Consider the following 72,089-nt stretch of genomic DNA (forward strand, 5'->3'; position numbering starts at 1 on the left):
CCACATTTGCCCTTCCCTTATGCATGATACAACTAAAATGCTAGCACATGTACTTATCAATTCCAGCTTGATCATTGTAACATTCTCCTACCAACAATTATACTGGCATCAGTCCATCCTTGATTCTGCTTATCAACTTTGTCCACTCCTCAAATGCTGCTGTTCTCAGTTAGCCCCTCCACTTGGCCACCACTTTCCCAGATCACATAATTTAAACTTCCAAAGGTTGCAATATTTTTTAAAGGGTAGTGGGACATTTCTTATCATAGAGGAAATAAGAGCTTTCAAGAGAAACTGGTTGGATTGGATTTCTATTCTCTTTGGGCAAAAGGTAACTAAGCTTAAACTGACTCCTACCCCTGTTTAAAGTCCTATGCTAACTACCCTGCAAAGGAAAAATGTCTATGCTTACGTAATCTAAGGGTGCTCTGGTTCAATCACGTGATCGGGTCTCAGTGTAGTGGAGGGACAGCTGACAATGAATGTCCTTTAGTAAGCCTATGGGTGATGTCACCACTAAGGCTCTACAGCCGTTGTTGGCAACCTCTAATCTTCCCTGAAGCCAGCTGCTGCAGGGATCATGTGGTTGGCTCTGTGCACACGTAGGTTAGGTAAGTATACACATCTTTCTTTTACAGGGTAGTTGGCATAGGGCTAAGAATGGGGGTGGGAGTTTGACTGGATTTCCATTTTAACTCTATCTACAAAGCTATCTATAATCTGACCCTTCCGCACATTTTCTCAGTACTGTATAGGTACCAGCTAAAACACAACCTCTACTCTGCACATAACCTACAACTCCGACACTGAGCACTTTTTACAAGTCTTTCTCCTCTAGGGTTTCCTTGCACAGGTCTCTTGTCAATTTACAACTCTTGAGGCCTTCAACTGGATCATTAAAATTCATCCTTCTTGATAAACATATTGTCTAAGCAAAGAGCATAATACTATTAATATTACCAAAAATAAAGAAACAGTATTGCTCAAGATGCCTCAGTAAGTTGTATCCCCACTAGATTGTTTACGTTGATAGTTGGTCCTGGTCGGGATGGATGCTTGTCAGGCTCCATATAAACTACAAGAAAATGGTGCCCATCCGCACTCAGAACCAGCACACTGTGAACCTATAAGTAAATCAATATATTAATATAACTAGATAAATATAAATTAAAATAAATGGCTTCAGGTCTCATTCCCCACCCATGGGAGAATTTCTAACACGTTTCACCGATACGGGGCTTAATTGTCGAGGCCTCTATGGTTAAGCCCCATATGGGTGAAATATGTTAAGGCATTCTCCAAAGGGTGGGGAGTAGGAGATGAATCCATTGATTTTCAGGTATATTTATTTATAATCATGTATTGATTTACTTACAGGTGACAGGATAGACATGCAAAATAATGGTTTACTCTAGTATACTATACACCTGTATGCACGTTATTTCTGAGTGTGGATGAACTAAAAAATACACACTGATCATCTATTGACAATTATATCCCAAACAAACAATACTCTTTTTTTCATGTAAAAAAGCTAATGATACCATTCACAAGTGTTTAAAAGTACCCACACCTGCACAGTAAAAGAGATACCCGACATTTATGCATCTACGTCATATCTCCTATTTACTTATAAGTTTACTGAATTGAATTTTAACCGAGTTTGTAATTTTATGATAATAACACTAAGACATTCAGTTCACATGCAAATATACATAGTTGTGAAATAGTTATTTTCCATAAGTTATTCAACTTTGACTGTCAATAGTTGTTTTGTCAATAGACCCCTCAGACAATTAATGCCAGCCAGGTGCTAGTTGTATTTTAAAGTGGAACTCCAGACAAATCAGTTTTCCCAGTTTTGGACAGAATAGGGAAAAATTAGAATTTTTTTTTTACGTTTTATTATTATGGTCCCACTGTTGAACTTGACTCTGGGACGAGGGCGCCAACTCGCCCTGACCTTTTTCACTGGGGAGGTTCACTTTTTTTTTAACCACTAATACTGGAGCAAAAAATGTGACCTAAAACCCAACTGAACTTTCAGTTTAAATTTGCTATATACATTTCAGGTGCATTGAAGCAAAAGGTGCTCCCACCTCTTCTGGGTTTGAAGTAGAACTCTTCAATCATTAGAGAGCATGAGCTTTGCTGATTGCAGAGTACAATGTATGACTCAGTAGGTGGAGTCTTGGACCTCTGTAGAGCGACCGCTGCTTTCACACAGAGAGCAAGGATCCTTCTTTGCAGCACAATGGCAGGGGACAGGCTTTTCTACTCAGGCTATGGCTGCTTTCTAAAGAAATTGAACTGTAAGGCTTTGCAGACCTCCTGTTTTGATGTACCCAGAATGTATTTGGCTGATTGCAACTGAAAAGTGAATTGGACTTCAAAGGGAGCAACAGAACACCTGACAAGACTTCTAACTCTTTCCCATTTTATGAAAAATACAAATAATTTTTTTTTTTTCAATTTACGTAGTGGTCCCCAGTGATGTAAGCTTAATCCCTTGACATACAAATTACAGCAAAACTGACAATATAATGCGTTTTCAGTACATTATGCTCAACTGTACATTTAAACCAATGGTTAGCAAATAATACACTATTAATTGCAAGCTTTATGCTTTAGTGTATTGATCCTTAGGCTTCGTTCACACCATAGGTGCAGAAGAACTGATGGAATCTGACGTGCAGATTTCACTTGCAGATACATCAGTTTACATCTGTTTTTATGTGCGCTTCAATGAGTTTTATTCACGTTGCAGATTCCTGCACGTGAAAAAATCTGCACGTGATACTACAGTAGTGTGGTGTGAACAGGGTACATAGAGAACAATTGAATCCATTGTGCCCTTGCAGAACGTGTGCAGAAAAACTGATTTCTCTGCGCTATGGTGTGAACGAGACCTTAAAGTTGTAGGCAAAAGAGACCCCAGTGACAGTTGGAGTGGCAGTTATGAGTTGGAAAATATTACATTGACTACTATAATACCTTCCATTTTCTTTCTTCTGATAATCTTCTGAAACTGGAAAACATTTACCTATTGAGGCAATTATGTCAGATACTGAAAATTCTATAGGACCTTCTGGCACCGTAAGAGTTCCCCCCAGCCCGCGCCCCCCCCCCCCCCATCCTCTCCATCACGACCAACAAAACCATCATCAGTCCCACCCCGCAAGCCAAAGTCCTAGGTGTCACTCTAGACTCAAACCTGTCCTTCCAACCCCAAGTCCAATCGTTGGAAAACTCATGCAGACTCCACCTCCGCAACATCTCCAAAACACGTACGTTCCTAACCCCAGACACTACTAAACAACTCGTTCACTCCCTTATTATCTCACGTCTGGACTACTGCAACTCCCTTCTCACCGGCCTACCCCAACACAGGCTATCCCCGCTTCAAACTCAGCGGCCAGACTCATCCACCTTACCAACCGCACCGCTTTTGCCACCCCCCTCTGTCATTCCCTCCACTGGCTTCCGATTGCCCAAAGCATTACATTCAAAATACTAACACTGACATACAAAGCCATTCATAACACTGCCCCAAACTACCTCACTGACCTGATACCCAAATACCACCCAACCCGTACTCTTCGCTCCTCACAAGACCTCCTACTTTCTAGCTCCCTGGTCTCCTCCTCCCACGTCTGACTGCAGGACTTCTCCAGGACTTCCCCCATCCTCTGGAACTCACTACCCCAATCCATCAGACTGTCACCTACCCTCCTCACCTTTAGGCGCACCCTGAAAACTCATCTCTTCAGGGAAGCCTACCCCACCCTCACTTAACAGCCGATCTCCTCCACTCCTCCTACCACTCCATCCCCCACAGCCACTTCCTTCTGTACCACTATCCCCTCCCTCCTAGATTGTAAGCTCGAAAGAACAGGGCCCTCGAACCCCTCGTGTATTGTTTTGTTACTGTATTGTCTCATGTACTGTCCCCCACCATAATGTACAGCGCTGAGCAAACCTTTTGGCGCTATATAAATACTGTATAATAATAATAATAGGATCTTCTGGCACCGTAAGAGTTGGTATGATTCACTGGCTTTGGAACTTGTAAGTAGTAGTACTGTTTGTTTATTTTACAATGTGATTATTTCAGTGATAATTAATAATAATGAAACCCCTCCGACATCTCTCGGTCACAGCTTCTGATTGGGAGCCATCAGGGAGAGCCAACCAAAGGAGTTAATGTAATTTTCAATATTTTTAAATCTGCAGTTTTCATTAAATTAAGACAGGGTGGTCCCGCCCTGAAGATCCCTGTTTAGACACTTCCTGTTATAGGTGACAATGCACTGACCCTGCATTCCAGCTGGACTCCTGTCACCCTGTCAAATGGGTATCTGATAGAGACTACAATTAACTGTTTCAATGAACATTATGCAGGCATGGTCCACTGTTGTCATCATCAGGAAATCCACCCTAAATATGCCATGCAGTCACCAATGGAATGGATGGATCTACACTGAAAGTGGCTGCAATCAGGCTGCAATGGATCAGCAACACTGAGAGACAATAAAGGATGTCAAGTATTTTTTTTAAAATAACAATTGTTTATGATACACAGAGCTTTAGCAAACTAAATGTCATTCAGTAAGAGTTTACAGTTTAAGCATTTGAAATGTCTATGCAATTATTTGTTGTGTTCACAAATGTCTGATATAGACTGGCCCCTGAAGGCGATCACCCCTGTGACTTACTACAATGTTTTAGTGTACACTGTACAATCTGCGTTAGGGTCACGGAGAGAAATGAGACTAAGGAAATGCAGCCTTTTGCCTGCAGCAGGCTGATAGCATCCTTTTAGACTGAAAAGTAAATAGATTGGTGCACAAGACTGGCTTTTTAAATAGACCCGGTCATATGGAGAAAGGAGTGGAGTTGATCAACTTACTACGCATAAGGGGCCTTAAGTGTAGCTCCTGACATCACCAAAGGGCTTTACATAATATATAGTGAATGTAACACTACAGAAAACTATCAGGAACTGCAGATATAAACAGGAGATGGACAGAGACTGCAAACATGCTACAAGAGATAGTTAAAGCGGAGCTCCACCCAAAAGGGGAAGTTATTCTTTAAGGGCTGCTCCCCATTAAGGATTGGCACCTTTGGGGGGCGGGTACTCGAATTTGACAGCTACCCGCTCCCATTTCTGGTCCGATCGCCAAGCAGAGGGTGTTTTTCCTCCCTCCCTGTAGTCTTTTGGGACACGTGACAGGTCCCAGAAGACTACAGGACCATTCATGAAGTGCAGCGCTACTCGCGCATGCACAGTGGGTACCTGGTTGTGAAGTCACAAGCTATCACAGTCGGGTGCCCACACTGAAGATGCCAGCCTCCTGGAATACAGGATGGCCAGTGAAACGGGCTGCAGGGGACACACTGCGGGACCCAGGGACAGGTAAGTGGCTGTTTTTTAAAAGTCAGCAGCTACAGTTTTCGTAGCTGACTTTTTATTTTTTGACAGCGTGAGTGGAACTCCGCTTTAATACTGCTAACATATTGCAGAAGGAGCTCTGAGACTGCTAAATTGCAGCAGGAGATGGTCAGAGACTATGGGAATGCTAGTAGAGAAGGTCACAGGATAAGTCAAAGTCTGCTAACATACTGCAGAAAATGGTCACAGACATGTTGCAGAAGGTCAGAGACTGCTACAATGCTGCAGGAGATGGTCTGAGACTGCTAAAATGCTGCAGGTGAAACACAGAAACATAGAAGAGTGATGGCAGAAAAAGACCAAGTGGTCCTTCGAGCCTGCTTGTTTTTTTGCGTGTGTTTTTTTTTAGGGGGGTGGTTGTTTTTTTTTTTTTTTTTTGCAGGAGAAGGTCAGAGACTACAACCATGCTGCAGGAGATGGTCAGAGACAGTTAATATGCTGCATAAGATGGTCAGAGATTGCTACCTTACTGCAGGAGATAGTCAGATATTGGTAACATGCTGCAGGAGATGGTCAGAGACTGCTAACTTGTTGTGGGAGACGGTCAGAGATTGCAAACATGCTGCAGGAGATGGTTATAATCTGCTAAAATGTTGCAGGAGTATTATATGATGCAATTGCACCCCATACTATACTATATTGGCTCCGGTTTGTTGCAAGCATAACCTTATTGTAGTCGGGTTTTGTATTATTGCATTATCATTATCTGTATTTTCTTGTTTGAGTTACTGCTGTATCGCTGTAGGTTGTGCCTGCTGTTTCGCTTAGGCACCCTGTACATGTCTTTTGTACCATTATGTTCTTTCTTAATAAAGGCTTTCTTTTTGGAAAAAAAAAAAATGTTGCAGGAGATGGTCAGAGACTGCTAACTTGTTGTGGGAGAGGGTCAGAAACTGCAAACATGCCACAGGAGATGGTTATAATCTGCTAAAATGTTGCAGGAGAAGGTCAGAGACTGCTAACTTGTTGTGGGAGAGGGTCAGAAACTGCAAACATGCCGCAGGAGATGGTTATAATCTGCTAACATGTTCAGGAGATGGTCAGAGACTATTAACTTGTGGGAGAGGGTCAGAGACTGCAAACATGCTGCAGGGATAGTCAGAGACTGCTAACTTGTGGGAGAGGGTCAGAAACTGCAAACATGCCGCAGGAGATGGTTATAATCTGCTAACATGTTGCAGGAGATGGTCAGAGACTGGTAACAGGTTTCAAGATGCTACAGGAGATGGTCAGAGACTGCTAACTTGTTGTGGGAGAGGGTCAGAAACTGCAAACATGCCGCAGGAGATGGTTATAATCTGCTAACATGTTGCAGGAGATGGTCAGAGACTGGTAACAGGTTTCAAGAGAAAGTCAAAGACTGCTAACCTGTATCAGGAGATCGTCAGAGACTGCTAGCATGCTATAGGAGTTGCTGGACATGATTCTTGAAACACATAACATGAGACCACTAGAGATCACTGTTATAACAGCCCATTTAAAATCAATGCTACCACACTTGTATTCCCTATAGTCCCCTTATAAAGTAAGTGTAGACCTGGTAAAAAAAAGGAAGTATGGTATATTTGGTATTTCTCTCAGCAAGTTCCATTATAAAAAGTCTGACAGAAAAAAAGATAGCATGAAATAAATATTTATTTTATTACAGGCATCTACTATATATAATGACAAAAATGTATGCAGCACTTTACATATTGTACATTCACATGGGTCCCTGCCCTCAGGGAGCTGGCAGTATAAGGTCCTTATCTGACATACATACACATAGACAGGAGCCCATTAACCTACCTAGCAGTCATGTATTCACACAGCTCTGGGTCCTGGGTGGCTGCTATGGCTGGTGGGAGGAGACTCCAACAACGCCCAGAGTATTTACATGGATGGGGTGACATCACTGCTTTGGGAATTCAGCACCATTGTTGGCACTCACCAATCCACTCCGGACCTGGGGCTGTGCAGTCATGTGACTGTGAGGAAAAAGATTACAAAAAAAAAAACAACAACATAATTTACACTATTTATTACAATTGGCATGCTGCATTACTAAAGAAATTGGGCAGGCAACATTTAAAGCTCAATTCCAGGTATGGATTATATTGTATCATTACATTATCCAACTTGGAACAATGTAAGTACATGTATTCCACATCTGTGGGGTCCCTGTGGAAATGGAGAATCGCTGTTGTATTCACCACTACTAGAATGGTTACCACTGTCTCCTGGGTCCTGAGCGGCTGCCCTCCTGCACTGTGAACACAGGGGGTCACTTGCTGGGCATAGGTGCCATTTACAGAATGATACATATATTTCTTAATTAATACCAAGTGTTCTCTGATGGGACAAGCTGAAGATTGCAACATCACCACCTACCCCTTTACCTTGTCCAATCAGATTCAATGAGAAAAATACAAGGTGTTCTGTGAATTGCCAAGCCGACCCCCCTATAGTTACCAAGCAGCAGCGGGGAAGCCACTCGGCACAGCACGCAGAAGACAGTGAGGGTCACTGTAGTAGTGGTGACTTCTACAGTAATCCTCTGTATCCACAGGGATCCCACAGGTGTGAAATACGTGTACTTACATGCTCCAGGTTAGAACAAAGTAACTATACACTGCAATCCTAGAATTCAGAGATAAATAAATAAGTTTACTTTTTTAAAAAAAATAATAAATGCACATTTTTTGCAGGTAAAAAAAATATGCATTTATATTTTTTTGGAGCCTGTAAAGCATTGCACCAATGATCAGCAGATTGCTGGTGCCATGCAGGTCTCCAGCAGACCTGTCAGTTTATTATTATTATTATTATACAGGATTTATATGACGCCAATTGCTTGCACAGCGCTTTACAAAATCAAGGTGGATATTACAGTTACAATACAGTTTGGTACAAGAGAAAACAGAGGGCCTGCTCGTTAGAGCTTACAATCTAGGTTAATCTGTGTGCTCATACCTCGTACAAGCGGACAGTTTAACACCGACAGGAAGACAGAGTGGACTACCACAGCGCTCAATAACGCCATGGTAGTTCATTGAGAACTACAAGCTGACATCCACAAAGGGTGTCGGTACTTGTAGTTCATTCATTCACAGAGCTTTATGAATGAATGACACTGTGTGGGCAGAGTTTCTAAAAACTGATAGCAAGTATAGGGAACTTCCCCCAGTACTGCTGTCACAGGGAGGGGGGATATCAGGCAGAGGCTGTAGCAGAGGGAACACATTACATTTTCCACCTCAAAAACGTATAGAACATGTAACATGTTCCCAAAGGTGAACTTATCCTTTAAAGCTTTGTTAGTAGATAGCCTTTATTGTATCTTTAAAGCAGTATTAAATGCAAAAGCAAACATTATATTGCAGCTAATGCTTAACCCCTCCATGCCTAAGGGTAAAACAAATCTTAACGCCTAAGCACAATTTTGCAACTTTGACAAGTGTTAGCAAAACCGTACATATCATCACAACTTCTTTGTACATCCAGGTGGATTATAGCTTGTTTTTTCAGGATAAAGTGGGCTTTCATTTGGTGGTAAATGGTAATGGATACTTTTTTTATTACCAACGAAAAACTGGCCCAAAATAGTAGAAAAAGGCCATTTTTTTTAAATTTAGCTGTATATTTCTTGTTACTACTATAACCTACAACCAAAGAACCCAAATTAATTTCTCCTGCTCCTGACGATTGCAGCGATACCGCATTTAGTACCCGTAGTACAGCCCAGAAACAATAGTGCGCAATCTGCTTTTTTTTTATCCTGCCACTAACTGAAACAGACCCAAACACTAACCCTGGCTCAGACCTAGATCAAACCTTGATCTAGGTATTTAAAAAAAAACACATTATTTATTTCTTTATTTATTTTTTACACACACTTGTATTTTTTTCTCTCTGAAAGGACAGCAAAAGACACAATGGGGTTTATTTACTAAAGCTGGAGAAAACCCTAACCCTAACTCCCTTCTGCATAGAAACCAATCAGCTTCCAGGTTTCATTGCCAAAGCTTCATTGAACAAGCTGAGGTTAGAAGCTGATTGGTTTCTATGCAGAAAGGAGTCTGATTTTGAACTCTCCAGCTTTAGTAAATAAACCCCAATGTATCTCTCTCCTCCATTCAGAAAGAGAAAACAAGGGGGGTGGGATTCACAGTCACTGATCACTGTGATAGCCAATCAGAGGCTATCACAGCGATCAGGTGACCCGGAATCTGATCATTAGTATGTGATCCGGGGCTCTCAGTGACACCCCGGTCTTTGTGCTGGGAGTGCGCCGTGTGGCACGCTCCCAGCGCAAAGTCAAGTACACAAATTAGCAGCCCTACAAAAAAAAAGCCCAGTTCTGTGAGGCCGCTAATTTGCATGCGGTCGGCGTCATGAGGTTAAATGTGGTGGCTGCATTAGTTTTCTTTTTTTTTAAACTTTCCTTCTTTGATTTTCACGGGACCAGCAAGTCTGTTGTTTTTCAAAAGAACAAGCTGCCTTGCAGATGTAGCAGTTGCAGAGATGAGACCAAACATTTAGGACCCCTTTTACAAAGGGCGGACTCTTTTTTGTTCAGCAGAACTGTCTGCTGATCAGAGCAGAGTGGATGGATGACAGGTCTGTGTCCTCTCAGTTTATGCAGAGCAGACATGGACAGAACCCGCTCTGCTCTATGGGAATAAATGGACTTTGCTGTCTGTCTGACTACCCTCCGATCTGCCTAGACAGAGGACAGATCCCCTTACCTTTTTTTTGTTTTTTAGCTGATCAGATCAGGTAGGTAGGTATAAGTGGACACAAGTCCATTTATACCCGCCATTGCATGGTTGTGAATGGATCATCCGATCTAATCCGCCTGAAAAACTGACAGGCTGACCTGATAGGCCTCTTTTACAGGATGTGTCCAAACACTGACAGGGGTGCTTACAATGATAAACTTTCATTTATTTCTGTGAAACCATTATCCCAAAAGGAACAAAATTGTTTCTGTACCTGATCAAAAAGTGTGCGCTGAAGTTTGGCTTCAATTTGTTAGTGTGTCTAAATCTTCTAGCACATCTAACACTCTCCTCCCTCCAAATTAACAATACTGCTGTCCCAAGGTGCCCCCTGTACTCCTTCATCCAGAATAGGGGCAGTCTAGTACAGGAGATGTGTTACTGGCCAGATCACCAGGTGAAAATTAAGAGGCAATAGCCTAAGAGTCGGTTCACACCACAGAAACGCAATCTGCATGCGTTCCGGGCTCGTTTCTGCATGTTTTTGATATGTTTTTAATACGTTCCAGTGCATTTTTTCCTCATTTTTTTTAAAGTTTCCTTTTTTTTATGCTGTAATGCGTTTTGGATGCGATTCTGCATCTGTTTTTTATATGTTTTTAATGTGTTCCAGTGCATTTTTTCCTGTTTTTTTTCAAAGTTTCCTGGGTTTTCTTATGCTGTAATGCGTTCCGGATGCGATTCTGCATGTGTTTTTTATATGTTTTTAATATTTCCAGTGCATTTTTTCTCTTGGGTTTTTTTTTCAGTTTCCTGTTTTTTTAATGCTGTAATGCATTCCGGATGCAGTTCTGCATGCGCATTTTGATGCATGTTTTGTTGCTTTTTTTCACGCAAGAAAAAGGATAATGCGCGTTTTCAAAAACAGTTCTTGCACCTGCGATCGAGCTGCAGGCTGAGATGTGTGGGGGTGCCATTGGGAATTAATGGCAGTCCCGCATGTCTCATAACAGCAGCGCACAGTGTGGGCTAGTGTGAATCTAGCCTCATACAGCTTTAATCAGCAAGGTTCTCCAAGGCTGGAAAGTTATTTTAAGGGTTCCCCTGTGATTGAGAAAAAAAAAAAAAGATGAGAAAAGCTGGACTAGTGTCTTTATGGGCTCCTGAGGGCCAGAAATCTACATGTGTCCCCCGAACTGCAGGATGGGCATCAGGGATATGCACCTTGTGACTCGGGGCCCGATGATGGGTCTCTTCTCCTCCATATAAGGTGACAGGTCAGGAAAGTTTTCACACCGACTTCCCACTGACAGGTCCACTTTAGTAGCTGGAAAACAAAAGCAGAGCAGTTTCTGCAGCATAAACTGAATACTTTCAGGTCACTTGGTTCAAAAACAAGAAAACTCCGAATTAAAACACATGCTACCACTTAACAGAGAGAAGAAGAAAAAAAACTTCCCTAATCATTCACAAATGTGCAGCGCATGTGATTTCTCATCTCCAAAATGTGTTATTTATTTTTTTGTTTCCTTGTAGTTGTCCCCCTCCCCCCTTCCTCTGCTCATCCACTTCAGGAACAGTTTGATTTTGCAAGTTTGAAAAATCTTCAATCCCTTCCCCCCCTCCCCTTTTCTCGGCCTCCTGGCTGGCAGCACTGGAGGGGTTAACAGTGATTGAAGGCTCTTTGAAGATGGGATGAAAGGAATAGCTGCTGGAGACTCTGCGCGCTGATTGGTCCGGCGCCCTTCAAAGGACTCTTTTTCTTAACCAGAGGGGGGAGTCTGGCTTTAAGAAAGGAATTCAGAAATCCCAGGTCCTGGCAGAGACGCCGACACAGGAGAACGCTTCAACCGGCTCGGAAAATTCCCCAGCCGCCCCGTTTCAGCGGAAAAATCAAGGCTCCGTCTTCAGAAGTCCCCGGGAAGTTCGGGGGGACGGCGGGGAGATTTTTTGAAGGGACTTTATAGGCTTTGTGAGGAGAGGCGCTTGTATGGAGCTTCCAGGACGCAGCTTTCAGTGATCTCCACTGATGTTTCATTAAAGCCATAACACCCCTTTGTTCTTTTGGCTTTGTCCCCAGGGGGAGTGAAAAAGGGCTTTTTGGTTTTGATTAAAAAAAAAAAAAAAAAAAAAAAGTTCAGAGAGGAGAGAGAGAGGAGGGAGAGGAGAGGAGTCCTTCCAGTTGTGGCTCACCCGAGGAAGGTGGGAGCTGTGCTCTGCTCTCTGCAGCCTGGATTACAAACTTCCATGGGAGGACCGCGGCCATGAGCGAGCTGCCCCGGCCCGCCGGACGACTCTGAACCACCCGGACCAGCCGCCCACCGACAGCCGGGATCTGCCTGCCCGGGACGGGAGGTGAGTGAGCGCTGCCAACTTTTCTAGCCGGTGAGCCCATCAGTCCGGGGAGGAGGGGGAGCGGTGTGCCCTGATTGGGGCTCCCCGATGTCCCGGCACCACAGTTCCCCCTCCTCACCGGATCACTTCCACACTCCCGGACCGAGCACACTGACAGCATATGGCTGCATGGGATCCCATTGTATCCAGGACTTCCATACATTGCAACTTCCAGGTGTTACTTCTACTTTACATTCACCAGACCCGGGGATCAGGATGGGGAGCACTGGCTCCTCCACTAGGATCTCCCCCAGTGCTTCCTCCTGTACGCCAGACCCGGGGATCAGGATGGGGAGCACGGGCTCCTCCACTAGGTTCTCCCCCAGTGCTTCCTCCTGTACGCCAGACCCGGGGATCAGGATGGGGAGCACGGGCCTGGGGATCAGGAAGGGGAGCACGGGCTCCTCCACTAGGATCTCCCCCAATGCTTCCTCCTGTATACCAGACCCGGGGATCAGGATGGGGAGCACGGGCCCCTCCACTAGGATCTCCCCCAATGCTTCCTCCTGTATACCAGACCCGGGGATCAGGATGGGGAGCACGGGCCCCTCCACTAGGATCTCCCCCAATGCTTCCTCCTGTATACCAGACCCGGGGATCAGGATGGGGAGCACGGGCCCCTCCACTAGGATCTCCCCCAATGCTTCCTCCTGTACACCGGACGCGGGGATCAGGATGGGGAGCACGGGCCCCTCCACTAGGATCTCCCCCAATGCTTCCTCCTGTACACCAGATGCGGGGATCAGGATGGGGAGCACGGGCCCCTCCACTAGGATCTCCCCCAATGCTTCCTCCTGTACACCAGACCCGGGGATCAGGATGGGGATCACGGGCCCCTCCACTAGGTTCTCCCCCAATGCTTCCTCCTGAACACCAGACCCGGGGATCACGGGCTCCTCCACTAGGATCTCCCCCAATGCTTCCACCTGTACACCAGACCCGGGATCAGGATGGGGATCACGGGCTCCTCCACTAGGATCTCCCCCAATGCTGCCTCCTGTACACTAGACCCGGGGATAGGGATCACAGGCTCTTCCACTAAGATCTCCCCCAATGCTTCCTCCTGTACACCAGGCCTGGGGATCAGGATAGGGATCACAGGCTCATCAACTTCACTAGGAAACCTGCCCCCACCCCAATGCTGCCTCATGATTTGCAGTGTTCCTGATTTTATTTAATTTTTTTGGCCCATGAGTGGTTATCTGTCCCTGGAAATGGACTGGATCTGCTCAGATCAACTTCACAGTGAATTCCCAGTTCTATTACATGTTGTCCTGGCCTGATTTACACCCAGACCCAGGGATCCTGATTGTTGGTCCCATGATCTGATTGATATCCCTTGAAATGGACTTTATCTGCTGTGAAGTCCCTGTTCCTAAAGCTGCCTCTTGGCCTTTATGTACACCATACCCAGTGGTCCTGTTTTTTTTTTTTTTTTTTCTGGCCCATGAGCTGATCTCTGCCCGTGGAAGTGGCCCTGATCTTCTCTGGTCAACTTTACAATTAAATTCCCGGTCCCCCAAAGCTGCCTCTTGGTCTATTGTTATCCTGACCTTATGTACACCCATACCAATCCATGGAAGAAGAGCTGATCCGCAATGACCAACTTTACAGGAACTTGGGTTTTGTTTTTTTGTGTTTTCTGAGATTTGTTTCTGGAAGTGGAGGTGATCTTCTCAGATCAATGTTACAATAAAATCCATGTCCCCAAAGCTGCCTCCTGGCCATATGTACACCATACCCACTGATCTGATTTTTTTTTTTTGGCCTATAATCTGCCATTGGAAGTGGACTTGATCTTCTTTAATGGTACAACAAAATTCCCAGTTCCCCAAGGCTGCTCCCAGGTATGTTCCATGTTATACTGGCCTAATGAATACCCATGCCAAGTGATCCTGATTTTTTGCCCCATGATCCGATACCTGTCCATAGAAGCAGAGCTGGTCTGCTCAGATCAACTTTACAATAAAATCCCCAGATTCCCAATGCTGCCTCCAGGTCTATGCATGTTATCTTGGTCTTATGTACACCCATATCCAATGATCATGGCTTTTTTGGCCCTCCAGGTCTATACATGTTATCCTGGTCTTATGTACACCTATACCTAATGATCATGATTTTTTGGCCCTGTGATGTGTCCCTGGAAATGGACCAAGTCTCCAGGTCTTGTTTGGGATGGTCCCAAGTTGAACAATCAACTACATCAATTTTTCATTGAAATTCCCTTGTCTCCAGGGCTGGATTTACCGTTAGGCACATGCCTATAAGTGGCAGAGGCAAAGCAGTGGTATAGTTATTGGCCAAACATTTTTTTTTTTTTTTCCCTTCCCATCATCTGTAGGAATAGTTATCTTCTAAAACCTTATTTACATGTTATTGCAGTGTGTTCTAAACCAGGTTGGGACCTGGAAAACCATGAAATGCCACACATGCTTTAGTTATGGGAAGCTGACCCCGCTGGTCCCCCAATGCTGTATTCATTCCCCCCCATTCCTATTTTTGTGACCTCTGTCTAGAGAAGGATTTACCCCACTTTGGAGAGGCTTCCTCTCACTTCCCGTTGTATTTCTGAGACAGGAAGTGAGGGTAAATCTCCCCAATGGGACAAGGCAAAAAGAAAACCGACAAGGGTCCTTCACCTTTCTCCACTCTATCCAAAACTTAAGAAAAAAAAGTTTTGTTTAATGAACATTACACTCTTGTTGAGTAATTTTGATTTTCAGTCCTGGATTTTGCATATCTGACCTGAAAGTGGAGCTGGTCTGTTCTGATTAACTTTATAATAGAATGCATTCCCAATGTTGCATTCATCTCTTTTGTACATATTCTCATAAGTGGCTGATTTAGAAAATTATTCTATCTTCTAAATAAACCATAAGGGGCTTGTTTTGTAAATCTGTATGGTATCTATGCTGCATTAGCAATAATATGTCCTTGGAAGTGGTTGTTTAGAGGTTTGCAGTTATGTTCTTGAGCAGCAAAGCTGTTTTCCTTTGGTTGGCGTAGTGGCTGTGTGATTTGTTGCATGCATTTCATCTTTTCATGGAAGTTTGAATGCACTTTATTGCGTGACGTTCTCAGTGTTCTCCATGTGGGATGTAATGGATACAAGCGTGGCGTAAGCCCCCCCCCCCCCTCTTGATGTGTAGTCAACTTCTTTCTGAAGTAATGAGCTGTGCTTGTGGCCTAGAGGTTCTGATTAATGCAGAATGAGTTCTTTTCTGCTAGACTCTGCAAGGATGGCTAGCAATGCGGTGGCTTTTAATAATGTTGTGCTTAGGCTAACGCCGCATTGTGCACATTCTTGATTATCAAAGTATGCAGTGTGTTCCAGTGGAAGAGGATACTACACCCCCGCCAAGCTAAATATTTTCTGAAAGGTCGTTCTCACCTACCCCACTATGGGAAATGAGAGGCATCAATTTGCAGGGAGGCTTTCATGTCCTGTGCAATCCAAAGCTTGCTCTGTGTCACAGCAGGGAGGCTATGGATCCAACCCCCAAGTGTCAGCGCTTTGAAATGAAGTTAACCGGACACCAATGGCCTATTTAATTGGGGGTCAGATGTAGGTAAATTATCTCATTGTCTCAGTTTTCCAAAAAGCGTCTTTACTAAGCAGAGTTGTTTTGGAGCTAGGAAAAGTGGAGATGTTGTCCATGGCAACCTGATTCCAGGTTGTGGGTTTTTTTTTTTTTTGCTTTTATGTGTTGTATGCTAAATTCACTGTGGCGTGCAATTTAAAACAAAATAGCACTACAGCACAACACATCTACCTGCAATGTAGAAGTCTGACTTGGTCTTTTAAAGCAGAAGTGTTTAAAAAGGCAGTATACTGGATCCTATAGTGTTTTATGGAAATCTGTATGTAAGTTTGCCAATTTTAGGAACCCCTCAGATTCCCATAGAGTGTATATTCTCATACCTTGGGGCCACAAAATAGTCGAAGGATGCAAGCTGGCCTCAAGTTGCTAGCAGTAACATCAGTATTGTTTTGCGTTCTCTTCTATATAGGATCTGTATTGCGACCTATCCCAGATCTCATGCTGTCTGCAGGCAAGGGGCAAAGTGGGCCTCAACTGTATAGTATTTCATGAGAATTGGTGAAATATTTCTTGCTTCCCTTATCCGCAAATGTCTGTGAACTTGTACCTATAAAAGTGTTCAAACATCTGGATATATTGGACACATTCACTGGTATGCTGGGGAAGAGAGAGCCTTTGGCCCACCTGTTGTGAATAATTTCTCTTGAAAAACTCTACAGGGCGACAGGGTATGGCGTAAGTCATGTTGAAAAGGAGGAAAATGGATCCCAGATGGCCATTTACTTGTAATAGAAACTTGCAGTTCCGGAGGAGTTATGGGCTGCAGTCTAAAGTGGATTCTTCCCTTAATGCACACTTAATGATTCACGATAAACTTTATGAAGCCAAGAGCAAAAACACATTTTCGCGACTGCGTTTTGTGTATGTTTTTCATCCTGCACGGTTTGGCCACAGTGTACAGGTTGCAGCATTTTTCTAAGGAAATATTTATAAATGAAATGTCATTTATTAGGCATAAATTATTGGCTGTAGCCATAATGGTGGATGATAAGTCGCAGGGATTGTATCCTTTTGCCTGAGGCTCCACAAACTCTGAACTCTCCAAGCACACAAAATGAATGCTGTGGGGCCTATTTACAAAGTTGTTTTTTTTTTTTTGTTTTTTTTCACCAGTCATAAGACTCTCTGTAGCTAATATGGAATACAGTCTAGTTCTTTATATAACAGGCTTTTTATTGGTGGACTGTGCAGTCCAATGGTAGCTTTGCATTTAGACCAAAGGGCTTGTTGATGACTACTACTAACTAATCATGTCATTGGTTAGTAGTAAACTGGGTTTTTCCTATACAAGAGCCCATTTCCTTTCATTCACCATACATCAGAGACCACTGCTGCAATCCACACAGAAGCTTTTATTGTGTTTAAGCCTTTTATTCAAATAGGTGTGTCTCCGTTACTTTCATACAACTAGATAACATTGGGACATGGTTCGCCTTAAATTGGTTAAATGTTTCATTATGCTTTTCATGAGTCATTCTATACTAAGATGTAATTTCTTTTATCAGACAGTTGTCACATTTTCTGGCAGCCATGAGTTCTGCTGGGGTGCTGACCTGCATGCCAGATTCAGGACGAATCTTCAGGGAGACTTCTATACGCCCACCAGTGCCAGGCCAGGAGACTAAGAACTATAAGGTAAGCTTTTATTACTAGACATAATGCTCTTACCCATAGGTTCTTGCCCAATGTACACATCAGTAGTGTAGATTGAACAGTTCAACATTCACAAACCACTTTTGGACCTGCTCTGAGCAACCCATTCATCTATCTAGCCTACTATAACTGTTTGATACAACGTTGTTGGTAACTAAAGTCATAATCTAAACCTATGTGGCCAGCTTTATAATGCAAGTAGTGTAATTCAATTTCTTATCAATAAATTGGATTTATTTATATGAATATAATACTGTAGGTCTCATGTAAAGATTATCACTAATTGCCCATCGAACCTAACCAGAATGATGAATTGATCATCTGTGCAGTCCAAAATTTTCTTTGTTATAACTGAGGTCTGTCCTGTTAGTTCTTGATGAACCTTGCCATGGAGTACCATGCTAACCATTTTTTTTTTTTTTTTTTGTTCTTTCTTTCAATTACTTAAGACTGAGAAATTCGGTATGGAACCACAATATTTTGAGCAACAAATGAAGCACAAGGAAGAGCCCCTTAGGGAGGCCGAGGGTTGCGTTGCCAATGACACACGGTTCTCTCGGTGGGGCAGATCCCTCAATCTTTTGTTGGATGATCAGGATGGAGCTACACTTTTTCGGATGTATCTGGAAGGGCAGGGCCTGGTGGATCTTCTAAGCTTTTGGTTTGCATGCAATGGCTTTAGAGCCATGGACCCCGCAGAACCCAAGACTTCAAAGACAGCCAAAGCCATATACCGTTGGTATGTACAAAATAGCCAAGCTGTTTCTGGACGTTTAAAGCCAGCCACAAGGGCCCAAGTGAAGGAATGTGTTAAGAACCAACAGCTGAATAGGACTTTGTTTGACCAAGCTCAGCAGGAGATTCAGAGGGCCATGGAGCAAGAGGCCTTTCCTTCCTTTTTGCAGTCTGACATATGCAAGGAATACTCTCATGCTGTGGAGGATAGTCCCACTCCGGATAGCCCTGGGCCTGGTCTCCCTACTCTGGCTGAAGATGAGGAACTTGGCGGGTTCCACCACTACAATGTTGGCTCGGGAGCAATGGGGAAACTAAATCGTGCCTTCTCACGTTTGCCACCTAGAAACCAAAGGTGAGTACCAGAAAACTGATCAGTTCCTTTAATAGCATTTCCTTTTTTTTTTTTTTTTTTTTTTAAATAGTTTGTTAGTTTTTGCATTTGATAGGATTTATTTTGTGTTAATGATGGGTTAATTTTTTTTTCTTCTTTACTTCAAGCTATTTTGTTTGTTCTCCAGCACTTTTTCTTCATTTTCTTTGTTCCTCCCCTCCTTGTGTTAAAGGTTAACTTAGCTGTTATTCCTTTCCCTGAGCTCACATATCTTTGATGTGAACAAAATCTCTCCCTGCTCCAGAGATCAAAGAACCATATCCATGAAGCGGGCCGGGCTTTTTTTCTCTCCCTCTATGCTTCCCCCCCCCCCCTCTCTCCCAAGATGCCTTACTGTTTCAAAGCCTTCTTATCTTATAATGACTTTTTTTTTTTTTTTTTTTAAATAACAGTTATTCTTTTTTTTATGGTTTATGTTGGATTAGATAGTAAATCTGTTAGAAGCATCAGTTTGGAAGATATATTTGAGTTAGTTTTGTTTTTTTTTTTCTTTCTTTTTTGGTTGTCCAAACTTCTTGCTATTAAAAATAAAATAACTGCGAACAGCCAAGTTTCCTTTTTTTGCCTGATGCTCAACAAAGAAAGATTTCATTACACTAATGACAGTAATGTGTCAATACACTAACTGCTCACAGTGATGTGGAACTATGCTAGAGAAATGCCAGGGGGAAAAAGTTCAAATGACAGAAGATGTTACAGATAACCTCTTAAATTAGACTTGTGCAGAAACTGGGTTGCCTTCATTTTTAATGCGCGCATACACACCAGTTGTATGCTGTATGCAGTTAGTGTTTCCTCTCAGCCTACCAGTCTTACCAGGAAGTGGGACACAACTTTTTAAGTAGAACATTGTGAGGGCCATTGAGCCCTCTTTTTGTAATTGGATGTGTATGTTCCCTAGTTTGTAGACCCTACTGGACTCTACTTGTACCACTTTAAAGCAACTCGAGTCATAGAGTTAAGAATATGTTAAAAATGTCACCTGCCAAAGAGGCTTACCTGTCATGCTGCCCATTCTTTTTGATACTTGTACCCTTGCAAAGCAACAGCCTGATTTCAAGTGTCAGATGTCTTCCCCCTTCCCTCAATGCATTCTGTGGCATCTTCTGCTGGCTCTTGCATCCCTATAGGACCCCCCCCCCCACCCAGTGCACAGCTTAGGCTACTTACTCTCACAACTTTGTCAGCAGGCCTTTGGAAAGCGTTTTGAAAATTCTGCACATGGCAGCACACAGTGTTAGCACACAGTGAAGCGTTAGCGTCGCGGCAAAACTGACGCATCGTGTCCAGTCAGGAGGAGTTGAAACCTCCCATTCAAGTCTATGGTGCCGCTCCGCAAACGCCTGGCAGGCGGGTGCGGTTGCGGAGCGTTTAATACCATTTTTAACTTCATTATAGGAGTTTGTGGTGTGGTTTTAACGCTTGGCAAACGCCTATCAACTGCCTCAAAACCACGTTTTGGGAGCATTTGAGGAGCATTAAAAACGCTTCCCAAACACCAGTATAAGGTCTGTCAAACGCTATAGGCGCATTTTGGCAAGAGTTCGAAATAAAGTCAAGTATGAACGAGCCTTTAGGATGCAGGCATCAAACACTCCCGAAAGTGTCAAATGTGCAGATTATTCAAGTGGTAGGCTCTTGTAACCAATGAAGATTGGAGTACAGGCAAGTTAAAATATTCTTCTTTTGACCTTTTTTATGTTTGATATTTTCATTCTTTGAAAATTTAGTGACAGAATTGCTTTAATGGTGCAATTAAACTTGCAATCTCTTTAAAAATGTCTTCATCAGTTATCTAAATCATATTTTTATGCTAACTTTTCTAATATTTAATCAATCTTTTGCAGATCCCATCTGCGGAAGACTGAACCCATCTACCAGTACTTTGCCCCTGCAGCAAGTATCAATGACAGTGAGATTTCAAGCGATGCCCTAACAGAAGACAGTATGTCTATAACAGATGGTAGTGTGTAAGTATTTGATCTTTACATAACATACCAAGGTCAAATGAATATTTCTTTGCCTTGACCTGACTTTCTTTAGCAATGGAAGGAACATTTTTTTTAGGTCCTTCATTTCCAATATTAATCTGTGATCTAATATATATGCGAGTTCTGAAAACAAATAACATAACATGAGGGGAAATGGTAGCATCCCAAAAGGAAATGCAGGAGTTAGAAGCGAAATAATAATTCCACATGCTTTGACACGTTTAGATGTCTTTGGCAGGTGGTCATGCAGGCCTCTGTTCTTTCAACATGTAGACTGCCAGAGGGTACAGGTCAAGAAACACATGGCCTCTTGCTTTTTTATTTTCCTATTGTTGAAGACAATGCATGGAATTTTGTTGCTCACTGCAACGAAACTGCCAAGTGCATTGCTTCCATAAGAAGTGCTGTGTGTTCATTTGGCTGTTTGGCACCTTTACAGCTGTAAGATCCCATCATATTTGTTTCTTGCGACATTTCGATGTGCACACTTGCTGCATCAGTGATGCAAGTTACTAACATATTTTAGTTTGGTAATGTTCTCAATTAAAATTTTTAAACCTGACCACCAGGCAGACATAGAAGACCCAAATTAATTTGGGGTTTGTAATTATTATATGCATATTAACATGTAAACCATGTATTTGCCTACATTTTTATTTGATAAAGCCTCTTCCTTTTCCAGGCTAACTTCTGCAGCACAGGAATGCTGCAGAAGTTAGAAGCCAATTGGTTTTGCTGCAGTGCTCATGTTTAATAATGGAACATGTAGATAGGAGGGAGCTGAGGGGCAGAGATAAATTTTATTAATATACTGCTTCCCCATTCTAGTCATAGACTAGAGGAGGGACAAGATCTTGTTAGTTATCCGCAAGGTAGAAAAATCAGGTTGTATGTCCAAGCAGGGCTATGTGTTGGAGCAGTGTAAATCTCAGAATTGGATGGAAATGTCCCAAAAAAAAGAGAGGCTATTGTGAGCTGTAACACAAGCTTTTAGTCATTGGCAGGAAGAGAGGGAGTTTTTAGTCAGCATATAATGACACCAGGAGGATCCCTTTTGCAGAATGCTAACTGGGCTGTGCAAGAGCATCATCTTGCAAACTGCAGTAGTAAAAAGCGGTGTCTCCTTCTAAACTACGTACTCTCAATTTACCAAATAAAATCAAACATTTTAGCTAGGTTAGTGATATATATATAATTACATTATTATTAATTTTTTTTTTTTTTTTAAATTAACAGAGATGGAATTCCACCATACCGCTCCAAAAAGCAAAGGGAAATCCATAGAAGTGTCAGTGCCAATGGACAAGTGCCTCTGCCTTTTGTTCCTGTAAGTATGTTGTAAAGTGTACTGTTTCAATTGGCACATATCCGTTTCTGAGTAATGTATCAATTATAGGTTTGCTTACATATGCCACACTCACTTTGGCTCAGATTCAGACACACCAGAACAAAATCTGGTGTCCTAAAAAAGAACCATTCACAGATGGATGTCTACAGGATGGTGTCTTTACTAGTATTTGTCCCACATTAAGGGTTTAAATCTGTCCACCTGTCTCTACATCATGAGAGAGGATGGGGACTGCCATTGCAAGCCTCCTTCTAAAAATGCTAGATACCTGGCGTTGTCTGATTTTGGTATATTAGAGTCCGAGTCCTGGAACATTCATGGTTTAAATGTGTCAGATCTATATATCTCTGTAGTTTGGGTCACAGAATGTGTCAAGGAATTGGCATTTTTAAAGTAGACTTTGTTATTGGCAGCCTCCGTTTAAGCTCTTGTGAAAGTGTCACTTTTGACCTTTACTTGCTCTGTCCATATTAACACTTCTGCTTGCATTTGGTGGGTCAAGCAGCTTCTATATTCTTTTCTTTTCTTTTTTTTTTTTTTTTCTATTTCAACCAGTAGGTTGAACAAAAAAAAAAAACTCCATTCCCCCATCCACACATTTAATGTGGATGGAGAAATCCTCCCTGCTGCACTATAGCCTGAGGCGCTGATCAAGCGGGGAAAATCCAACAGGCTGGTTGTACATAAGTCAATCCATGTACTGCTGGTTCTAGAGGTTACCCGACATCTGATAATTGCTGCTCTGTCAGTTGCCTGACCTCACAGAATGCACACTCTGAAGCTGGGAAACCGTCTGAGGTCAGGCAATTTTGATTTGGGTATGCCTACATAATTTTAATAACTTAAGACTTATTATTCCTATGTTTGCATAAACCCATCCAGAATGAGTCTCGATGCATACTTCAAATGCCAGCGCCTGTACTGGTTATTGGGAGTTCATCATTAGAATAGCAAGGAATAGGGCTTTCAGCCTGCATGAGAAAGGACAGTCTGGGCTTGGATGGGTGGACTGGACAAGGACTTGTACATGCTGAAGGCTTAATAGGTTGTGGATTATCTTATCAGCACCTCAGACATACTATTGGCTTAGTTTACTTTTTGGACCTTGATGGGTCCACTCCTACGCATGTGCCTTCTACAATTGCCAGTCATTTGGATTTGCTCTGCAGCAGTAAGACGTAGTTTTGGACATCTAAAAAAATTATCAAGCTGGGAAAAGAAAATGCCAAGCTTAATATGGCAGAGAGCAGTAATCTATGACCACAAACGGAATGCATTTTCCTGCCATCTGACCTTGACTTACAAATCCTTTTGCTTTGGGTTAATGCACTTCTCTTTGCACTCTCTTCCTGTATAAGCTCATTGTAGGCATATTTAGTAAAGGAATGCAGGGAGGACTTCAGATTTTTAGAATGGAGTATCCTATGGCAACCTGTCAGATTTCAGACCACTGAAAAATGAATTCTGATTGGTTGCTGTGGTTTAACTTCTTTGTACCACCTTGGCCTTCATTTATATAAGTACTACTTCTCTGAACTGTAAGTTTATTATTACCGCATCCAGATTTTTCCCTGAACATTTTTCTCTTTGCTCTTACAGAGAACCTTGCGTCCACCAGCTGAAATGATGCCAACGAACCCTGCGGAATTTGCTGCAAAACTAACGCTAGCTTTGGAAAAAGTTAAAAAACAGAGAGAAGCAGAAGAAAAGCTGGAAGAAAAGCTGCAGAGGTTGAAAGAGGTAAACATCTTAAATTTCCAGGATGGAGGCAGTAGTTATCAGTACCAGCAAAAAAATTTGATCGTAGCATGCACCTGGCATTATGACAGGTGACACGTTCAGGCATGCAGAATTGTAGAATGCTACTAGAGATGCCTTTGGCAAGGTTCTGCCCTAAAGATACTGCAGTAGTTTTAATTACTTTATACTCTTCAAAAGGCAGGCTAGAGACTGACAGTGCAGCTTGGTTGATCCATGAAAGAAAATTTTGGTCTGGAATGTTGAAAGAAAACATACATTTTATCCTAACAGGAAGAAGAGAAAGCAGAATATGATATCCCTCCATCTAACCACGACAATGTGCCAGCTGCTTCCTTTGAGGATGACCCACAGTCCATACTGGATGACCACGTATCAAGGGTCTTGAAGACGCCAGCAAATCTGTCGCCTAGATCTCAATCCCCCTTCATTCAAAGAAAAGCCAAAGGTCAAGCATCATTTGGCAAAGGTCAAAGCCTAACTTCCTGTCACTTAAGGCCAAAAGCTCCCCCAGGAATGGAGGCGCCTGTCACACAGAATGTAGAGCAGCGCAGTTCTGTGAGGTATGTATGCCATTGCCAGTGAGGAGACCCTACTGTTTTGCATGTTTTTAGAATATCATCATTTTGAGGCTGTTATGAGCTCCTATGCAGCCCCATACTTGGCATTCTCTCATGCATTGTCCATACCATAGGTACCACTACATCATGCACAGCTGCTTAGTACTGCTGTATGTAGCTCTTGATAATTTTTAATTTTTTTTTTTTTTTTTTTTTCTTTTTTGTCCTATGCCAATGCTTACATTATGTGCTTCTTTAGTTCCCAGGGTACAAAAAGTTACAGAAAGCCAGAAGGCTGTGCAACAGCACAGAAGCTGGAGGAAGGCCACTCCTCAGTTGGACTGACCACCCCACTTTCTGCCGAGCAGGAAATAGAGCGCAGCCATAGTGTCTTGCAGTGGGTTCTCGACAGTGCCAAAATGATGAAGAAACATCATCGGGATGTTACAACCAGGTAAGTTTTTAAAGCTAAATGACATATGCTTATTCTGGGGCTTCATGCCATAGTGGTTGAAGCTGATTAACTGCGAAGTATTTGCTAACAGAAATACATTTTTCTACAGTGTAAATCATGGTCCGGAGTTAAAGAGGACAACACACCGCACAACATCCCAACCTGCGCATCTGTTCCTGCAGGATACTTCTATGCCACCTCTTACTGCTCCTAATACCCTTGACCAGCTAGAAGAAGCCCGTAGACGCCTAGTGGAGGAAAAGAGAGTTCCTAAACTTCATAAAAACAGGTAGAGTTAATTGGAATTGTGAAATAGCAGTGTTCATGTTGTCAGCCCTTGGCTTCTGCTGTGATTTTCAGGTTGGTGTGCAGTACAGATTTATTTTTACTTAAAAAGTGGATCATTCTGTTGGGTTTATTTATATTGCACTACAAAAAGCAGTCATATCTAGTAAACTACCAACTCTCACCCCCCATTCCCTGCTGCCTACACTATTGCATTGTGAATATTTTTAAGGCAAAATCCACTCAAAACATTTGGGTGGACATCATTTTGCTGAATCTCCTTCTGGCTCCACACATCCCACTGAGACTTTGTGGTGAGGTTCCCTCCAATAATTTGAGTTTTTTTTTTCTTCCATAAAGCCACAGTAAAGGTGCATCACTCTCTGGAAGTTGGATTTTCCTATACTACTTTGGTCTAAGTTGGCTTTGTAACAGATTTGACAGTGGGATGGAATTGGATATTCTGTGGGTGTTTTGGTTTGTTTTGTGTGGGGATTTTTTTCCCTGCCATGAGTTTCAAAATGATAGCAGAAGACAGTGTGAGGTTCACCTGCCAACAACCTTGCAAAACCTGAAATAAAGGCTTTAGATTGGACTGGCGTTTAAGCTGCTAAAAGTTACTCTGATTAGTGTTCCTGAACTATTGTTTGCACTAGGTCTTTTATTATTATTATACAGGATTTATATAGCGCCAACAGTTTGCTCAGCACTTTACAATATAACGGGAGACAATACAGCATCGATACAGTTCAATACAAGAGGGATAGGAGGGCCTGATCCTGGGAGCTTACATTCTTTTATGTAATTCTCTTTAGGTACTTGATGGCAAATACACATTTAAATTAACAAAATTTAGATCGCATCTAAAAAATCAGCTAAAGATGCTGGTTCATACATGCTGGATACTTTGTATTTAAGAGGATATCTTTATGGCACATGAAGCATCCTGTTATACATATAAATCAAATGATTGCAAATCTCACCTGCTGTTTAGGAACAAAAGCTTAATGCTGTCTATTTGTATTTGAAGGTGTGTGCAGTCTGCAACGCTGAAAGAAAAAAGCAAAGCTGCTGAGAGTGTCTCTTCTGGCTTCTCCACACTAAAATTCTCTGAAGAGTAAGGACTTTGTCTGTGATCTTGTCACTTCTGCTCTGTAGCAGTTTTCATTGTTTTATAGAAAAGTGTGTGTGTGTGTTTGTTTTGTTTGTTTTTTTTTTTTTTTTTAAATTTGGGTGCTTGCGTTCTTTTCACTGAGCTCCTTGGTTCATAGCTTTGAAATACAGAGGTGGTCAGACTGTCAATCGGAAGGCAGGATAATGTGTATAATGCTAACTTCAAGCATATTCAGACAGGTGTCTTTCTCTGTAGCATTTTAAAGTGATTTGTAAAGAGTTTTTTTCCTGAAATAAAAAACGTGTAATACTTACCTGCTCTGTGCAGCAGCCCTTAACCTTCTCTTCTGGGGGCCACTGCTCTAGGCTCCTCCTCTTCTGCATGTTCTACCATAGCAAGTTCATTCCTATGGTGGCACACATGCGGGCTTGCTCACAACCCGGGCTGTTTGTGTCCATTGACACACTGTGCGGCTCAGCCCCAATCCCCCCCATAGAACGCATTAAGGTATGACTTTAGAACCACTTTAAATTAACCTGATAAAGACCCTTTTCTCGTTTTAACTTTAATCCCTTTGTTGTGAGCATATTCCCAAACATGCAATCCTTCTCGTCACTTGAGCACATGCAGAGCCAGTAAACTAAGGCGACTATAGACAGACAATAGTCCTGGCTGCCTGGTGTATGGGGCTCCTAGTATATTTATTTATTTTTATTTTTTTTCACAACGGGTACCCTACTCTTGGAAGTTCAGCACTGGAGGAAATGATCATATTAATTTCTTTTCCTGAAAGTTGATGGTACTCCTCACTTAATTTTATATTTTACTCAACTGTTTTATGTTTATAGGTTGAAGTCTGCGAAAAAGATGAGCAGTGATCAAGGGCAAGGAGGTTTAGCGATTGTCTACTACTTCTGTGGAGAGAGAATCCCTTATATGATACGAACAAAGGAGCCAAGCTTGACTTTACAGGAATTTAAGGAACTGCTGAGCAAGAAGGGAAGCTACAAGTAAGTACCAAGGTTTAGTAATGAAGGTACATTTGATACAGCAGTGCAAAGGGCAAAACAAGACCTTCCTCTTTTGCAGGGATCTCCAACGTTCGAAACAAAGGGCCAGTTTACTGTCCTTTAGCCCTGGTTCACACTGATGCGGTGCGGGAAACGCAGCAAATCCTGTGCATTTCCATTGCTTGGTGTCCATGTGATCTGGTGCAGGTGTCAATGTTAAATTAATTACACCCTGAAGCAGATCACAACACAGTGCGATTACCAGAATTTGCATCGCATGGGCGTGAACATTGGAAGTTTAAAAAAAAAAAAATGCCCTGGCAATACTGGGTGTTAGCACCTTAGGCTTGGTGGTCCAGTAGGATTAAAAAAAAAATTACATGGTGTCTGAGCTCAGTAGAAGGTATAGCACTCCATTTGAGAAATGGTGTGCCCATCCTTGGTGTTATTGGGAGGAAAGAGACCACTTATCTATTGCAACCAATAGAAAATTTATTTTCAGTGGTATGATAAGAAGCTCACTGCTGATTTTGACGTGGACTATGTACACTGACTTTCACGATTTAAAAAGTGCATTATTCATTTTGGTAATTTTTTTTTTTTTTTTCCCATGGCGTACTTCAGAGCATTGCTATGTTTCAGTCAGACTAACCCCCTACTTATCATCATTTTCAGATATTACTTCAAAAAGGAGAGCCAGGAGTTTGAATGCAACGCTGTATTCCAAGAGATCTCCGAGGAGGATGCTGTACTACCACTCTACGATGAAAAGATTATCTGCAAGGTGGAGAGAGCATGTTGAACTTACACTTGACACAAGTGAATAGCATCTTAGTGCTGCTTGTAGATGTGAAGTCTTGCTGGGTAATGGACAGTGTAGCAGGCTGAACAAGATAGAAGTGGAGAAGGACAAAATGGATAAAGCAAAGTCTGGTGATTTAGAAGATGGTATCAACTTACAAGTGGAAGTATAAATGGAATGCCTGCCTAGAGAAAAGGATAAAGAAAGTTGTCCAGTTTGGTTGTGCGGGGATGGAGTATGTGAAGCAGATGTTTGTGATCTTGTACGGTGGATAACCATACTGAATTCTGCTTTAACAAAAACTGAACTTTATTTGAAAGTGGAAGCAGGTTTTCCAGGTGCAAAAAGTGAAAATACTCACTTTCTGAATGTTTAAGGCCACTAAGTATATTCAGGTACATTTATATGTACATACATCAGTGTATTTATATAGCACATAGCTTTTTTTTTACTTATTATAATTTATGGACTGGAGTGACTTTACTATATAACATAGAGCTTTGCCTGCTATGTTTGAGAATTACCACTAAGAAATCCAACATTGCAAGTCTATGGATCGTCAAACACCCTTACTATAGGCCCTGAAGAGCTGATTGTCTGTCATTGGTCGGTTGTGTCTTACATGGGAAGAAGTTTGAAAACATGGACCCTTCAGAGGGTAAAGAAGAAGAAATGAGCATGCCTTCAACCTCTGAAGAGTAAAGGATTTCCTGTATATTCAGCTAATGCTGAGTATTCATGATTTATGGATGACAGCTCCTTTAGGATACACTTTTTTTATTTCTGGTCACCAAGCTATGCAAAACAGTTGATCCAAATGCTGCTAATTCAGTTTGCCGGTGGCATTCTTGTCTCCTTTTGTAAAGCAAGAATTCACAGCCAATACTGATCAGAGGGATGTTGCCATCTGACATTTTTACTTTTGTCTATTTTGAAATAACTTTTTTAATAGCTGAATTTACATTGTGGTACTAGTTTTTTAATATAGAGGTAAACTGACCCTCTCTGTTTGCAATTGGAGGGTTTCATCAGTTTCTCTTAGATTTGTTCTGTTTTAGGAACAGATTGGGCTGTTTGTGATACAGTCTTTTTGGATCCAGCATGAAGGTTACATCAGAATGAGTTTATAGGGCTCACTGTGATCCTATTGAGCTAAGTATATGGACAGATATAACTGAAGCCATAGCGACTAATTCTTATACTCTGTTTTAAGGGTTTATTTTTCTCCCTTAATTATCTTAAAGGGTTTGATTGCCTTCTGTACATACTGTAAAAGCACAAAAACTAAAAACATGCCTTTATTTAAGCAATAATAGAAAACTGGGCATTTTAAGCCTCTTTACTTAGAAGCCCTGTTTGTAAAGTCTGTTCCTAACTTTATCATCCAGATCTAAAGAATAGGCTTGTACCAGGCTGACCATCTAAAGTCCTCTGGCTCTATTCAGACAAGAACTTTGTTGCAGTAGAATCCATCCATGTATTAAAGTGGTTGTAAACCTCAGATATGAAATATGAACAAAGCATATCTTTCTATGGTGTGTACTTGTCTCAGTTAAGAGCACTGTGTCATTTCTGACAAGTTTTCTTGACTAAGAGAAAAATGGTGACAGTGGAGGGACCTCCAGATGACTGACAGCCTCAGATCATTCCTGTGAGCTGTGTGGAGGGGGTGCTCTCCTCACTGAGCTCTGCAGAGCGTAACTTCACCTCTCTGCTTCTCTTCCCCCCCCCCCCCTTTTTTTTTTTTTTTTGGACAGCTTTTGTAAATTCTGCACTTTCAAGTGATGCAGAGACTATTTCAGATAAACTGGTACAACTTATAGAGGAAGATTTGTTTAATTTTGTGTATCACCTGAGGCCGGTCACTTCACTAGGTATATGTAGGGGTTTACAACCACTCTAAGGTAAAGAGGTCCCTATTTTCTGTTTTATAAATGGTAACATTTTTGGAGGATGGGGCCATTGAGGATGGAGTTGGACAGAATTGGTGTAGTAGGTAAAACTATAGGACCTCATCTACACTGGTGTGCAATTATATGTATTTTTAGGACTTTCCTAAATGCCAATAAATGCATCTGATAACTTAAAGCGGAGTTCCACTCATGCTGTCAAAAAAGTCAGCGGCTACACAAACTGTAGCCGCTGACTTTAAAAAAAACAGCCACTCACCTGTGTGTCCCCTGCAGCCCGTTTCCCCAGCCGTCCTGTATTCCAGGAGGCTGGCATCTTCAGTGTGGGCACCCGGCTGTCATAGCTTGAGGCTTTACAGCCGGGTACCCACTGTGCATGCGTGAGTAGCGCTGCGCTTCATGAATGGTCCTGTAGTCTTCTGGGACCTGTCGCGTGTCCCAAAAGACTACAGGGAGGGAGGACACCTTCAGTTTCCGATCGCCTAGGCAATCGGACTGGAAGTGGGAGCGGGTACCTGCTCCCAGCCCCCCCCCCCCCCCACACCCCCAAAAGGTGCCAATCCTCAATGGAGAGCGGGGGAGCAATCCTTAAAGCAGAGCTTGCCCTTTTTTGGGTGGAGCTCCGCTTTAAATGGTATAATTCTTACTATTTTTACTTTAGCTGCATTAAAAAAAAAAATAAAATTCTTATGTCCAGGTGCAGATTAGTTACTCTGAATGCACACACATGCAGGTCAATTTTAAATACAGGAGAACTTGATCTAGGAAGTAAAGTGTTATAGTTTCCAGACTAATTTTTCCATGCATCTAAATAAAACAAACACATGAGGCTAGTGTGAATGAGGGCTAAAAGTGAGTTCAGTGTTATGTAAATTCCCCTAATAGTGGTGCCTGATGGACCGTTCACTTAATTTGGAAGGTCTGCAGTTTTTGGGGTGCAGTAACCTATTAATGATTTATACAGTTTTTATGTAATTTAATGGTACAGAACTTGCCATGTAATCGGTGTTTCTTGTCAGATCCCTGGGAAAGTTGAATGTGTTTTTAATAAATGTATAACTAGTTCTATATCTGTCCATAGAAACCTGAGATAATATTCTAAACAAGCAAGTGAAAACTGTTTTTTGATTAGAACAGACTGAAACACTTTATTACAAACTAGACCAGCAGGGATTATCTGTCCTTTCTTGCCTTTTCATTAAACTGCCACTCCAGTACTGAACTGTCTCCCCCCCCCTAGATCTCTGCTGTCAGGTGATGGGCTGTAATGTTTGCTGGAAGAAGAGAAGATGACATAGAACTTCTTTCTGCAAACATTCTACTACCCAGCACAAGAACACTATCTGATTTTGCCTGTTATTTCCTGGTGTGCCATCCTTAGATTAGCCATTCAGAATGTTCTCACAGTGCCAAAAGCTGATGTATATTACATGGCAGGGCTAAACTATTATTTTGTATTAGGAATTCCATACAAATCAGAGTAGACCATCAAAGTTTGCCTTCAATATGTTTGCATTTCCATACTAAGCTGGCTTGAAAGTCACCTTTTCAACAGCTTGAAAGTGCCGTTTATTCTGTGTAATTGGGGATCGGCAAAAAAATATTTCTGAAATACATAATTTTTCAGCCTCTCACTATCCACATTGACAACCAACAGATTCTACTGCTACCCGAAGATTTCTCTAGTTGAATTGTTCACAAACTCCAAATGTACTATTTTTTTTTTTTTTTTTTTTTTCTGGAATGCAATTGTAAATGTTTTTTAAATATATAAAATAACTATTTAATTCATATTAATAAAGTATTGTTATCATCTTGGTAACATGGTTGCCAGGATAATCTATACTTGGCAACACCTGTTTTAGAGGTGTTGGGAAATAAAGTCAGCTGTTACAGGGGAATAAACTGAAAAAAAAATTGTATTTAATACCTGTAGCAGCTGATAACAATGTGGTAGCCAATCATTTGCCAGCGGTTTTATACAGTAATTCATATTTTTTATATCTAATTATATACACATGTATAAAATATAAATACATTGTTTTATATATTTCAGAGTGATTAATTAAGGTGTACAAAATTGAAAACATTTTCCTATTCTACAGAATGTAAAAATGAGCTGAAATAAAATTTTATATTTTTTTTGAAACTTTTCCGTGTGTGTTTGCAGGAAGGCTCCAACTTTTAAAACAACAATTTGTGATGTAATGAGTGCTGCAATGACTAAACCTAGTACCCAGTTATGTTCATGGGATTGTACACCCAACTAACACCTAAGAACATACCTAAATAATAAAATGCACACGCTACAAGGATTGTGGAAAGATTTGGGCCGCAGCCCCGAAGGAAATAAGTATTATTTGATCCCCTGCTGATTTTAAATATTTGCTCACTCACAAAGAAATGATCAGTCTAAAAATCGAATGGTAGGTGTATTGTAACTGACAGAATCGCAACAAAAAATTCAAAAGAAATGCATGTCTAACAAATTATGCACTGATTTGCATGTCATGAGGGAAAAAAATATTTGATCCCCTATCATTCAGCAGGATTTCTGGCTACCAGGTGTCTTTCATACAGGTAACAAGCTGAGTTTAGAAGCAGTCTCTTAAAGGGAGTGCTGCTAATCTCATTTTGTTACCTGTATAAAAGACGCCTGTCCACCAGAGGAATCCGATTCCAAACTCTCCACCATGGCAAAGACCAAAGAGCTGTCCAAGGATGTCAGGGACAAGATTGTAGACCTACACAAGGCTGGACTGGGCTACCAAACTATTGCCAAGCAGTTTCATGAGAAGGTGACAACAGTTAGTGCAATCATTTGCAAATAGAAGAAACCCAAAACTGTCAGTCTCCCTAGGTCTGGTGCACCATGCAAGATCTCACCTCCTGGAGTATCGATCATGAGAACAGTGAGGAATCATCCCAGAACTACACGTGAGGATCTTGTCAATGAGCTCCAGGCAGCTGGGACCACAGTCGCCAAGAAAACAATTGGTAACACACTACGCCAACAAGGATTGAAATCCTGCAGTGCCTGCAAGGTCCCTCTGCTCAAGAAAGCACATGTCCAGACCCATCTTGCCATTGAAAATCTGAATGATGCAGAGGAGGACTGGTTGAAAGTGTGTGGTCAGGTGAGTCCAAAATTGAGCTCTTTGGCATCAAGTCGCTGTGCTTGGAGGAGGAGGAATGCTGCCTATGACCCCAAGAACACCATCCCAGCTGTTAAACGTGGTGGAAACATTCTGCTTTGGGGGGTGGTTTTCTGCTAAGGGGACAGGCCAACTGCACTGCATCAAAGGGACGATAGACAGGGTAATGTACCATCAAATCATGGGTGAGAACCTTCTTCCCTCAGCCAGGGCATTGAAGATGGGTCGTGAATGGGTGTTCCAGCTTGACAATGACCCAAAACACACGGCCAAGGCAACAAAGGAGTGGCTCAAGAAAAAGCACATTAGGTCCTGGAGTGGCCTAGCCAGTCTCCAGATCTTAATCCGACTGAAAATCTGTGGAGGGAGCTGAAAGTTCAAGTTGCCAAACATCAGCCACCAAACCTTAATGATTTGGAGAGGATCTGCCAAGAGGAGTGGGCCAAAATCCCTCCTGAGATGTGTGCAAACCTGGTGGCCAACTACAGGAAACGTCTGACCTCTGATTGCCGACAAGGGATTTGCCACCAAGTACTAAGTCATGTTTTGTGAAGGGGATCAAATACTTATTTCCCTCATGAACATGCAAATCGGTGCATAATTTGTTAGACATGCATTTCTTCTGACTTTTTTGTTGCTATTCTGTCTCTCAGTGTTACAATACACCTACTATTTGATTTTTAACAGATCACTTCTTTGTGAGTGGGCAAACATTCAAAATCAGCAGGGGGTCAAACACTTATTTCCTTCATTGTAAATGTGTGTGATTTGTATTTCTGGGTAGGGGGCGCGCTGCCCTACCCAGCTACGAATATCAATCAGAGGTTCCCCACAGGCAATTGCCAAGTAACACTGACGGGAGAGACCTGGGTGTAAACACAGGTCTCTCTCCTGCCAGGAAGAACATGCTGCTGTGTATTTCTCTGCACAGCAGCATGTCTCCCTAGTGAAACACACAGCACATTATGCAAAATGGCACACAGTTAACTCTTTGCCCCAGATGTTAACCCCTTCCTGCCCAGTGTCAGTGGTTTTTATTAGCACTGATCACTGTATTGGTGTCATTGGGATGTCAGTGGCAGTTAGTTCCCCCCAGTATCAGAATGACCGCCGCAGTCCCGCTATAAGTCGCTGATTGCCGCCAATGCTAGTATTAAAATAAAAATTCCAGTATACATACCGCCATTTGTAGATGCTATAACTTTCATGTAAACCAATTAATTTTGTATTTATTTTTTTTTAGCAAATACATGTAGCAGAATACATTTTGGGCTAACTTTATGTAGAATTTATTTTTTTTTTCCCCCACTCGGTAGGTTTTATAGCAAAAACTCAAATAGTAGTTTTATTTTTTGTTTATAGCGCAAAAAATAACGCAGAGGTGATCAGATACCTCTGAAATAAAGCTTTATTTCTGAGGGGGGGCGGAAAGGACATAAATTTCATTTGGGTGCAGTGTTGCATGACTGCACATTTGTCAGTTAAAGTAACGCAGCGCTATATTGCAAAAAAATGGCCTGGCCAGGAAGGTGGGGGTAAATCCTCTGGAGGGTGAGTGGTTAAATCAATCTTAATTATGAAATAAATTTTAACATTTTAATAGCAAACTGCTGTTAACCATTAACATACCAACATGTTCCGTCACTGAGACTCAAGCAGCAATATCTTATACCAACCAAACAGCGTACCAATCACTGTCCACCCACAAAGTGGGCGACATTACCTCATAAAGATGGACTTTCAATATCAAGCACAACTGTTGTTAACCAATAACAGACCAACATGCTTAGTCACCGAGACTCAGGCAGCAATATTTTATACCAACCAAGTAACAGCGTACCAATTACTGTCCACCCACAAAGTGGGCGACATTACCTCACATAAAGGTGGCCTCCGGTGACGGATAAATTAACAAAGGGAAAGGAGAGCAGGTCAAGATCCAGAAGAAAGGCTGAGGAGAATCCAGAGGAGAGTGCATTTGACAGACCTGAGGTAAATGGTGACTCCACCCAATGACAGGAGAGGATAGAAGTGAAAGGTTACACTCGTTGGCTAGATGTTTCCCGCCTAAAGATTTGTCACCAATCCAGTGCTCAGCAGCTGAGGTAAATTGTCCTAGCAACAGCAGACAGCTTGTTACCTGAAAAACAAAGCAGAAAGAACCAGCAAAGCAGCCATAGGGAGACGTGGAATTATCATCATCATAGCCCTCTATTAAGAGTGAAATGTATATAAAAAACAAATGGGTGACTTCTCTACGTTTTCATTATTATTATACAGTATTTATATAGTGCCAACAGTTTGCTCAGCGGTTTACAATATAATGGGAGACAGTACATGAGACAGTACAATAATAATACAATACACGAGGGTTTCGAGGGCCCTGCTCCTTGGAGCTTACAATCTAGGAGAGAGGGTAGAGTGGTACAGGAGGAAATAACTGTGGGGGATGGAGTGGTGGGAAGAGCGGAGGAGAGCAGCAATTAGGTGAGAGCGGGGTAGGCTTCTCTGAAGAGGTGGGTTTTCAGGGTGTGCCTAAAGGTGAGGAGAGTAGGTGACAGTCTGATGGATTGGGGTAGTGAGTTCCAGAGGACGGAGGAAGCCCTGGAGATGGGCATGGGAGGAGAAGACCAGGGAACTGGAGAGCAGGAGGTCTTGTGAGGAGCAGAGAGTGCGTTTTGGGTGGTAGATGGATATCAGGTCGGTAATGTAGTTTGGGGCAGTGTTATGAATAGCTTTGTACGTCAATGTTAATATTTGAATTTTATGCGTTGGGCAATCGGAAGCCAGTGGAGGGTTGGCAGAGGGGGGTGGCGGATATGGAGAGGTTGGCAAGGTGGATGAGTCTGGCCGCAGAATTCAGGATAGACTGAAGCGGGGATAGCCTGTGTTGGGGTAGGCCAGCGAGGAGGGAGTTGCAGTAGTCAACGTGATATGATAAGGGAGTGAATGAGTTGTTTTGTAGTTTCTGGAGTTAGGAACGTGCATATTTTGGAGATGTTGCGGAGGTGAAGTCTGCATGAATTTGTCAGCGATTGGATCTGGGGCTGGAAAGACAGATTGGAGTCTAGATTGACACCTAGTACTCTGGCTTGCGGGGTGGGGCTGATGGTGGCGTTGTTGGTCGTGATGGAGAGGTCGGGGGGGGGGTGGTCTCGGGCTGGGGGGAAAACTAGGAGCTCGGTTTTGGCAAGGAAGTGGAGTGATATCCAGTCTGATATGTCATTCAGCAGGCTAGTGATTCAGGCAGAGACTGAAGGAGTGAGGCAAGGGGTAGAGAGGTAGATTTGAGTGTCATTGGCATAGGGGTGGTAGTTGAAGCCGTGGGAGTGTATCAGTTGACCAAGGGAGGAGGTGTAGATGGAGAAGTGAAGGGGCCCGAAGACAGAACCTTGGGGGACCCCAACAGAGAGGGGGAGGTGGCAGCGTTATAGGTAACATTGAAGGAGCATTGAGATAGATAGGAAGAGAGCCAGGAGAGAGCGGAGTCTCTGAGGCCAAAAGAGTAGTTTTTTGAGGAGGAGGGGGTGGTCGACCGTGTCGAAACCCGCAGAGAGGAGTAGTAGCACTGAGTAGTGGCCATTGGCTTTGGCGGCTAGCAGGTCGTTGGTGAGTTTGAGTAGGGCGGTTTCGGCGGAGTGTAGGGGACGGAAGCCAGATTGTAGGTGATCAAGGAGGTTGTTGTCGGTGAGGTGGGAGCTTAGGCGATTATAGGCTAAGCGCTCAAGGAGTTTGGATGAAAATGGCAGCAGGGAGATGGGTCTTTCATGGCCCTGACATTCTTTTTGGCTTTGCTGCTTACATGAACATGGACCCTCCACGGCATCCAGTGTCAGAGATCCCAACTTGAAAATAGTACTGTGTACCAGAATGCTTCCTGACATGTCAATCCTGACCATGTCTTATTTAGTCCCTTTTGGTCTGTTAACTGCTTCCCGTCCACCCTATAGCAGTAATACTGCTGCACGGGTGAGCAAAATCACGTATATATATACGTGATTTTGCATTTCTGGGTAGGGGGTGTGCCTGAGCCATGCACCCTACCTGCGCCACTGTTCGCGGCCTCGGCCGTCAATCACCAGTCCCACTATAAGTCGCTGATCGCTGCCAATGCTAGTATTAAAAGTAAAAAATTCCAGTATACATACTGCCATTTGTAGACGCTATAACTTTCATGTAAACCAATTATTATTATTTTTTTTTAACTGCCTCCCGCCCGCCATATAAGGAAATGACGGGAGCGCGGCAGTTCTCTCGTTCTGGGAGGACGTCATATGACGTCCTCCCACTCTAACCATGCGTGCGCGCCTCCGGGACACAGCGGATCACCGATCAGCAGAAAGAGCCGATGACTTCAGCTCTGTGATCAGCTGTGTCCAATCACAGCTGATCACGTGTAAATAAGGAAATACAGGTTATCCGTATTCCTGTCCTCATGAGCTGTCACGCTGACAGCTCGTGAAGAGAGGAGAGCCAGTAACTGGCATTACTCAGAGGGGACATGTACACTGATCATCAAGGCACTGATGATCAGTGTAGCCCCATCAATGCCACCTGTCAGTGCCCATCAGTGCACATCAATGCCACATATCAGTGCCCATCTGAGCTGCCTTTCAGTGTCACCTATCAGTGCCAGTCAGTGCTGCCTATGAGTGCTTCAAATCAGTGCTGCCTATCAGTGCCAGTCAGTGCTGCCTATCAGTGCTGGTCAGTGCCACCTATCAGTGCTCGCCTATCAGTGTCATGAGTACTGCCTTCCAGTGCCCATCAGTGATGTCTGTCAATGCCCACCAGTGATGCCTGGGGATGTCAGTGACACCAAGTCAGTTCCCCCCAGTGTCAGAATGCCTGCCACAGTCCCACTATAAGTCGCTGATCACCGCCATTACTAGTAAAAATAATTTTAAAAAAAATCCCAGCGTATATACAGCCATTTGTAAACGCTATAACTTTCACGTAAACCAATTAATTTACATGTATTGGGATTTTTGTTAGCTAAGATATGTAGCAGAATATATTTTGGCCTACATTTATGATGAAATTTGATTTTTTTATTTTTTTGTACTGGACATTAATATCAAAAAGTCAAAAATCTCTTTTTTTTCTGAAAATTGTCGGTCTTTTTTTATAGCTCAAAAAATAAAAAACGCACAGGCGATCAAATGCCACTGAAGGAAAACTCAATTCGTGGGGAAAAAAAAGGACGTAAATTTAATTTGGGTGCAGCGTTGCATGACCGCGCAATTGTCAGTTAAAATAACGCAGAGCTGTAACGCAAAAAAGGCCTGGTCAGGAAGGAGAGTAATTCCTCAGGAGGGTAAGTGGTTAAATATACCATAGAAAGTATATCTGTTTCATAAGCACAAAAATATCTGATCATACCATAGATCCAGTATGCTTGTAAGTTGCTGCTCACCGTGTTCTCAGCCCTGCCCTGTTCAAATCTACAAAACGCCCCACTCCTGTGTTGTAAAGTAGGATGTGTTATGTAGTCCTAAAACTCCCCCTGCTCGGGGAGAACAATGCTGCTACATAAATACAGGACAAAAAATGAGCATTGTCACCCTATGACACGTTACTGGCGGAATCATAGATGAAAAAAGAAGACAAATGATTCATCTCATCTAAGGCTGTGAGTTGTGAAAAAAAACACTATTGGTTCTTGGATTTTGATACACTTTAGAATCTCCAATATAGCTCTTCTAGGTGTACACACAAGATTCAGGCTCCATGCACACTAATGTTTTTTTGAAACTCCTAGAAGCTATTATCAGCATTTTTTTTCCCGTTCCTGGAAGTAGTGTTATCCTATGTGTCCATGCACAATATTTTAGGATAATAGTGTTCTTCAAGCTTCAGCATTTTGTAGAGTTTTTGGGAGCATATGTCCGGCAAAAAAAAAAACGCTAAACTCTCCTACAGTTTTTTTCCTAGCTTTTTTTTTGTACTGTGCATGTAAAATGTACTTGTACTGTAGAAATGCTAATAAAACACTAACGCTCCTTAACACCACTACTAGCAGGCACAAAAACGCTTTTAGCCTCACCAGAGCTCCCGACCGGCGGTTCCTCCACAGCCTACTTGCAGCAGACACCCTGTATTGTGAGTCTTATTCGGCCCCCGGCACCTACTGGACAATGAGCAGAGGGTCCCTGGACCGATTCCATTGCCATGAAGCACTATTTAAGACCGCTTCAGCCAGCGTTCTCCACTCCGGACCCAGCTAAGATAGTGCCCACCCGCCCTGTGACTTCAGTGGCGGCCGCAGCCTCTGTCCTGGCAGAGCGTGCCAAGCAGCAAGAGGACATACATCTACTGCCTCCCTTCACACCGCCGAGCGATCTCTCCCTCTGTCTCCCTGGCTTGCTGTCCCTGACAGGGTGCACACACAGCCCGGCCCAATGTGGCTCTGATGATTGCCTTGCCTCTCCAGGGTAATTCAGCCTCAGCCAGGCCATGACATCAGCCCACGTGGACCAAGGGTGATCCCCACAGGGCACTTTGAGTACTTTAATGCCCTCGATATTTGACTTACAACCTATGACAGAGTTACTAACAGCCTAGACACTATGGTCTTTACTTCAACAACTGCCCACCAGAGCTGACTTTGAGACACTTGCAAGCAGGGTTGAGACTGAGCTGAGGGGTGAGGTGTAGGGACTTAAACAAGAGGTATCTACTCTGGACTCCCGGGTGTTGCTGATAGAACAAGAACGTATCGCTATGTTCCACTCTATCCAGTCCCTGCAATCCTTACAAGTGAATCTCTCAGAGCAAATTATTCATCTCCAACTATTACTGGATGACATGGAGAATTGCAGCCGGTGACAAAAACTCCGCGGGATCCCTGAGTCGATACAACAAGGAGAGCTCCGCTCTACAGTAATGGCCATTTTCAACAGATACTTAGACCGTCCACAAGACACAGAAATTATTACTGACAGAGTACATAGGACCCTTGGGCCTCAACACCCTTTACCAGAAAGGCCTTGGGATGTATTGTGCCATTTATATTCCTATGTCCTCAAGGAGGAAATTCTACAGCACGCTTGTCAGGTTGGCGTCTACTCAAACGGCTTGGTGAGTCGGGTCTAACCTACAAATGAAGCCACCCATTCCATGTGATCGTAAGGAAGGGGAACGTTCTCCCTACGTCAACCTTCTGAGCTACCTGATCTCTTTACGTTTGCGTAAATAGACCCATTCCATGTGCCAAACTGGCTAACCACTGTTGCCTCGCCAGATCCTCCACCAAGAGCTCCAAGGAGCCAACCTCAAAGGGAAAGATTCAAGCGGTGGTCCCGTAGGGGATCCCGTAGATCTTTGATAATTTATTTCCTCTTAGCTCTGTGAGCTTTCACATCCAGGGTGAGCCATTGAGTCCCATATATATATATTTGATTAAATACTTTGTATTGGATTTATTAAAGTTGTTTGGTAATTGTATAATTCTTTTTTATATACCTTTAGACTGCCTCGGCAGTTGAAATCTCTTCAAAATCCCCCCTGAAGAAGCCCGTGTGGGTGAAACATGTAGGGAGTAACTACAATTATATAATCAAGTTTGAATCTCAGTTCCACTCTTAGTACTGGAATTGTTTTATGTTTCTGTATTTTTTCCCTTTTTTGTTTTTAAAAAATACAAAATTAAAATTATATAACTTTTTAATATGTTTGGAATTCATGTTCATGCACCCTAAAAGTCCCATCTTCTCTATTGAATATTTGCAATTTTAAGGGATGTGCAATAATCACATCTGGTCGCTCGCTCACCACTTTACTGTTACTGGACTTATTCATAGTTCTTCTGAGCCTACTACCCTGTCTCTCCTCGATAGTTTCCACTGGTTACTATAATTTCTTTGGCAACAACAGTCTTTTCAATTCCTCCTCATTGCTGGACCTGATTCGGAGACCTCCAACCACTCTAGATGAACATTGTTCACTCTGAATGGGTCCCTGAGCACATGCCTCCATGCAGATGGTGGGGTGGTACCCCCTCTGCCCTGGAGGGTCCCACGTTAGGGGGCTAGGTGAAGGGCGGAGTGCACCCTCCTATTACATATGCTAGGCTTATGAAACTACAGTACCTGTATTTGCCCTATGTTATTAGTGTATCCTGCTCAGGTTACCTGAATACCATAACCCTCGTTAGAGGAGATATTTAGTAACTCATATTTTACATGTTGATGTGTTTTAATTTTAAGGTTTGTTGGATTGGCTACCGAAATATCTATTACTTTGCTCCCTGGGACAGCCTAGTTTGGCTCACAGAGACCTTCCATACATGCTGTGGGGTCCCGTGTGGCCAAGGCTTTGTAATTGTTAGTGCCTTACCGCCTCCCACTTTAGGCCTTCTCTGCCCTGGTGGCAGTAGACTTTCTCTACGGAGATTGCATTGTAGGGTATCTCTTGTTGGAATCTTGGGAATCTTGCTCTATTCCTTTTTGTCTGTTCTCTTCTTCCTCTTCCCTTCTTGATTGACTCCTCACCCCCTCCCCTCTTCTCCTCCCTCCTTCTCTCCCCCCCCTTTTATTCATTTTTCTTTCTCTCTTCCCTTCCTCTCCCATTCGGTGGGGGTGGGGGTTGCCCTGTTGTGACCAGTGCCACCATCCTGTTGAAGATCCTCTCTTGGAACATTAAGGGATTAAATTTCTCCTGAGAAATGCATGAGCTGCCTGACAGAACTCTGGAGACATAGAGCACAGTTTTCCTTCAGGAAACTCGTTTTAAAATTGACAAAATTCCCAAACTATACAACAAGCATTTTCCAATGATTTATCATAGTCTGTCTCCATCCTCTAAATCCAAGGGCACCAGCATTGTAATATCGAACTCTCTTCCCTGGCAACTCCTCGATGTCTGCACAGATCATAAGGGCAGATTCCTGCTGCTTAAAGGCCAGATCTATACACATACATTTACCCTTGCAAACATTCACTTGTCCAACAGTGACCCACTTCCAACCCTAGAGGAATTCCTCTCTACACTCGACTCCTTTTTAGAAGGGATTCTAATAGTGTGGGGGGGGTGATTTCAATCTGACCCTAGACCCTCGCCAAGAATACTCTAGGGGTTCCTCCTTTATACCCAAGAAGGTTAGGGACCATCTTTTGGACGTTCTCCATTCCCATCAACTTGTAGATATCTGGAGGATGTTACACCCACAGGAAAAAGATTTTACCTTCCACTCTTTCATGCATGGCTCCTATTCTAGAATTGACTTCTTCCTGCTTAAACACTCAACCATACCTCAGGATTCCAGGACGGAAATTGGTAATATCACTCTGTCGGACCATGCACCAATCTTCTTGGAATTATCGGTGCATACAACACAGCCTAAAGCATCGTCTTGGCGACTCAATGAGTCCCTTCTGAAAGACCCCAGCATTGCTGTGGATATACTTCAAGAACTTACCACATTTTTTGCCAACAACATAAATTCCATGGATAACCCACTCTCAGTACGGTCTGCTCATAAGTGCTTTGTCCGAAGAATTCTGATTAAGCATGACCATTTGGCCAAGCAGAAAAGGGCGAAAGGATTGTCTGACCTTCGGACTCGGCTTCATTTCCTAGAGCGTGCACATAAAATGGGATTGGATCGTACGGTTGAAACTGACCTTCTAAGGGTCTGTTAATCTATTCACGAGCACTCCCTTTGTGAAGTCAAACATGTTTTATTGAAGGCTTCAGTACGCTCCTTCTATGAGTTTGGGGACAGATGTGGCCGATTATTGGCCAATGCACTGCGGGCCAAACGTTCTTGAATCCTTTGTTTCTGCCCTTTCCTCCCTGTCAGGTCAAAAGATTCACTCTACTCCGGATCTAGATAAACTAGAACATTCAGAGATTTTATTCTAAGCTCTACAATCTTGATCCTCCGTCGACGACTCCTCCGAGCTCAAAGATGCTCATGGATGTGCACCAATATATACAGGAATCAAACCTTCCAACAATTACAGATGATGAAAGAGACGCCTTGTCCCATTCTATCTCAGCGGAGGAATTCACTGTAGCATTAGCCCCTACTCATTAGCTTCACCATAGCTTATTAGAAATCTTTTCAGTCGATTTTAGCTCCTCATTTCACCGCTGCCTTTAATGCTATTACTGACGGCAACACTGTTCCGTCTTTTGCATGCTAGCATATCAGTTATTCCCAAACCGGACCAGCTTTTATGTGGTAACTATAGACCTATCTCACTCATGAACTATGATTTGAAGCTTTTCACAAAAATAATCGCCATGCGATTATCCCCTTTAATACCACGTATTATTTAGTTGGATCAGGTAGGCTTTGTCCCAATGCGGGAAGCACGAGATAACACCATAAGGACTCTCAATATTATTGCCAAGGTGCAGAAATCACATACCCCGCTCTTACTCCTGTCCACGGATGCAGAAAAAGCATTTGACAGAGTGAGACTTTACGACAGATAAGATTACCGACTCAGATGCTGTCTTGGGTCTCCGCATTATACAATAACCCGTCTGCCTCTGTCCTCTTAAATGGTTTTAATTCGGACCAATTTCAGAGATCTAATGGAACTAGACAGGGCTGTCCTCTATCGCCCCTATTGTTCATCCTTATTTTGGAGCCATTTCTTCAACATATTAAATACAATAGTTCTGTCCAGGGTGTGCTCATGCAAGATTACCACCATAAGGTAGAGGCTTATACTGACGACTTGCTTTTTTATGTCACCAATCCCCTTACTTCCCTGCTATCCCTCCTGTTGGAATTGGAAAAATTTGGTACATTTTCCAATTTTAAAGTTAATCTTCAAAAGTCCGAAGCGGCGTGGGTTTCCCAGATCCTGTGCTATACTATACAGTGGTGGACTGGTGTAGACACCAGAAGCTCAAATTATGGATCAAATTGGAACAAGAAATGGTGAAGGACTTCCATGGGCAGGAAAGCAACACATATCTCACCTGAATGCTCATCCACTAATAGGTCCTGTGTATGGCTGAACTGAACAGATTTTTTACCTTTGCGTCTTTGGAGAGCTTTCCCTCTCCCATGACGGCTATCATAGGCCACCCAAGGTTTCCACCCGTTTTGCTGATTCTAGCTTCCGATCCCTGACCTCCCAGGGCCTACTCCGTGCATCTCACTTTTTGCGACCCACTGGCTGGGTTGCGCTGGATACCTTGTTCCCCAGCCTATTCACCTCGTTCACAGACTCCAATTAGTATTAGTATTATGTATTCTCTACCTAAACATTCACTATTCCCTAGAAAGCTACATGCATTTAAGGAGCTGTGTTTGGGAGAAGGTCCGATCCAAAGCTCTCTTTCTACCTCTTACAAATACCTGCTAGATCTCAACGCTCAGTCTGTCCCTCCCTACTTGAATAAGTGGGGACGAAACTTACGAGTTACTTTCTTGGATTCCCAAAAGGAACGCATACTCTTCTTTGCACATAAATTGTCCCTCTGTAACAAATACCAAGAGACCAACCACGAAATAGTGACGCGGTGGTATAGGACTCCGACGGTCCTTGCGAAACTGTACCCTCAACAAAGTGACTGTTGTTGGAGATGTGGTTTGTCAGTAGGCACTCTCTTACATATCTTTTGGGAATGCCCTAAACTTCAAACCTTCTGGCAGCCTATGCTCCACCTTATTCACAAATTTATGGATATCTCAGTGCAAGATAATTCTGCTGCGATTCTGCTCAATCTAACTTCCTTATTGCAGAAGCAGTATCACAAATCTCTTCTGAAGCACCTGTTGAATACGGCGCAGGCGTGCATTCCTAGCTTATGGAAACAACAATCTTCCCAACAGTTGTCCAATGGCTTGCAAGGGTGAATGATATAGAACAACTGGAGGACCTGACTTCAACCTGGCGAGATAAAACTGAGGAACATAAGACCAGGAGGTTTTATAGGAATCTTTTTTGTTTCTCTGATGAATATATGCAATACGTATGACTAGTGTAGTCTCCTTCTGTTGGCTCTTTCCATGGATTGAAGTTGAGATGCGCCTTCTTCGAGTTCCCTCAGAGGCTCTCCTCTCAGTTCTCTAGCAATGCTGGGAACTCAGCCTGCTATCCTCCAATGATCAAACCTATCCTGACACCCCCTCCCCATCCTTTGCACTGGGAAGCTCAGTGTCCTGCTGCTTCTCCTCCCCCAGCTCTTATGCAGCTGAAAAGAGAGATCATTTATTTGAAAAAAAGGGGGGAGAGGTATTTAGAATGTTTTATATCTATACACAGCTGTTTTGACATTTCTATTTTAAACTGAATGGGTTATTTTACAAGGTGAGCATTTACAATCACATTAACTGAAACCCAGAAATGTACAAAAACCTTAAAACAAAATAGGAGCAATTGCACATGACAATCAATACTGTAAAAAGTTTCAGATAATGTGCTTTTATAAGGGGAATCGCTCCATTGTAGCTTCTCCTTTTTTTTTTTTTTTTAACTCGGCCCTATACTGTGCAGGCTGCAGAACAGGTCAGTCAGACTTTGGCAGGGAACAAAATATGGTAAACTACATATATCCTATGTAAAATTATACTCTATTTCCCAGAAAAATAGATTTAAAGTCAAAGAACACATGTACAGCCCCAATTTTGGGCTTACTGCTCTTTAGTAAACTTACAAGTAGCAGGTGGAGGGCCTCCCACCCCAAATGAATGTGCTGACCACAGGATGATGCGGGGGGGGGTCGATCTTAGGGGTCTTTTAAATGGTCTTCTACATGTGTTCCAGGCTAGGTTCATACCTATGCAGATTGACCGTTTCTGCAGTGTTTTTTGCATTTTTGCAGCATTTTTGATGCGTTTTTTTCCTCCAACTTGTTGCTGAGCAGATTAAAATGCATCTAAAACGTACTACATGCTTTTCTGCAGCGTCTCCATTAAAGTCTATAGAACCAAAAATGCAACGTTTTGCGTTTAAAAAAAGTCCTTGACCTAAAAAATGCTCCGGGTGAAAACGCAGAGATGTGAACCTGTCCCATATGAAATGATGTTAAATGGACTGCTGTGCGTTTCCGCAAAATGAAATGGAAAACGAATTGGTGTGAACCTAGACTAAAGTTGACTTGTAAGCATACATAACATTAGTGCAGGGGCGGACTGACCATTTGGAAACTCGGGCACTGCCCGAGGGCCCGGGGTCAGTAGGGGGCCCCCTGAGATGCCCCTGGTACCTTTTTCATAGGCTTTTTTGAGTTTGGCAAGGACACAGGGGCCCCATGATCCCCTATTGCCTGGGGACCCCATGAGTTGTCAGTCCGCTCCTGCAATAGTGTGTGCATTTAAATAAGGAGTGCAGCAGAATGTTGCATAGTTCGTCCAAGCAGCTAAAGCCGATAAGGAATAATCAAGCTGCATAGTGTGTGATGGCTAACATCCAAAACCCACAGAATTGATGTGTGATTTATACCACTTCTGTAACAGGTCCAAAATATTACGGATCTTTTTTTTTTTTTCATGGAGACATGTTTTTCCACTTGGCACATCTTTTCTTCCTTTGGATTCTGTATTTTGCCTGGAGTTCTCCTACAGGTATGTTTAGAGGAAAAATATTGACTTCTTCACAAAACAATGAAAGGCTTGGCTTAATGGTATTAAATGGATCCTGTAATGGTAAGCTTTACTGCACGGCACAGGAGCACAAAGTCTCATTGTTATGAACTTAAGCCACTCCTTTGTATGAGACATTATTACCCGTAAGTTTCTAAATTAGCTTTCCTCTAGCACTTTAATATTACCTTCCCATTATACACCAGTGGATTCTGACAGCTGTCTGCTACCGAGGAATTCAAGCATTGACCTGACTGGCAGGATAAACTTCTAAGGTGCAAGTGATTGTCATTACTTTCGTTTACTGGATAAGCAGCTTATGCCATAAATATTCTATATTAGCATGTTCTTATCTATGCTGGGAGTAAAAAAAAAATTCAATTATACCCACCCTAAAAATCCTCTTAAATGGTGGATTGGAGATTTACCTGTTGCTTGCAGTCATTACCTACAGGTACCTGGATGTTGTTAAATAATTAAAGGATAAGTCCATGAACACTGACAGTTCAGAGTTCTGTATGGGTTTTGTGGTTCCACATTCCCCTGGTTAAAACCACTTTATTACTTTGATATCCTCCAGAAAGTTTAATGGTTATCTTCTAAACTTCAACATAAAAATTTATAATTTTCCCTATAGTTGCTTTTAGAGAAGAAGACCAGGCAAAGCACTAAATACACAGGTGGAAAGCATGTATGGAAGGTGTTTTACTTGCCAAAGCATTTTTATTTTTGTCCATACAGTTCTTAGATTTGCCACACAGCATGTCCTCTGGCAGGACAGAGGAACTTTTACATTTGTCATAATGTAGGCTTGAAGGCAGGTGGGGTGCTCTGGAGTGCTGTACCTCTAAGTTGTAAAGACTGCTGTTAAAGTGATTGTCAACCTTTGTGGTTTTTGTTTCAATAATAAAGATGTCATACTTACTGGCTCTGTGCAATGGTTTTGCACAGAGCACCTCTGATCCTCCTCTTTTGGAGTTTTCCACTGGCACTTCTGGCTCCTCCCCTTCAAGCAGTGCCCCCAGGGAAAGTCACTTGAAGCCGCTTGAGGGGGACACATAAAGCCGTGGATGGCTCCTCCTCTTCTGTGAGTGTTCCAACAGGAAGCCGCTTCCTATGGGGGCACTTACTCTGGCTCAATCCTGAGTAGCATGCTCTGTCAGTTTAAATGGAGAGCATCTGTGAACAGCAATTTTCAAGTCTTTCCACAGATTCTTAATTGGATTTAGGTCTGGACTTTGACTGGGCCATTCTAACACATGAATATGCTTTGATCTAAACCAGGGGTGGGCAACTGTGGCCCTCCAGCTGTTGTAGAACTACAATTCCCATGAGGCATTGCAAAACTGACAGTTACAAGCATGACTCCCACAGGCAGAGGCATGATGGGACTTGTAGTTCACCAACAGCTGGAGGGCCACAGTTGCCCACCCCTGATCTAAACCATTCCACTGTAGCTCTGGCTGTATGTTTAGGGTAGTTGTCCTGCCGTAAGGTGAACATCCACCCCAGCCTCAAGTCTTTTGCAGACTCTAACAGGTTTTCTTCTAAGATTGCCCTGTATTTGGCTCCATCCATCTTTCCAACAGTTTCCCTGTCCCCGCTGAAGGAAAGAATCCCCACATCATGATGCTGCCACCATCATGTTTCACATTGGTAATGGTGTGTTCAGGGTGATGTGCAGTGTTAGTTTTCTGCCACACATAGCGTTTTGCTTTTAGGCCAAAAAGTTAAATTTTGGTCTCATCTGACCAGAGCACCTTCTTCCACGTTTGCTGTGTCTCCCACATGGCTTCTCGCAAACTGCAAACGGGACTTCTTATGGCTTTCTTTCAACAATGGCTTTCTTCTTGCCACTCTTCCATACAGGCCAGATTTGTGGAGTGCATGACTAATAGTTGTCCAGTGGATAGATTTCCCCACCTGAGATGTGGATCTCTACAGCTCCTCTAGAGTTACCATGGGCCTCTTGGTTGCTTCTCTGATTAATGCTCTCCTTGTCTGGCCTGTCAGTTTAGGTGGACAGCCATGTCTTGGTAGGTTTGCAGTTGTGTCATACTCTTTCCATTCTCAGATGATGGATTAAACAGTGCTCCATGAGATGTTCAAAGCTTGGGATATTTTTTGTATAACCTAACCTGGCTTCAGGGGTTGACTGACAACTCATGGGGCCCCCTGGGCAATAGGGGCCCCTGTGTCCTTGTCCAAACTCAAAAAAGCCTATGAAAAAGGTACCAAGGGCATCTCATGGGGCCTTCTACTGACCCTGGGCCCTCGGGCAGTGGCCGAGTTTCCAAATGATCAGTCCGCCCCTGCCTGGCTTTAAACTTCACCACAACTTTATCCCTGAAATGTCTGGTGTGTTCCTTGGCATTCATGCAGCTGTTTGTTAACTAATTGTCAAGGTCCTACCTTTTCCCTGTGGTTATGTTACTTCATGTGCTGGTGTCCATCTTGGATTCTGCTGTGCATGATGGGAGCCCTTTTATGCCTTCAGGTTTCTGTGGTCCATCCTCCAGAGGGGTGTGGCTGATGACATATAAGCCTGTGGCCCGCACATGCTCTTTGCACTTGTGTCTTTGTGTTGCTGTTACTCTGTTCTGACTCTCGTGACTCTCCTGGTATCTGATTCGGCTTGTCTTGACTATTCTTTGTATTCTCCTTTGATCTGACCCTCTGTTGCTGAACCCGGCTCGTGACCTGTGATTCTCGTCTGCTGTCCTGTACTGTTCTGTCCTGTTGTTGTTGACCCCGGCTTGTCTGACTACTCTTTTGTCTCTTCCACCAGCTACACGCCATTGGCGGCGGCCATTACCGCAGCTGAGGTGTCTTGGGGGCCGCGACCTGGTTCCTGGCTGCGTCAAGTCCATCCCCACCATCAGGGGCCCTGGTGAAGGGCAGCCTGGGACTTAGACTCCGCGCCCTGAGGGACTTCGGTCTGTGGGTGGTGGTTGTCGTCAGCCAGTGCGTTACATTGTTAGGCCTGCCTGTCCGTTCCTCAGCTCCTGCCCTGACATTACACAAGTGCCATGAACCCTGACGGTGCAGGCACGCCTTCGCTCCCAATGCTAGTCGCCAGACTCGATCAACAGGATCACCTGTTGGATCAGTTCGCTCAGGCGTTGCAAACTCTGCTTGCACGCACCGCGCACCTTACTCCTGGTGTTATTAGGCCGGTTGTCGCTCCGGTGGTCGCTTCCGCTGCTGTTCCGCTTGCTGTGCCTACCGCCGCGGCTGATGCGGCACCCGCGGTGTCCAGAGGTATGACCGGTTCAGCCCCTCTTCCACAGCGCTTTGGGGGTGAGCCGAGTCAGTGTCGTGGGTTCCTCAACCAGGTGGGTATTTATTTTGAATTAATACCCCACGCCTTTCCGTCTGAGAGGTCAAAGGTGGGGTTCCTCATCTCACTGCTCTCAGACAAGGCCTTGGCCTGGGCAAATCCCTTATGGGAGAGGAACGACCCGGTGATTCAAGATTTTTCTGGTTTTGTCGATGCCTTCCGTAGGGTATTCGACGTACCGGCTCGTTCCGCCTCGGCGGCCAAGCTGCTCATGACCATGCATCAGGGTTCACGGACCATGGCCGAGTACGCTATAGAGTTTCGTACCCTGGCGGCAGAGGTCGGTTGGAACAATGAGGCTCTGGTGGCTGCGTTTTCTCAGGGTCTTTCTGACTCATTGAAGGACGAGATTGCAGCTAAGGAACTGCCTGTGGTGTTGGAGGAGCTCATCTCTTTCCTGATCCTGATTGACACCAGGCTCAGGGAGAGGCCTTCACTCAAGGAACGCCTGCGGAGGCCTTCCAATCGACTGGCACCTGCGTTTTCTGTCCCACCCGTTCCTCCCTCTCCTCCCACGCCTCCTGGGGATAGCTTGTCTGGTGGGGAACCCATGCAGCTGGGGTTTGCTCGCCTTTCCGAGGGGGAGCGGGCCGCTCGGCGTCGGGAGGGTCGCTGCCTGTACTGTGGCCTCGGTGGGCACTTTCGGCAGTCTTGTCCGGTCCGTCCGGGAAACGCTCGCACCTGAGATCATGTCGGGGACAGATCTTGGGTGGAGTTTCCTCGTCCCCGGCGTTCCGCAAGGATAAGCCACTGATCACCGTGGTCCTTTCTTGGACAGGGGGCTCGGTGACGGCCCAGGCATTGGTAGACTCTGGGGCCGGTGGGTTGTTCTTGGACAGCTCGTTTGCTGCGCAGCACTCCATTCCCCTGCAGGCTCGTGCTGCCCCATTGGTTCTCGAAGCAATAGATGGCAGGCCCCTGCAGCCGCCGCAGGTTACCCACGAGACCCTGCCAATAGAGGTAGCCATTGGGGCTGTTCACAGGGAGTTGGCCTGTTTTCAGGTGATTTCTTCCCCACACTATTCGGTGGTTTTGGGGTATCCCTGGCTCCAGAGGCACAATCCAACCTTCAATTGGCAAACAGCCGAGATTCTCTCATGGTCTCCACAGTGTGGGGCCGGGTGCATCCGGGGGCCGGTTAAGGTATTGTGTGCCTCCTCGGACTCTGCGTTGCCCACCGACTATGGGGAATACCGGGACGTGTTCGATAAGGTACGTGCTGGTACCTTACCACCGCATCGTCCTTACGACTGCGCCATATCCCTGCAACCCGGGGCCACTCCTCCACGTGGCAGGGTGTACCCTCTCTCGGTTGCGGAGAATAAGGCCATGGAGGAGTACGTGGTGGATGCGCTTTCCCGGGGGCACATTCGTAAGTCTACTTCCCCAGCAGGAGCGGGGTTTTTTTTCGTAAAGAAGAAAGGTGGGGAATTGAGGCCCTGCATCGATTATAGGGGTCTCAATCGGATTACCATTAAAAATGCATATCCAATTCCTTTGATTTCTGAGTTATTCGACCGCCTTAAGGGAGCAACGGTCTTTACCAAACTCGACCTTAGGGCGGCGTACAACCTCGTACGGATCAGACAGGGGGATGAGTGGAAGACCGCGTTTAACACCAGAACTGGGCACTACGAATACCTGGTGATGCCCTTCGGATTGTGTAACGCGCCCGCGGTCTTTCAGGAATTCATAAACGATGTCCTTCGTGATTTGTTGCAGCAATGCGTAGTGGTTTACCTGGATGACATCTTGGTTTACTCTACCTCCATGGAGTCCCATGTCCAGGATGTTAAGCAGGTGCTGCAACGATTGCGTGAGAACGGACTCTTTTGTAAACTCGAGAAGTGCGAGTTCCATCGATCCCAGGTTGCCTTTTTGGGCTACATAATTTCCGCGGAGGGATTTTCCATGGACCCTCAGAAGGTTGCGGCAGTTCTGCAGTGGCCTCGTCCCAATGGTCTTCGGCCCATTCAGCGCTTTCTGGGTTTTGCCAACTACTATCGGAAGTTCATCAGGAACTTCTCCACATTGGCAAAGCCTCTCTCTGACCTAACCAAGAAGGGGAGTAACCCTCACGAGTGGCCATCCGAGGCCATCAGAGCTTTCGAGGCTCTGAAAGCTGCCTTTGCTTCGGCTCCGATTCTTTCGCATCCCAATCCTGGGTTGCCCTTCGTCCTCGAAGTTGATGCTTCCGAGACGGGAGTAGGGGCTCTCCTGTCTCAGCGTCGGTCACCCGATGGACCCCTACTTCCCTGCGGGTTCTACTCCAGGAAGCTTTCCTCGGCTGAGTGCAACTACCAGATTGGAGATCGAGAGTTGTTGGTCATCATTCTGGCTCTCAAGGAATGGAGGCACCTGCTCGAGGGTTCCGCGGTTCCGGTCCTCATTCTTACCGATCACAAGAACCTGACTTATCTTTCGGAGGCCAAGAGATTGACACCCCGCCAGGCCAGATGGGCTCTGTTCTTGTCACGCTTCAACTATGTGGTTTCATATTTGCCTGGTTCCAAGAATGTCAGGGCTGATGCGTTATCACGGCAATACTCTGAGTTCTCCAGGGAGGACTCTGAGCCAATCTCACTTATACCTCCAGATCAGATCCTGGCTGCCATTCGCACCAGTCTGACCTCTCCCCTTGGGGAGCAGATTTTGGCGGCTCAAACTGATGCTCCTCCCGGGAGGCCGGAGGGTAGATGTTTCGTACCCGAGGGATTGCGCACCCGCCTGCTGCGTACCTACCATAACGCCAAAACTGCCGGGCATCCAGGGAAGAACCAGCTGTGTTGGGTCGTCTCTCGCTTATTCTGGTGGCCAACCCTCCGTGCCGACATTGCCTCTTATGTAGCGGCATGTTCGATCTGTGCCCAGAATAAGTCTCCACGGCATCTCCCTTTGGGTCTTCTGCAACCCATTCCCAATGGGGAGCGTCCTTGGTCACATCTAGGGATGGACTTTATTGTAGACCTCCCGGTGTCTCGGGGTCATACGGTCATCCTCATGATCGTCGATCGGTTTTCCAAGATGTGCCATTGCATTCCACTCAGGAAATTACCCACAGCGCAGGAACTGGCCACGGTCTTTTCCAGGGAGATTTTTCGCCTGCATGGGTTACCTAAGGTGATTGTCTCAGACCGCGGGAGTCAGTTCGTGTCCAGATTCTGGCGTGCCTTCTGCTCCCAGTTGGGTATTAGTCTCTCCTTTTCATCAGCCTACCACCCGCAGTCCAATGGGGCTGCGGAGCGTTCCAATCAGGCCTTAGAACAATTCCTTCGGTGTTATATTTCAGACCATCAGGATGATTGGGCCGATCTCCTGCCGTGGGCAGAGTTTGCCAGGAACTCGGCGGTCAACTCCTCCACCGGGATGTCTCCCTTCATGGCCAACTATGGGTTTCAACCCGCGGTATTACCTGAGAGGTTCTCACCACAGGACATTCCGGCTGTGGAGAACCATCTTGCTGCCCTGCGTTCTTCTTGGGGGCAGATCCAGAGGGCCTTGAGGGACTCAGCTCAGCGCCAGAAGTTCCAGGCTGATCGCAGACGGTTGCCCGCTCCTTCATACCAGGTCGGCGATCGGGTGTGGTTGTCTACTCGCAACCTCAATCTTCGGGTGCCCACACCCAAACTGGCTCCCCGTTTTGTCGGTCCTTTCCGCATTCTCCGCAAAGTGAATCCGGTGGCCTATGCACTTGCCCTTCCGTCTGGGATGCGGATCTCCAATATCTTTCATGTTTCCCTGTTGAAACCTCTGATCTGCAATCGCTTCACTACCTCTCTTCCTCGGCCCCGTCCTGTCCGGGTTGACGGTCATGAGGAGTATGAGGTGAGCCGGATCCTGGACTCTCGATTGGTGCGCGGTCAATTACAGTTCCTGGTTCATTGGCGTGGTTATGGTCCCGAGGAGCGTTCCTGGGTTCCTTCCGCGGATGTCCATGCTCCTGCCCTCCTCCGCGCTTTTCATACCCGCTTTCCTCAGAAACCTTTTGTTGAGCCGCGGAGGGGGAGGGGCCCTTGAGGGGGAGGTACTGTCAAGGTCCTACCTTTTCCCTGTGGTTATGTTACTTCATGTGCTGGTGTCCATCTTGGATTCTGCTGTGCATGATGGGAGCCCTTTTATGCCTTCAGGTTTCTGTGGTCCATCCTCCAGAGGGGTGTGGCTGATGACATATAAGCCTGTGGCCCGCACATGCTCTTTGCACTTGTGTCTTGTGTCTTTGTGTTGCTGTTACTCTGTTCTGACTCTCGTGACTCTCCTGGTATCTGATTCGGCTTGTCTTGACTATTCTTTGTATTCTCCTTTGATCTGACCCTCTGTTGCTGAACCCGGCTCGTGACCTGTGATTCTCGTCTGCTGTCCTGTACTGTTCTGTCCTGTTGTTGTTGACCCCGGCTTGTCTGACTACTCTTTTGTCTCTTCCACCAGCTACACGCCATTGGCGGCGGCCATTACCGCAGCTGAGGTGTCTTGGGGGCCGCGACCTGGTTCCTGGCTGCGTCAAGTCCATCCCCACCATCAGGGGCCCTGGTGAAGGGCAGCCTGGGACTTAGACTCCGCGCCCTGAGGGACTTCGGTCTGTGGGTGGTGGTTGTCGTCAGCCAGTGCGTTACATTGTTAGGCCTGCCTGTCCGTTCCTCAGCTCCTGCCCTGACACTAATGTTCTCTAACAAACCTCTGAGGGCTTCACAGAACAGCTGTATTTATACTGAGATCAAATTATACACAGGTGGACTCTATTTACTAAATATGTGACGTCTGAAGGCAATTGGTTCCACTAGATTTTAGTTAGGAGTATCAGAGTAAAGAGGGCTGAACACAAATGCACACCACACTTTTCAGATATTTATTTGTAAAACATTTTGAAAACCATTAATCATTTTACTTCCACTTCACAATTATGTGCCAGTTTGTGTTGGTCTATCACTTAAAATCCCAATAAAATACATTAATGTTTTTGGTTGTAACATGACAAAATGTGGAAAATTTTAAGGGGTATGAATACTTTTTCAAGGCACTGTAGTTTGCATCAATCTGTGCTAACCTTCAAAGGGGGCCTGAGAATCCTTAGCCCTCAAGGGGCTTTTGCCACTAATCCATAAAGACTGACTGCATTATGGGAGGAGAACAATCCAGGATCTTTCTCTATACATAGGAAGGAAGTTGTCCCTGTGCATTGCTTCAGTCAAGTTGGGCATCCCATAATCTCTATTACCCTATCCAAGTTCATTCCCCTAATAAAATAACAAAAACCAAGCTCATGGACGGTACACTGACTGTGAATGCAAGTGTGGAAATGTATGTTGCCTGGCTGTGCAGAGCTTAGGAGGGACCCAAAACTCAGTGGTCCTGAAGGCGGTAGCATTGCATACACAATACTGGCTTTCCTTAATTCAATTACCAGTGATCTCTGATCTGCTCACTCAGGTGTAATTTCTGCATCCCATCCTCAGGCGTTTTTACCTTATAGCCTGGATGTTGAGCAATTGTCCTGTACTTTGATGGGGAGCCTGAGCTGATGAAGCCAGCCTCTCTAGCTGTTTCAGTCCAAGTACCCCTGGGTAGTTGGACAGAGGGTGCAAGGACAAAGGAGTTGCACAAGTGCCAGTGGATGGTGATGTCACTGATCTTCCTTGAACTCATGAGTGTGATGATCGTGGCGTCAGACCCCAGCCCTTCTCACCAAACACGTGACCGAAGGACTAGCCAATCTAAAACCGCGCTGTCACGTGCGTAACAGTGCCACAACCAGCTGTACCCTGCACAGCAATTTTCCAGCTAATGGACCACAATTGATGTACCTGTAGCTTGAGCGTGATAGTTATTGGGTCAGGTTAATTACGGAATTAACCATTCGCACTGCCACCACCTCCTTTTTGTACAGAGAAAGAGGAAACTCGGCAATATCAGCAATAACACTATGATGTTTGAATAATTGTCGGTATACCACTGTCACGGCAGGCAGCGATATACCAAAGTTTAAAACACACACACAGTAGCGCTTTTCAGAGGCAGGGGTTCTGAGTTTGTATTAAAGAGCTTTAGAAACAGTTCAACACTTTCAGAAAGTAAGATTTATTACTAAAAGGTCAAAAGGGTGCGATAAAAATATTTACAGAAAAAAATGTAGCCAATATATATATAAATATACAAAATATATAGCCAATATATATATAAATATACAAAAAGCAAAGAGATAACAGAAAGGAATTTAGATAAAGTACTTGCTAAAAGCCTTGGGTTCAGCAGCTTTCACGTTTTCTGAGCAAAAGGGCGTTTTCTCCCAAAGTTGGTTTCGATATAAAAAAAGGGAGATTTCTTCAACTTAGCTCAACTCAGCTTAGCTTTTCTAGGAACTCCACAGGGTGTCTCCCTGACTCAGAGAACCAATCGCCTCATTTGGGGAGGGGGTTGTGTAGGCCGGGAGCTCAGGCTTTAATCAAAGCCTTCCCAAATTATACAATGGCCAATAACTTTTCCTAGGTACATATAACATTCTATCCACGCGTAGATTAATACCCAGACTCATCTGCTGAACAGTTAGATATGAAATATGAAATATCTGCTTGAATGGTTAAGGAGATATAATTTTCTGCTCTCCTGTGTATGTCAGATAGGGGGTGTAATATACCAGGTGGCTTGTCTTACAGTGAGCCATCTGAATATGTGTTCCATGTTTGCGTAATTATTTCCTATTTGGAGATATAAAACTATATGGAAAACTAGGTTTTAAAATGTAAGTCTGTTTTTCTGACCACCTGGAATGTCTTTTGAAGCTCAGTCAGGGCTGGTTTATGGCTTAATGACCCCTTCTACAGCAAGGGTCTTGCAGACAGAGGGGCACCTAGCTAGTATGGGATTTACAGCCCTGGAGCTCTTCCACTGGGGCCTGTTGCCTTTTGAACTCAGCAAACAGACACAGACCACATTCCTGAGGGAGGGGGGAAATTGGAGGAGGAAGTCTGATTTGGGAGAGAGAGATGATACAAAATGGAAGATTCTTAACAAGATGGATGACTGCATCCATCTCGGTGTGCACAATTGCTACACCTCCCCACTCAGGTGGTTGCATGGGAGGGGACTGCAGTATATATACACCGCCATTTGTAAATGCTATAACTTTCACGTAAACCAGTTAATGTACACGTTACATAGTTACATAGTTAGTCTGGCTGAAAGAAGAAAAAAGTCCATCCAGTTCAACCATTAAAAAAAAAAAAGTTATAAGCCTATACCCACAGTTGATCCAGAGGAAGGCAAAAAAAACCTCAGCAAAGCATGATCCAATTTGCTCTTGCAGGGAAAAAAAATCCTTCCTGATCCCCCGAGAGGCAATCGGATATTGCCTGGATCAACTTTACCTATAAATGTTAGTAACCAGTTATATTCTGTGTATCCAAGAAAGAATCCAGGCCTTTTTTAAAGCAATCCACTGAGCTGGCCAGAACCAACTCTTGAAGGAGTCTATTCCACATTTTCACAGCTCTCACTGTGAAGAAACCTTTTCGTGTTTGGAGATTAAATTTCTTTTCCTCCAGACGTAAAGAGTGCCCCTTGTCCTCTGTGATGACCTCAGGGTGAATAACTCTACACCGAGTTCACTATATGAACCACTGATGTATTTATACATGTTGATCATATCTCCCCTTAATCTCCTCTTCTCAAGAGAGAATAAATTCAGTTCCTCTAATCTTTCCTCATAGCTGAGCTCCTCCATGCCTCTTATCAGTTTGGTTGCCCTTCTCTGTACTTTCTCCAGTTCCCCAATGTTCTTTTTGTGAATTGGTGCCCAAAACTGAACTGCATATTCCAGATGAGGTCTTACTAATGATTTGTACAGGGGTAATATGATATCTCTCTGTCTCTAGAGTCTATGCCTCGTTTAATACAAGAGAGGATTTTGCTCACTTTAGAAACCGCAGCTTGGCATTGCATTCCATTATAAAGCTTGTGATCTACCAGAACTCCCAGATCCTTCTCCACCATTGATTCCCCCAGTTTCACCCCCCCCCCCCAGTATGTTCGATGCATGCATATTCTTAGCCCCCAAGTGCATAACCTTACATTTATCAACATTAAACCTCATTTGCAACATAGTTGCCCAATTAAACAGTGCATTGAGGTCAGCTTGTATATTGGAGACATCCTGTAAGGATGTTATTCCACTGCACAGCTTGGTGTCATCTGCAAAGACTGAAATTGGATTTTTAATCCCAGACCCTATTTTGTTTATAAATATATTAAAAAGTAAGAGTCCCAACACTGAACCTTGGGGTACACCACTGACAACCCTAGACCATTCAGAGTATGAATCATTAACCACTACTCTCTAAATACGATCTTTTAGCCAGTTTTCTACCCATTTACATAAGGATTTTTCCAAGCCCGTAGACGTTACCTTACACATTAGCCGTGTGTGGAGAACTGTGTCAAACGCTTTTGCAAAATCCAAGTATACCACATCCACCGCCGCCCCTCTGTCCAAGGTTTTGCTCACCTCCTCATAAAAAGAAATCAGATTTGTTTGACAAGTTCTGTCCTTCATGAATCCATGCTGTCTGTTGCTTAAAATATTTTCTTTCCACCAAGAACTCATCAATGCGGTCTTTTATTAAACTCTCCAGTATCTTCCCAACTATAGAAGTTAACCTAAAAGGTCTATAATTACTTGGTAAAGATTTTGACCCATTTTTAAATATTGGTACCACATTGGCCTTACGCCAATCCAGTGTTACTATGCCAATCATTAAAGAACCCTAAAAATGAGAAACAATGGCTTTGAAATGACAGAGCTCAATTCTTTAAGGGCTTGTGGGTGTATGCCATCCAGTCCAGGTGCTTTATTCATCTTTATTCTGTCTAAATATTTTTGGATCATATCATTTGTGAGCCAATGTGGATCATCTGAAGCTGTGTCAATACCATGCCCATTATGGACAAGAGCTCCCCCATGCTCCTTTGTATACACAAAGCTGAAGAAGGTATTTAATAAATTTGCCTTGTCTTTGTCCCCAGTTACACACTCTAGATTATTTTGTAAAGGGCCTACATGCTTTTTACTATTAATATATTTGAAGAATTTTTTTGGGGCTTGGTCCTGCTATTTTTTGCAATCTGTCATTCGTTTTCAATTTTTGCGGCCTTTATTTCCTTTTTGCATATTCTGTTATATTCTTTGTAATGTTTAAACGATGATAGCGTTCCTTCATTTTTATATTTAATAAAAGCTCTTTTCTAATTATCTATAGCTTGGGATTTTTTTATAGCAAAGACATGTAGCAGAATACATTTTGGCCTAAATTTATGACGAAATTAGATTTTTTAAATTTTTTTTACTGGACATAATAGCAAAAAGTAAAAAATATTGTTTTTTTTATCAAATTTGTTGGTATTTTTTTGTTTATAGCACAAAAAATTAAAAACGCAGAGGCGATCAAATACCACTGAAAGAAAGCTTTGTTTGTGGAAAAAAAAGGACGTAAATTTGGGTGCAGCGTTGCATGACCACACAATTGTCAGTTAAAGTAACGCAGCACCGTTTCGCAAAAAATGGCCTGGTCAGGAAGGGGGGTAAATCCTCGGGGGGGGGGGCAAGTGTTTTCCTTACACTACATGGATCTGCTGGATAGTGGAATATTCACTAGAGTTGCATCATTTTATGATAACATGAACACCTCTGGCTGCTGCCTCTGCAGGGTAGCAGTTGAGGGGCAGGAAAACTGCAGCTCAACCATAAAGTTTCATTGCCCCTCCCACTTCTGTGTGAACAAGGTCCAATAGGGCAGGCAGTCACAGTTCTCCGATCACCCCCACACCAGCCACAGTGTCACCAGACCAGTGTAGCTAGAATAAGTGTTCCTGATTACCACTACACCTGAGCAGTGCAGTATGCAACAGTCTTCCTGATCAGTGCCACACCAGTCCTAGTGTCACCAGGCCAGTGTATGTTAGCAACAGTGTTCTTTATCACCGCTACACCAGTCACCACACCAATGTAAGCCATCAACGGTGTCCCTAATTGTTGTTGCACCAGTCTCAGTGTCACCAGACCAGTGTAAATTAATAGCAGTATTTCTGATTGCTGACACACTAGTTGTCAGGAAGGGGTTTACCTGCTGGTGGCACGGTGGCTCCCAGACCTATAGGCTATAGTTTTGGTGTCCACCAGCAGGTGTCTCTCAACAGTCAAAAGCTAATGGTCAGCATCACCTGATGCTTGTTGCAGGATGTGTGTTTAAGCCTTGCCTGTGCTTCTCTTCTTCACATTGGTGTCCATGTGCCTCTGACCTCTGTATCCTGGATCCTGATACCTTACCTGCAGCCTGATCCCTTTGGCTCCATGTACACGAGCCTACCCTGACCACCGGCTGCGGAAAAATGCAAATTGCGGAAAAAATGTGGCAAAATCGAGGTACTGCAGTTGCCGGGTTTTGCATTTTCCCACGGTCAAAACATTCCTATACTGAACTCGATTCTTCCGTGTTCAGGAGAGGGAGGTTTAACCTCACCTAAATGCAGCAGCTCCTAAACTCTACTAAAATCCGATGTGTATATGGACACATAGGCTTTTATGGAGTTGAGTTTAGGAGCTTTGGCAAAAAAAATGCCAAAACCTCCTAAACTCGAGTTTAGGAGCTGCTCATGTACATGAAGCCTTAGGGCTCATGTACCCGGGGTGTTTGGAAAACTCTTCTGAACGATGGAAACTGCTGGAAAACGTAGCTTAAAAAGAGTCAGTTTAGCCGCATTTGCATACCGCATTTATGCGCGTTTGCGGTTAGAAGCGTTTTTAAAAGATAACCCCAGTAGACCTTCCCAAATGCCCAGAATGCACTGAAAAACAGTAAATAGTTAACTATTTCAGACATTTTGAGAGCAATAGAGAGAGCAGAAGCAGAGAGATCAGTATGTGTTGAGATTACCTATATTTTCTGGCTGTATTAACTATGGATCCCATCATGAGCATAATGCACCACGTTCTACCATTTTTTCCTTCACGCGAAACCTGGAACTGACTGCACTAGCGTACTAGGTCCATTTGAATACATGGAAAATGCTTTTCATGCATTTGGATATGGAACAGTTAAAAAACGCTTCTAAACACAAACGCTTCTAAACGCGGTTAGCCGAGTTTACACGTGTTTACAAGCGTTTGGCACACCGGTAAAATCTACTCGATGCAAGTTTGGTGCGTTCAAAAAAACTACTGTAAACTAAACTGCCTGTAAAGGACTGTAAATAACTATGTGTACATGGACACATAGAAAAACATTAGGGAGAGTTCCTTCTCCCGTTTACCCTCTCCCTGTCCTGACTTGCTCCCTGCTCCTTCTGCATGATCCCCCGTGTATGAACCTGGCTCTAACACCGACTACTATTAGCATATCCTGCTATCTGTATATATTTGGTTTGGGCAGTTGTTCATTGTTTGCTCATTACTTATTAGATTCTCTGGTTTGATTTATACAGTTTTGGTATATTGGAGGTGCATTTGATGACCCCCCAGCATTGGTGTCAGTGGACTCCATAATAACTCCCAGCATTGGTGCCAGTGGATGCATTAATAACCCCTAACACAGGTATCAGAGGATTCCATGATAACTCCCAGCATTGGTGTCAGTGGACGCATTAATAACCTCTAGCACAGGTGTCAGTATTATTAACCCCTCCCCCACATTGGTGGTCAGTGGCATTGAAATCTAACCACCTCCCATGACCACTAATGTGGGGGAAGGGGGTTAAAATTCACTGACATTGCCACAAATGTAGAATATGAGGACCAAGGCAAGAGTGTGTGTGTGTGTGGGGGGGGGGGGGTGAGGAGGTTAACATTCCAGACCAACGGGGATGGGGGATATATTCCACTGCCACTGACCCCCACCCCCCCATCTGCATTGGTGGTCACGGGTCACGGCAAAGTCAACCCCTTCCTCACTTCCAGCCTGCTCCAGTCCCACTCCCCTACATTCTATGCTCTGGTGTTGGACAGGGAGTAGGAGCAATGACATCCAATCCAGCTAGCTGAGCTTACCTCAGCACACATTCTCTCCAGGTCAGCTCTCTTGCAGCTGAGTGGGTGGGCAGGCGGGCAATGCAGATGGGAGTCCTAGTGGGCGGTGCGCTGGATCTCAGAAAATGGCCGCAACCCCAATCACACCCACACAACAAGCAGCCTACAGCCTACAGAGGAGATCCAGTCCCACAGCTGGAGGAAGGGGGGAGTGAAATCCTCCCTCCAGCAGCTATTGGGACCCCTTGTCCTGGTGTCAGCCCTCTGGCAGGTGTCCCCCGGGTGCGGTGCACACCCCCCCTGCACCGCCATAGTGATGACTCATTTACGTTATATTTGTGCATGGTATTCTCTGTGCAAGTCCACACATTTCTGGTCACACCTGTTTCACAAGATACCAGCACTTGGTATCCTTGACACTAGTCCACAGTATCAACAGACCAGTGTAAGCCAGGACGGTGTTCCTGATCACCGCTACACAAGTCCCACTATGATCAGACCAGTGCAGTCAGCAACAGTGTTCCTGATAAACACCAAGCCAGTGCAGTATTGCCTTCTCCTGCAGTCTGTGCTAACCCAATCCTGTTTATTGACCACATTTCTGCCTGCTGCCTGGACTGACCCTTTGCCTGTTTGTTGACCATGCCTGACATCCGAACTGACCCATCCACATGTCCAACTGACTATGTGCCTGCGAAACACCAGTCCTAGCCATCCCCTGCTGACAGCTGCACTTCTGGAACCACAGGAACGCTATTGTTCTTCCTTTCTTCAACCTTTTGTGCTTTCTGGTCATGGAACATGGCATTCCTTGAGCAGGCATATAGCAGTAGGCTAGGCATGCTTGGCTTATAGGAACTGGTAGTACTATAGGTGATGCTACACTAAGCTATATTCCCTGACCACTTTTACAGAGGCGACAATTACAGTACTTTTGATTTTGACATAATTAGTTGACTTGTGTGATACACAAGATACAATGTTACATAGTTACACAGTTAGTCTGGTTGAAAAAAGACACAAGTCCATCTAGTTCAACTAAAAAAAATTATACAATCCTACATACACAATCCTATACCCACAATTGATCCAGAACAAGGCAAAAAACCCCAATAAAGCTTGATCCAATTTGCTGTAGCAGGGGAAAAAAATAATTCCTGATCCCCCAAGAGGCAATTGGATATTCCCCAGATCAACTTTACCTATAAATATTAGTATTCAGTTATATTGTGTACATATAGGAAAGAATCCAGAATGTCCGGAACATAATTAGGGTTTTGGGTTGTAATTCTAAGTTTGTCCATACTGTGTGTGAGAAATATCCTATTGAATTGACAAAATATTTTCATTTTCTTTAAACATTTTACAAAAACTTGTGGCAAAAAAAATGAAGTCTTCAAAAGACTCGCCATGCTTCATAAAAATACCTTTGGGTGTTTACTCTCCAAATGTTGGTCATTTTGTGGATTTACACTGTTCCAGTGCTCCAGCACCTCTAAAAATATGATAGGTTGTCAGAAAATTAGATGCAGAAATCCTGAAGGTGTTCCTTGGATTTTGAGCCTCTCTGTGTGGTTAGGCCTGTTAAAAAGTCTCAAACATGTAGTGTTGCAGAAGGAGTAAAATAATGTTTTGGGGGGTAATTCAAAGTATGCCTATGCTGTGTGTTAGAAATATCTTATTATTTTACAACCTTGTGTAAAAAAATAAATTTCCGTTTTCTTTCCTGCATTTTGCAAAAACCTGTGTCAAAAATGACATTGTCAAATGACCCACATGTGGTATCCCCATACTTTAAAGAGTCTCACAAATGTGGTATCCCAATACTTAGGAGGTGTAGCAGAATGTGTTTTGGGGTGTAATCGTAAGTATGCAAATTCTGTGTGTGAGAAATAACTTGTTAAAATGACAACTTTGTGAAAAAAAAAGTTTATTTCATTTCTTAATATTTAAAAAAATTGTGACAAAAGATTGACAATTAAAACTCACAATGCTACTTGCTAAATAGCTTTGACTGTCTACTTTAAAAAGAAAAGTGGTCATTTGAGGGGTGTTTGTACTGTCCTCAAATTTTAGGGCTTCAAGAAATGAGATAGGCTGTAAGTACATCAGGGCTGATATATATATATATACACACACACACTGCTCAAAAAAAATTAAAAGAACACTTTGAAAACACATAAGCTCTCAAAGGGGAAACATATCATGCTGCTTATCTATACTGATATGGGCTGGGTAATGTGTTAAGAACGTAGGGGTGCACCATTGCTTGATGGAAATGAAAAGGATCAACCTACAGAGGACAGAATTGAAAAACATCCTCCAAAAATCAAAGTGAAAAAATTATGCAGCAGGCTAATCCATTTTGCTAAAATTTCATTGCAGCAATTCAAAATGGTACTCAGTAGTTAGTTTGGCCCCCACGTGCTTGTATGTATGCCTGACAACGTCAGGGCATGCTCCTAATGAGAGGAGGGATGGTGTCCTGGGGTATTTCCTCCCAGATCTGGACCAGGGCATCATTGAGCTTCTTAATAGTCCGCGGTGCAACTTGGTGGTGACGGATGGACTGAAACATGATATCCCAGAAGTGTTCAATTGGACTTTCAGGCGAGCGTGTGGCTATTCAATGGTATCAATTCCTTTACCCTCCAGGAACTGCCTGCATACTCTCGCCACATGAGGCTGGGCATTGTTGTGCACCAGGAGGAACGCAGAGCCCACTGCACCAGCGTAGGGTTTGACAATGGGTCCAAGGATTTCATTCCCATACCTAATGGCAGTCAAGGTGCCATTGTCTAGCCTGTAGAGGTCTGTGTGTGCCTCCATGGATATGCCTCCACAGACCATCACTGACCCACCACCAAAACAGTCATGCTGAACGATGTTACAGGCAGCATAATGTTCGCCATGGCTTCTCCAGACCCTTTAACATTTGTCACATGAGCTCATCTGTGAAAAGCATGGAGTGCCAGTGGCGGACCTGCCAATTCTGGTGTTCAATGACAAATGCCAATTGAGCTCTATCGTGCCGGGCAGTGAGCACAGGAGCCACTAGAGGATGTTGGGCCCTCAGGCCACCCTCATGAAGTCTGTTTCTGATTGTTTGGTCAGAGACTTTGATACAAGTTACCTGCTGAAGGTCATTTTCTAGGGCTCTGGCAGTGCTCATTCTGTTGCTCCTTGTACAAAGGAGCAAATACCGGTCCTGCTGATGGGTTAAGGACCTTCTATGGCCCTGTCCAGCTCTCCTAGAATAACTGCCTGTCTCCTGGAATCTCCTCCATGCTCTTGAGACTATGCTTGGAGACACTGCAAACCTTATGGGGAGGAGTTGGACTGCCTGTGCAACCTCTGTAAGGTCCAGGTATTGCCTCATCCTAACAGTAGTGACACTGGCCCTAGCCAAATGCAAAAGTAGTGAAAAACAGTCAGAAAAGATGAGTAGGGAAAAAATGTCAATAGCTTCCACCTGTAAAACCATTCCTGTTTTGGGAGTCATCTCATTATTACCCATCTAGTGTACCTGTTGTTAATTTCATAAACACTAAAGCAGCTGAAACTGATTGACAATCCCCTCTGCTACTTAACTGACCAGATCAATATCCCAGGAGTTTAATTGACTTGATGCTATACTCTGATTAAAAAGTACTCCTTTAATTTTTTTTGAGCAGTGTATATACACATCATAGTTGCAGACTCTATGACCTTAACACAGATTAAGTAATATACACTGATTTGGGTTATTTTTACCAAAGGAATGTAGCAGAATACATTTATGATGAAAGATTATTTATTTGCAAAATTTTATAACAGAAGCTAAGAAAAAATGTCCAGTACTGAAAAATTGGCCTGGGCAGGAAGAAGGTGAAATTGTTCAGCCTTGAACTGGTTAATAAAGGCAGAATAATGAAAAACCTTTGTGAGTACTGATGATGCTCAGTTTCTTGACAAAGATCTCAGTTTACTAGTGGTGGGTTCAATTTGTGAGTGCAGAGCAGGGGTCAGCAACCCGTTGATTGCGATCAACCGGTCGACCGCAGGGAGCCAACAGGCCGATCGTAACTGCGGTTCTACGTCCCCCACAACCTCCGCCGCTCTCATGCTACAGGCAGAGCAGAGAGTAGAAGGCAGCATAGTGCTGGATGGAGGGCGGGGTCAGGGACAGAAGCTGCTCAGTGATTGGTTGCTAAGCTGTCCTAGCAACTAATCACCGGCTTGGTATTATGAACTCTGGCAGCTCTTGCTCCCGCCTTCCACCCAACACTGTGTTGTCTTCTGATCTCTGCTCTACACATGCTGATAGGCAGTGCTACCTGTGTACATGTGTGATTTGAAGGGGACACAAGAGACACTGCGGGGGGGAGGGGCTTAGGAGACACTGTGGGAGGGGGGACACAGGAGACTCTGTGGAGGGGGGGAAGTTTGGAGACACTGTGAGAGGGGGGAACATAGGAGATACTGTGGTAGTGGGGAACGTAGGAGATACTGTAGGAGGGGGGGACAAAGGAGACTATGGGAGGGCCTTAGGAGACACTGTGGGAGGGGGGCATAGGAGACACTATGGGAGGGGGGCATAGGAGACACTGTGGGATGGGGGACACAGGAGACTGTAGGAGGGGGGCTTAGGAGACACTGTGAGAAGGGGGCTTAGGAGACACTGTGGGAGGGGAGACACAGGAGACTCTGTGGGGGGGGGGTGCTTAGGAGACACTGTGACAGGGGGGGCTTAGGAGACTCTGTGATGGGGGCTTAGGAGACACTGTGGGAGGGGGGACACAGGAGACACTGTGGGAGGAGGGACAAAGGAAACACTGTGAGAGGGAAGGGCTTTGGAGACACTGTGGGAGGGGGACACAGGAGATTCTGTGGGAGGGGGCGCTTAGGAGACTCTGTGGGAGGGGGGACACGGGAGACTTTGTGGGGGGGGCTTAGTAGACTATGTGGGAGTGGGACTTAGAAGACACTGTGGGAGGAGGGGGCAGAGTAAACTACAGTGGGGGGATTTTGATGAGAAAAGGACAGGGGATACTGCTTTGGGGGATGGGGAGGCAGAAGACACTTTGTGGGGGGCAGAGAACACTGCTCTGGGGCAGGGTAGAGGACACTACACAGTGAGGGGAGGGGTGATGTGAAGGGGGGAAGAGGACACTAGTTTGGGGAGGTACAGCACACTAATAGGGGGAAAGGGGGCAGAGGATACAACAATGGGGTGGATGTGGTGTGACGGGGGGGGGGCAGAGGACACTGCTTTGGGGGGGTACAAGACACTACTGTGGGGGAGGGGCAAAGGACACCACTGTGGGGGGGGAGGGGGGAAGAGGACACTACAGTGGGGGTGATGAAAAGGGGGCAGAGGACACTGCATTATGAGGTACAGGACACTACAGTGGGGGTGATATAAAGGGGGACAGAGGACACTACTGTGAGGGGAAGGGGTGATTATTTTTTCCTTTTTTAAGGGCGCAACCAAGAACCCCCCCCCCCCCCAGGGGATGTTTGCTTTACTCCATATTGTCCAGGTAGACCTCAACCTCTGAAAGATTGCCTACCCCTGGTTTAGAGCTTACCCCCAAAGGAACTACTGTTTTATGGGTTCCCGGATTCCAGATGGCAATTACCCTTCTGGCAATATCATACCCTCTGATTCACCAAAACAAAAGAAAGAGGAATTAGTTGGCTATGCTCCTCATGACAACAACAAAAAATGCAATAACAGGTAACAGAATAAAACAAATTTGTACAACAATGTGAGAAACACATTTTTCTTTACCAGAATCCTAAATATAGGGGAAAGTCCTAACAAAATCTGGGGATTCCCTTTATGTATACCAGACTCTAATTTTAGATGAGGGTCTGGTATGGATTTTAAGGGGGACCCCAACATAAAAAAAAATTCTGGGCCTTCCAAAATTCATATCAGAGCCTTATTTAAGCATGCTGGCTATGAATAAATGAATAAGGAGACAGTGAGTGTGTACCCCCCCCCCAAAACCATACCAGGACACATGCTCTCAACATGGGGATGGATCCTTGCCCAGGGGATGACGACATTAGTTAATGAGGTGCAGGCAGTTGGTCCACACAGCATGCTTGGTAGCTAGGTAGGCTTGCACTTGGGCACACAGGGAGAAATTGTCACTGATGATAGCAATACTGCCACTACATGAATGAATTGCAGCTGCAGCCAGAGGTTTGATTCAGCAAGTGGGAAAAAACCCTATTTAGTTTGCCCATTTGCTGAACTGCAAACATCCAAAGTTCACGTGTTCCCTGGGCAGCAGTGAGCCCCATCCTTCCAGCCATTACCTATATAACCACCACTCCCTTGCAATTTACACATAGAGTTATGTTAGGGAAATCTTCACAGACTTCTATGGAGCCAACATTTCTTACAAGCTTTGGAGCAGAGGGCAGAAGTACTTGTAGCTCAACTGTGATGATAAGGATCTCCAGAGCAGGGTCATGAAGTTAAATGTAAAGCATCTCATTGTACTCATTACCTTAATACAAAAAATCTACTGGTCACCAAGTTCTTTTTTAAATTTTCAACTTTTCTTTTTTTCTTTTATTTTTACAGGAGCAGATAATGCTTTAGGGATCATTCACCAAAGTAAATTTGGAAGTGCATGCGGCAACATGTTTTAGACACATTCCTGAAGAGTATTTCATGTGTTTGGAAGAACCCTGTTTAACCAGCTTGAGTAGAAATTCTAAAACTGGGGGGAAGGGGGGGTATATTGCATTTTTTTTCTTAAATTATAACTAAAGCCGAACTTTTTAAAGAAATGTTTGTATTTTAGGAAGACACACTTTAACTGTCCTGATCATCGATGACAGTGAGGGTGAATCCAAAACTTGCCACCAGAACAAGAATAGAGGGGAAATCATAAAATGATTGGTGAACTGTTGGGATGGGTTTTGCAGTCGACTAGGGCATGCTGGGCAAACTACATAGCAGACATATGCAATTTGTTTCATTACCAATCGAAATTTGGATTTTCATTATTCGGAGATTTGGATGTATCTGAATTTCCGAATCACAATATTAACGAATTTCAACGAATCCAAAATAATGATAACGAACAAATTATCTGAATTCAAATTTGAAAATGAATTTGAATTCTAAATGGAAGCATATTGCAATAAGTTTGTAATAAAGTAAAAAAGTGAAATAAGATGAGGATTCCTACTTAGGCTGCTGAATAGGATATAATAGAATATAATACAAAAGAATAAAATAGAACAGAATAAAACAGAATACATTAATATAGAATGGAAAATAATAGTATAGAAAGAAATACAATAGAAAAGAATAGAAAAAAAAATAAAACAATAGAAAAAATAGAATAGAACAGAATGGAAAATAAAGGACTAGAATATAAAAGAAAAGAATAGAATGAATATAGACAATTTTTCGAAATTCTAATTTTAATTTTAAATAGAATATAATACAATAGAATATAGCTAGTTGTCTTCCAAAATTTGAAAAAAAAAAAAAAATAGAATAGAAAAGCAAAAAATAGAAGAGAATAGGATAGAAAAATAGAATCGATTAGAACAGAATAAAATAGAATATAGCCGTCTTCCGAAAGTGGAATTTCGAATTTTGGGGCACCAGGACTGTTAGTACTTCAAGGCAGCCTTTAGGGTTGAGCAGAAGGGAGTCTCCAATTCACATATGAAAAAAATATTGGGAAGGCACCACTGAGTGCAGACCATTAACACTTTATTACAAACAATACTGTGAATTTGCACTCTCATTGTGAAGAATAAATACAGGCACATCTAGAGTCCAATAAAATTCTCCGGGATTGGTTGGCATCTGCTGCGGGTCAGGGCGTCCGATTCCTGGGTCCAGGGGCCAGCTGACAGATGGAGTATGACTGGAAGGCCGCTGTGTTATGCGGTGAAACACAGATGAAGCGCAGCGTATGTCATAACCATATCACCGGAAGTGACGCAACGACATTTCAGAGCATGCGCACCAGCTAGGGGGAGCGCTCCTTTACTAAACTACTTGTAGCTGTAGCTTGATAAAGGAGCACGCCCCCTAGATGGTGCGCATGCTCCGAAACGTTGGCGCGTCACTTCCGGTGATATGGTTACGCCGTACACTGCATTCCATCTGCATTCCAACGCATATCACAGTGGTCTTCCGGTCCTACTCCATCTGTCAGCTGGCCCCTGGACCTAGGAATCAGACACCCTGACCCGCAGCAGATACCAACCACTCCTGGAGGATTTTAAGGGACTCCAGATGTGCCTGTATTTATTCTTCACAATGTGATCGCAAATTCACAGAATTGTTTGTAATAAAGTGTTAATGGTCTGCACTCAGTGGTGCCTTCCCGATCTTTTTTTCATATGTGAATTGGAGACTCGCTTCTGCTCAATCCTAAAGGCTGCCTTGAAATACTAACCGTCCTGGTGCCCCCATGGATCTTCTGCTGGAAGTAGTAGTGATCTTTTTTATCCTCTCCCATTCACTCTCTTCTACCCTCCACCCATAGTGGGGATATGGACCTGACATTGGACATCTAACTTGCGCCAACTCATCTCCATGTATGTACTGGTTTAAATCTCCTTTTCCCCATCCAAAAAAGAAATGGGATTAATGTTCATTGGGATGAGCGTATTACTCCTAAGCAGGACTGGATTTACCATATAGACTTACGTACTATAGACTTGTGCCCATAGGCAACAGGAAAAAAGGGGGAGCTTTTCCTGTCCAGTTGTCAAACCACACATTTTGTCTAATCATCAGTAGATAAAAGCATCTCAAATAAGCTCAACTACTGTCAAAATAGTATCAGCAGGATAAGGACCAGTAAAACAAGATCATTTTGTATGTAAAATAGGTGATCCTATCAGAGGGTGTTCCTTTGCATGCTAAAGGTTGCTTGTCTACAGGCTCCAGCAGTGAAAGTCCAACCCTGCTCTAAGGTGATCGAATTTAAAGGATGAGTAGTATAGCATTTTCAGAAGGAAAACCAAGTCAACCTGCCAAGACACGGTGTGAAAGGGACCTCTCAATTAAAGTTTTTGTTGTTGTTAAACTAAGCAGTATCATGTTGCAGATGATAGTCCTTGTTGTGTCCAAATCATTTGCTGGTTAACAATGCCACAAAAATGCATGTCAGACCACTAAGTAAGACAAAGAAAATGTTGTCAGAGGGGAGAGAAGTGCTTGCTGTAAACTTTTCCTGGATGTTTTCAGTAGGTCCGCCATCCGCGTGTACAGGTGCTCATGTCATTATCAGAGGGCGTCTGCCTGCATGATGGATGAGAACACCTGTGCCCTGCTCAATGTTGTCTTATAATTAAGCACTTGTCCCAACTTGTCTTTACTGTATTCTTCTAGTTCACTAAATTTATGGCCCTGTAGTTTTATTGCATCTATTTTTATTGATTGTGTGATTTGAAGAGTATAGTGACCTGGCTACTAAAGCTGGCCAGAGATCTAAAGGGGCCTATAAACATGACATCGGAGTCACCGGATCCTGCTGTTTTCAGCAAGACCAGGATATTATTCCATGTCTATGGAAGGTCCCTGACCCTGCAATCTGGCAAGATAAAAAGTGGCACATGCATGTTCTCGCAGTGCTGCTCACATACCTGCTCTACAAATAATTTCCCGAGCCCTCTTACACATTTATAGATCTGCTAGCTGATAGCAGTAGCTGATGGCAAACTGCGCATGCATATCTGACTGCATATCTGGTGGATCAAGAATCTGACCTGTATGGTGTTTTGTTTCACATGTACTGTATGTAGAGAAACATTTATTATTATACAGTATTTATATAGCGCCAAAAAGTTTGCTCAGTGCTGTACATTATAGTGGCAGACAGTACATGAGACAATACAGTA

The 72,089-nt window shown here is 43.8% G+C and overlaps 1 protein-coding gene and 1 long non-coding RNA gene across 2 annotated transcripts; one reads left to right on the forward strand and one right to left on the reverse strand.

Annotated features, from left to right (window-relative positions):
• Window positions 1-7,072: 7,072 nt before the first annotated feature.
• Window positions 7,073-11,611, reverse strand: LOC149451129 (uncharacterized). Its single transcript, XR_016315136.1, has 2 exons — window positions 11,380-11,611; window positions 7,073-7,422 (listed from the first exon to the last, which is right to left on the reverse strand). It is a non-coding gene; the product is annotated as an uncharacterized LOC149451129 (long non-coding RNA).
• Window positions 11,612-11,981: 370 nt separating this feature from the next.
• On the forward strand, window positions 11,982-32,314 carry LOC149451130 (axin-related protein-like). The gene is made up of 12 exons (XM_089690969.1): window positions 11,982-12,510; window positions 17,657-17,786; window positions 18,254-18,894; window positions 20,781-20,903; window positions 22,161-22,251; window positions 23,872-24,012; window positions 24,304-24,593; window positions 24,850-25,044; window positions 25,154-25,333; window positions 26,360-26,446; window positions 27,292-27,453; window positions 28,129-32,314. The coding sequence occupies exons 2-12, from the start codon at window positions 17,682-17,684 to the stop codon at window positions 28,253-28,255; spliced, it is 2,142 nt and encodes a 713-aa protein (XP_089547095.1). The 5' UTR covers window positions 11,982-12,510; window positions 17,657-17,681; the 3' UTR covers window positions 28,256-32,314.
• The last annotated feature ends 39,775 nt before the right edge of the window (window positions 32,315-72,089 follow it).

Source organism: Staurois parvus, unplaced genomic scaffold, assembly GCF_062004578.1.
Source record: "Staurois parvus isolate SC_StPar_1 unplaced genomic scaffold, SC_StPar_1.0 ptg000548l, whole genome shotgun sequence".
NCBI classification, from domain to species: domain Eukaryota; kingdom Metazoa; phylum Chordata; class Amphibia; order Anura; family Ranidae; genus Staurois; species Staurois parvus.

Excerpts from the sequence above, each read along its gene's own strand:
- LOC149451130 (XM_089690969.1), top strand. The coding sequence starts at position 17,682 with ATGAGTTCTGCTGGGGTGCTGACCTGCATGCCAGATTCAGGACGAATC. Across the intron at positions 24,013-24,303 it reads AGCTGCAGAGGTTGAAAGAG|GAAGAAGAGAAAGCAGAATA; the intron begins GTAAACATCTTA and ends TTATCCTAACAG. Across the intron at positions 24,594-24,849 it reads GAGCAGCGCAGTTCTGTGAG|TTCCCAGGGTACAAAAAGTT; the intron begins GTATGTATGCCA and ends GTGCTTCTTTAG.